Raw genomic sequence first — 72089 nt, forward strand, 5'->3', positions numbered from 1 at the left:
CCAGTGAGAATGGAGAAAATTAACAAGACAGGAAACAACAAATGTTGGAGAGGATGTGGAGAAAGGGGTACCCTCTTGCACTGTGGGTGGGAATGTGAACTGGTGCAGCCACTCTGGAAAACTGTGTGGAGGTTCCTCAAAGAATTAAAAATAGACCTGCCCTTCGACCCAGCAATTGCCCTGCTGGGGATTTACCCCAAAGATACAAATACAGTGAAACGTCGGGATACCTGCACCCCGATGTTTATAGCAGCAATGTCCACAGTAGCCAAACTGTGGAAGGAGCCTCGGTGTCCACTGAAAGATGAATGGATCAAGAAGATGCAGTCTATGTATACAATGGAATATTCCTCAGCCATTAGATACGACAAATACCCACCATTTGCTTCAATGTGGATGGACCTGGAGGGTATGATGCAGAGTGAAATAAGTCAGTCAGAGAAGGACAAACATATGTTCTCATTCATTTGGGGAATATAAAAAATAGTGAAAGGGAATAAAAGGGAAAGGAGAGAAAATGAGTGGGAAATATCAATGAGGGTGACAACATGAGAGACTCCTAACTCTGGGAAACGAAAAAGGGGTGGTAGAAAGGGAGGTGGGTGGGGGGATGGCGTGACTGGGTGACAGGCACTGAGGGGGGCACTTGATGGGATTGAGCACTGGGTGTTATGCTATATGTTGGCAATCGAACTCCAATAAAAAATATACAAAAAAAGAACTTAATCTTTTAAAGAAAGCTATTTCAGGTTGTAGGGCAGTACACACGTTGATCAACTCTTCAGAGGCCATCTAAACCTCCACTTTACAGACCAGCAGCTTCCTCTTGTCCTAGTACATTTATTATTATTGATGATGATGATTATTATTTTAGAAAGAAGGCAGAGGCTCAACCGCTGAGCCACCCAGGTGTCCCAAGTTTTGACACAGAGTATTTATCCTGTGCCTGCTTAGCAGCCACAACATATTACCTTTGATAGAGGAGAGAGGAATTGAAGAACAGCCAGGAGAACTGGTGTATATTCATTTTCTCTTGCTGCCGTGACACAGGACTACAAGCTGTGTGGCTTTAAACAAACACAAATTTATTATCTCATTGTTTTGGAGGTTAGAAGTCAAACACCAGTCTCACTGGCCCAGATCAAGGTATTGCCAGAGCTCCAGGGGGAGAATCCATTGGCTTATCTTTTCCAGCTTACAGAGGCTGCCCGTGTTCCTCAGCTGGTGGTCCAACGGCCTCACCTTCAAAGCCAGCAACACTGCGTCTGTCTGGTCATTCTTCCATCATCACATTTCCCCATGACTCCTCTTTCCTTCCTCTTTCAATTTTTAAGACCCTCATGATTACATTGGGTCCGCATGGGCAAACTTGCTGTTTTGAGGTCAGCTGATTAGGCTACTCTATTTGCATCTACAAACTCAATTCTCATTTGCCTTGTAAGATAGCATATTTACTTACAGGTTCCAGGAATTAGGATGCCGACATATCTGGGGGGACCATTATTCTGCCTACAACAGCCAGAGTTTAGGCACACATATTGAAATGATAGCAAAATAATTTGTAATGATGATTGACACAATAAAAGATTTTTTCGCAATCTCCAATATCCTCAGAGGTTTCCAGAATTCCCCTTTAGAGTCTCCAGAAAAATATGTATTACCACCTCATCATTTTCTCATAAAGTCTGTTTTTCCTAATTGCACCAAGGCCGTAGATAAGTAAAGATGGTTTGGGGATAGGGATAATTAAATGATTAATAGTATACCAGTATTGGTTTATTTTTATTTAAATCCTTTTGAAAATGAGGTATACAACATTTTTGCTACTGGGTAGGTTAAAAGCAGTGGACTAGAAATCTAAGTAGGGTTTTAATCTGAGTGTGCAGGGATCCCTGGGTGGCTCAGCGGTTTAGTGCCTGCCCTTCGCCTGGGGTGTGGTCCTGGAGTCTTGGGATCGAGTCCCACGTCGGGCTCCCGGCATGGAGCTTGCTTCTCCCTCTGCCTGTGTCTCTGCCTCTCTCTATATATGTCTATCATAAATAAATAAATAAATCTTTTAAAAAATAATCTGAGTGTGCAGTGTGCTTAAGCTTATTTTTCTAATGTCATCATCCAAGCTTCCACTGCCCATCCCTGAAGGAAATCAGATAACTATTTCTTGAGACCTCCCCACTTCCTGATTCCAGGAAATTTTCCAAGACCACCAGGGATTTAGTTCCAAGGCAGTGGGTTTTGCATACAAAACCCAGAGGTAGAGAATTAAAACAATTTTTTTTAGTATAGTTAGCACAGGTGTACAACTTAGTGATTTGACAAGTTTATAGTTTATGCTCTTCTCACACGTGTAGCTGCCCTCTGTCACCACACAATGTTATTACAAGACCATTGGCTGTATTTCTTATGCTGCAGAGGCAGAGAATTTGAGAGGCATTTAATTAGTCCCCTACTTCTGTTGCTTCTGATCTTATACAATGTCACTGTCAAAGATAATTGCAACGTGATCTGATCTGTCCAAGGTCATCTCTGTCCATTACTGTCATGACGTTGACATTTGGCACTAAGTTTCATTGTCGTCCATCCATACTCTCTCTTGTACTGCTTGGGCTTGAAGCCTGAAAACTTCATTTCATAACCTCCCTTGCCAACTGAGTCCAATTAGGTTTCGCCCAGTGGCACAAGATCGTAAATAGAAAAAATGCATAAGCTGTTTTGCTCTTGGCAACCGATTCAGAAAGAACATAGAATTCCAGGCACCCACCGCACCCCCCGATCAGCAGGGGTGGCCCTAACAGCAATGGAGTAGCAGTAGTGGCCTGTGTGTGTGCCTGGGCTCTGGAGAGTACCTTTTGTAACTCCGACTCTAGGGACAGTAGCTGAACCATAGGTCACCCCACCTTTTGTCCTGCAAACCGTTCCAAAACTTTTGCAACCAACACCTTGTATCAAATCTCCTGTGTCTGAAATACAGAGAAAGGTTTCTATTCTCCAGGCTGGACATTGACACAACTCGCAATGCATGTTTACCAAAGTGACTGCCTTGTTTGCTGAGCTAGGTCCAGCCAACCCCACAAATATCTGAGGCTTAGTTCGGGACATGGGTCACTGGTACAGATGCCTGTTCCCTCATGGTGTCTTGGAGCTTGTGGCGTCTATTTCCACGGGCTACTTCTTATGGGATTGTCTTAACGTATTAGAGAAGTTCTACACACACTGGACTTCCAAGGAGAAAGCATCTGAGCGTCAGCTTCCTCTCTCTGGGAAGCTCCCTTAGAAACTTTCCAGGCGCCTGGGTGGCTCAGTTGGTTAAGCATCTGTCTGTCTTCTGCTCAGGTCATGATCCCGGGGTCCTGGGATCAAGCCCGCATCTGGCTTCCTGCTCAGCCAAGAATCTGCTTCTCCCTCTGCCCCTCCCCCTGCTCTCTCTCTCTCTCTCTCTCTCTCTCTCTCTCTCTCTCTCTCTCTCTCACAAACATAAAGATCTTTTTTTTTTCTTTTAAGGAAATGTACTTTTTATTTGCAATTCTACAAGCTGAATGGGTTGGGAGGGTAGCCTTTCCCAATTGATTACAGGTCTTGTCACAAACTTTACCAGGGCCAGAGTTGTCACTTTGCTTCATATTTGCGTAACAAAGGTACAACGACTCAAAATGGGGAGGAGACCTTCTCTTCTAAGGCAAACAGCAATATCCATCCAGACAGAGATTGGGTCCAGAGCTTAAATAAATTTAAATTCCGCTTCCCCAGGCACACTGCTAAATATGGGGGAAAAATGAATTTTGAGTTCCAAACTCCTTCCAGATAAGCTCTTTATAAGCTATTGTAACCAGGAGACTTCCATTGCAGAAAGGAAACCCACTCAAGAGATCACTGCAAGTAGAATCTAAATGTCATGGAGTTGCAGTGAGGATGACAATTTTGACCTAAAGTCAAGACAGGTGTGTTCCTGCCTCTTTAACCAAAAGAAAAAGAAAAAAAGAAAAATCTTGTATCATTTAACCATTCATTAAGGACTTTGAACTTAGACAACTTAAGAATTATGGGTCAATATGCCTGTTTGACAAGAATAGTATCTAGAAAATAATTAATGTGCTTTCCTGGTTTGTCTTCTGAGACCACGATCTTTATTGTTGTTGGCCTGGGGTATCCACATGTTTTGTGGGGAGTGGGAAGATGAGAGTTTAGGTTTGTTATAGGAGAAATGCAAAGAAAAGACTAAGCGACCAAAGGTCATTGATTCTAAAATGTACATTTTGCCATTTTTACCATTTCTAAACATGCATTTTACAGTCTATAATGTGTCATGGTTTTAGTGTTTTTACTCTTTCTTTCTCTTCTTGTACATAAAATAATGATGAGTCTTACAATTGATATCATCTTGGATTGAGTGAAAAACTATTGATAGTTTCTGATATCCAGCATAGGATTAACATTTTTAGTTGAGATAGACTTTATATAATGAATTTTGACAAATGCACACACTAAACCCCTATCAAGTCATAGGACATTTCCATCACCCCAGAAAGATCCCTGGTGTCTCTTCCCAGTCAATTCCTCCAGTACCCCCTTCCCTGCAACCACTATTCTGATTTTTTTAAATCATAATTTCGCTTGTTCTGAAATCATATAAATAGAACCATGTGTGGTCTTCTAAGTCTGGCTTCTTTTGCTCAGCATAATGTTTTTTGAGGTTTATCTTGTGTATATAAGTAGTTTGTTTCTTTTTTATTGTGGGGGAGGATTCCCTTGTTGAAATATACAATCTGTTCATCTTTCTCTTGTTTGTTGATGGACATGGAGTTGTTTCCAATTTTGGGCGATTATGAATATAGTTGCTATAAACATTTTTGTATGGACACTTTGTGTGTGTATGTATTGTGTGTGTGTATATACATATAAATTTATATATTGTATATGTATCTATATAAATTATGTGTGCATACCTATATATTATATATGTGTATGTATGTTTATGCCTATATAAATTTATATATATAGTATATATATATGTATATTTTTCTTAAAATTGTTCTAGGACTAAAATTGCTGAGTTATATGGTAGAAGTGGATTCAAGCCTTTAAACGGCCAATCTTGATTCATTATTGCCGTCACTAATGATGATGATAATTTTTATAGCCATCATTTATTACTTTCTAGATGTCAAAAATATTACATTTTTTTGCATATAAGCATTTCATTCAGTCATTAAAGAAATTAATACCCACATTTTACCAACGAAGATGTGGAATATCAGGGAGGTTATGTAAATTTTCCAAGGTCACTAGTTAGTTAGTGACAGAGTAGGTTTGAGCTTCCCAGGATTGCATTAAATACTGTTTCTCATGTGCTTCACAAACTAACCCAAAATAGGATTTTGGAACGAAAGATTATATAGGCTTCTTGGCCAAGTTATATCCTTAAGAAAGAATTATCTTCAATGCCCTGTCTAGCATATTGCTAGGTTTGGTTGCTAGCTTTATAGAGTTTTGTATATGAAGTCTGGACACCATGAACTGGTGGTGAGGGTGGGGGAGTATCTACCCCTCTCTTTCCCCAGGAGATGGTGAGACAAAAAGAGAAAGGGAGGGAGGTGCGTGATGGGGTCAGATGTATGGGAGTCTGTGGAAAGAAGGACAGCTGCTTTGTGCAGTGGTGACTTGTGTAAAATGTACCTCTTGATCTGTCCCCACAGCATCGTGAAGCACAGCCATGCAGCCTCCTGGGCTTCAGTGTGTTCAGGAGGGAAGAGACTCTGTAGTTGGGACCCAGATAATCATTGCAAGTCTGGCTGGGAAGCTTTCCAGTGGACTAAGGGTAGGGAGGGAACCCTAGATGGCTTAGGTGGGTCTCAGACCCCCCAGAATGGCCTCTGAAGCCTGAGATAAATATGGATCAGCAGGGAAGAGCTATCAGGTGTGGTGGTCAGATCTGAAAAAAGTTGGGGGTGCAGTTTATGACCATTGCAGCTGCAGCTGAAAATTCTAGCTGAGCGATCAGTATTGGGGTCTGGAGAAAGCAGAGGACCTATTTTGAGGACCCTGACTCTTTCCCATGGCCATGAAGTTGAATGAGCCTTACTTCTCCCCACCCCTCTCCACACTACCATCTTGGGCAAGAAGCAGAGAGAGAACAAGGATATTTGAGACACTGAGCATTTTTATTAAATAGAGACAACATTGCCTACAGGGACAGTTTAAATTGGAGAGGTTGTTTTGTTTACTTCATTTTACTATTCCTGCCAACTAGTGGGTGGGGCCTGATTTGTTGTGGATTAAATACAGAAGCTACATTTTCTGTACTGAATCTGTCAGAATCAGGCAGGTTAGGCTCCAGTGACAAACAGCCCTTACATATTAGTGGCTTGTAACAACACAAGTTCGTTTCTTATTCAAGCTACCTTGATGACAGTTTGCTTAAAACTCTGCTCTGGGATTTCACACTGCAATCCAGGCTGACAGAGAAACTTCTATTTGGAAACTTTCTGTGGCAAGGCATGTGCTATCTCTTAAACGTCCATTCTGGAGAGGTGGCACACAATACATGTCACTTCTTCTTCTTCTTCTTTTTTTTTTAAGTAGACTCCATGCCCAGTGTGGAGCCCATTATAGGGCTTGAACTCACAACACTGATATCAAGACCTGAGCTAAGATCAAGAGTTGGGTGGTCAATAGAGCCACCCAGGTACCCCACATTTAAAAAAATTCCCAGCATTATATTTGTTTCAGGTGTACACTATAGTAATTCAACAATTCTGTAAATTATTAGTGCTCATCATAAGTATATTCTTAATCCCTGTCACTAATGTGACTCATCTATTAATACCACCACACTTTCTTTATCCATTTATCTATCAATGGACACTAGGCTGCTTTCATAATTTGGTTGTTGTAAATAATACTGCAATAAACATGAGGGTGCATATATATTTTCTAATTAGTGTTTTCATATTTTGTGGGTAAATTTGCAGTAGTGGAATTACTGGATCATAGGGTAATTCTCTTTTTTTTTTAAAGTTATGTTCTTTTTTTTCATATTTTATTTATTTATTCAGGAGAGACACAGAGAAAGAGGCAGAGACACAGGCAGAGGGAGAAGCAGGTTCCATCCAGGAAGCCTGATGTGGGACTTGATCTGGGGACTCCAGGATCACGCCCTGGGCCAAAGGCAGGCACTAAACCGCTGAGCCACCTGGGCTGCCCTCATAGGGTATTTTTGGTATTTTTGATTTTTTTGAGGAACCTGCATACCGTTTTCCATAGTGGCTACATCTGTTTGCATTCCCACCAACAGTGCACAAGTGTTCCTTTTTCTCTACATCCTCATCAATACTTGCTTCTTGTGATTTTTTTTTAATTTTTTTTTATTTATTCATGATAGTCACAGAGAGAGAGAGGCAGAGACACAGGCAGAGGGAGAAGCAGGCTCCATGCACAGGGAGCCCGATGTGGGATTCGATTCCGGGTCTCCAGGATCACGCCCTGGGCCAAAGGCAGGCGCCAAACCGCTGTGCCACCCAGGGATCCCGCTTCTTGTGATTTTGATTTTAGCCATTCTGACAGGTGTGAAGTGATATCTCATTGTGGTTTGATTTGCATTTCCCTGATGGTGAGTGATGTTGAGCATCTTTTCATGTGTCTGTTGGCCATCTCTATGTCTTCTTTGGAGAAATGGTCTTCTGCTCATTTTTAAATTGGGTTATTTGGTTTTTTGGTGTTGAGTTGTATAAGTTTTATACATATTGGATACTAACCCTTTATTGGATATGTCATTTGCAAATATCTTCTCCCATTCAGTAGTTTATCTTTTAGTTTTATTGATTGTTTGCTCTGCTGTGCAGAAGCTTTTTATTTTGATGTAGTCTTAATATTATATTTTTGCTTTTATTTCCCTTGCCTCAGGAAACATATCTAGAAAAGTTTGCTATGGCCAACCTCAGAGAAATTACTGCCTGTGCAGTCTTCTAGGATTTTTACGGGTTTCAGGTATCACATTTAGGTTCTTAATCCATTTTGAGTTTATTTTTGTGCACGGTGTAAGAAAGTGGTCCAGTTTCATTCTTTTCATCTATCTGTCCAGTTTTCTCAACATCATTTGTTGAAGAGACTGTCCTTTTCCTATTGCATAGTCTTGCCTCCTTTTTTTGAAGATTAACTGACCATATAATTATGGGTTTATTTCTGAGCTCTCTATCCTGTGCCATTGACCTATGTGTCTGTTTTTGTGCCAACACTATACTGTTTTGATTGCTATAGATTTGTAGTATATCTTGAAATATATTGTGATACCTCCAATTTTGTTTTTATTTTCCAAGATTGCTTTGGCTATTCAGGGTCTTTTGTAGTTTGATACAAATTTTAGGATTGTTTGTTCTAGTTCTGTGAAGAATGCTCTTGAGGGTACCTAGGTGGCTCAGTTGGTTAAGCAGGTGACTCTTGATTTCATCTTAGGTCATGATTTCAGGGTCATGAAATTGAGTCCATGTCAGGCTCCACGCTGAATGTGTGGAGTCTGCTTAGGGATTCTCTCTCTCCCTCTCCCTCTGCCCTTCCCCTGGTGGCCTCTCTCTGTCAAAAAAAGAAAAAAAAGTAAAATGCTATTGGTATTCTGATGTAGATTTCATTAAATTAGCAGATTGCTTTTGTGTCCCTCTTTGTCTCTTGTTATATAGCCTTTGTTTTGAAGTCTATTTTGTCCTGTATAAGTATGGGTATCCCAGGGTTCTTTCCCCTTATGTTTGCATAATAAATGCTTTTCTATCCCTTCACGTTCAATCTTCATGTGTCTTTAGGTCTGAAAAACAGTCTTTTGTAGACAGCATATAGCTGGGTCTTGTTTTTTTTTTTTTTTTTTTTTTTTTTTTATCCTTTCCATCACCCTGTGTCTTTTGATTAGGGCATGTAGTCTGTGTATATTCAAAGTACTATTGATAGATATGTATTTATTACCATTTTGTTATACTTGTTTTAAGTTTGTTTGTAGTTCTTTAATATTCCTTTCTTCTCTTGTTCTCTTCTTTGATAGTTTCTGGCTTTCTAATCTACTTGGACTCCTTTCTCTCATTTTTTTAATACTTATTATTGGTTTTTGATTTGTGATTCCCATTAGGTTCATATACAACATCTTATGCATATACCAATTGGTTGCTTAAGTTCAAACCCATTCTAAAAGCACTAAATTTTTACTCCCCCACCCCCTACATTTTAGATATATGATGTCATACATTACATGCTTTTATTTGTGAATACTTTGATTTTTTTTTATAGATACACTTAATTTTACTGCTTTTGTGCCACCTACTTTTCTTACTCCTGCTTATGGTCTTTCCTTACCATTCAAAGAATCCCCTTTAACATTTCTTGTGAGGCTGGATTAGTGGTGATGAATTCCTTTAACTTTTGTTTGTCTGGGAAACTCTTATCTCTCCTTCTTTTCTGAGTTGTAGCCTGTCTGGATAGAATATGCTTGGTTTCAGGGTTTTTTTCTTTCAGCACTTTGAATCTGTCGTGCCACTCTCTTCTGACCTGCAAAGTTTCTGCTGAAAAATCTGCTGATAGCCTTATGGGGTTTCCCTTGTATGTAACTGTTTTCTTTTGCTGCTTTACAAATTCTCTCTTTATTAACTACTTTGTGCCATTTTAAATACTTGGTGGAGGTCTTGGTGTGGACCTCACTGGGTGGATTTTATTGGGGGCTCTCTTTGCCCCTTGGATCTGGATTTCTGCTTCCTTCACCAGATTCAGGAAATTTTCAGCTATTATTTCTTCAAATAAATTATCCGCCTCCTTTTCTCTCTCTTCTCTTTCTGGGGCCCTGTAATGTGAATGTCTTTATGCTTGATGGTGTTGCCAGGTTCCTTTAATCTATTTTCATTCATTCTTATTATTTTTTCTCTCTCTCCTGTTCAGTTTTATGGCTTTCCATTATTTTTTCCTTCATTGTTGATCCTTTCTTCTGCTTCCTGTAGCCTACTATTTATTCCCTCTAGTGTATTTTTAATTTCAGTTATTGTGTGTTTCATCTCTGGTTGGTTCTTTTTTATCTCTTTGTTAAGGGTCTCACTGAGGTCCTCCACTCTTTTCTCAAGTTTAGTGAGCATCTTTGTGACCATTACTTTAAATTCTCTATCATACATATTAAAATATATTACTTATCTGTGTTTCATTTAGCTCTTTTGCTGTGATTTTCTCCTCTTCTTTCATTTGGGACATATTTTCCTGTCTCCCCATAACCCTCTGTCTCTGTTTCTGTTAGAAAGTCAGCTATGTCTTCTGCTTTTGAAAGTAGTGGCTTTATGAAAAAGAGGTCCTTAAAGTCCTGCAGTGCAATATCCCCTGTTCACTTGGACCTGGGACTTTTAAGAGTGTCTCCTATGTGTGTTGTTTGCACCCTACTATTGTGGCTGAGCCACATTTGCCTTCAGTCCAAGTTTCTACAATGGTTTCCTTTGCCTTTTGTGAGCAGGGTTTGGTCCCTGTTGTTAGTGGGCCAGTCTGAGGCCATCTTGGGCTTAAGTTTAGTCAAACCAATCATTTACCAGAGCTGTGGTAGCACAGAGCTGCAGGCCATTCTCCCTGCATTGTTACCTAAGAAGCTTTCACTGGTGGGTGGGGATTATAGTCAGACCAGATGTCTTCCTCCAGCCCACTGTTAGGGCTGCAGTTGGATTAGTGGATGTGATTGTCTTCCCTTCTCCCTGGGGCTAGAATCACTTTGGAGTGGTGCTCGCCCCTGTTGGGGCTGCTTGCACACTGCCAGGCTTGTAGTCCCACTTGGATGGACTCCTTCCAAGGGCGTGTTGGTGGAGGCAGATCCACTGAGAAACATGGGGGTGGGGCATGTGGTGCTAGCAAGGTCCTCACAGGTCTAGTCTGCTGTGGGAGAGCCCTGCAGCTGCACAGGAAAATCCTGCCCAGGCTGGGATGAAGGGGGTGGGTCTGCAGAAGAATGTGGAGGTGGGGCATGCTGTTGGCAAGCCAAGTGGACAGTGTTTGTACTGTGCTGTTACCCCAGGTGTCCCTGGTATCTAGTTTGGGGTGGGGGTGGGGGATGGAAATGGTACCCTCTAGCTCTTTTCCTCTTGGAAAAGTCTCCCAAAGATCCCTGCCTTTCTAGCACATGCTCTGAAATTAGTAAATAAATCTCCTTTCCATATAGCCCAGGCATTTTTAGAACTGCTGTTTCTGTGCTGTATCTTAACAGGGCTATTTTTTTTTTGTGTGTGTGTGTGTGCTACCTCTTTAAGGGTAGGGGTGGGGACTCAGTTTCCTATCACCCTCTGGCTCTCTCAGAGTTGAGCCTGCTGATTTTTAAAGTTCTAGGTGTTAAGTCCCACTGATTGTAAGAATTCACGAAGTTAGGGGCAGCCCGGGTGGCTCAGCGGTTTGGTGCTGCCGTTGGTCCAGGGCCTGATCCTGGAGATCCGGGATTGAGTTCCGCGTCGGGCTCCCTGCATGGAGCCTGCTTCTCCCTCTGTCTGTGTCTCTGCTTCTCTCTCTCTCTCTCCTTTATGAATTAAAAAAAAAAAAAAAGAATTCACAAAGTTAGGCCTGTCTGGTTTTCAAAGCCTAATGTTATGGGGATTTGTCTCCACAGTGCTGGTCCCCATGTGCCTTGGGTGCCTGTTGTGGAGTCTGCTTCTCTCCCTTCTCTGCACCCACAGCATCCCTGACTCTTGTAGATGGTCCTTTGGGTCTGTTTGGCTCCCGACCGCATATCTATGCTTCCTACACTCTTCAATGTGGTCTCTTCTCTACATGTAGCTGTAGAAGAGTTTGTTCTGCTGGTCTTTGAATCATTTTCCAGATTATTTACAATGATATGAATGTTATTTAGGTGCATCCATGGGATGAGGTGAGCCTAGGATCCTCCTCCTTTGCCATCTTCCCCAGGAGTTTGATCTAGATTCTTTTGTTGTTGCCCTTGGCATTGTTTAGAACAAATGGGACATGCTGCTACTGCATTAACCAAGACACATTAAGAGCATTCTGAAATTTTTTGCAATAAGTCATTTTACTTGGACACTGCAGTGACCACTCTTTCTATGCACCCAATCTGATGTATCTACAGAATGGTCAGTAGCTAGTGCTCATACCCAAGCTAATGCATCAGTTTCCTGATTGCTGGGTGTAGGGGTGGGGGTTTATGAACTGGGGCATGAAAAGTAGTCAGGATGCCTTAGGCTCTTGCAGATGGACCCAAATGTCTTTCCACATACATTCTGGCCCCACAAGACATATTCATGATCACCCACCCTTCTGCTTCCCATTGTCCAAGACACAGAGTTAATTGCTTTAGAGCAGCCCTACTGTCAGTGCAAGGGGCCAATAGCCAGGGCTCATGGGTGGTCACCAGCCAGTTCACTCTGAGCTCAGCCCTCTGGCTGCTGTACTGGCTGCTGTGTGAGGCCCCACCTGGAGGGGTGCTGTGGACACCAGTAGGAGCTAGTGTTCTATAGGGGTACATCAGCATTCTATCCTCTTCCAGGGCTGGGACCAAAGTCCCAAAAGTACCCTCTCCTTCTGTGGTCTCTGCTGCAATGCCTGACCCATGTCTTCTAGAGTCATGAACACCTCTAACACAAATGGCAGCCCTGCTTAGGAGATGCCCAGAGCTGTTATCTGTTTTACTAGTGTTTTTGCCTTCTGGAGGTTGCTGCTATTCTGACCCCCCAGTCCCACATGTACCCTGTCTTTGCCAGGCAGCATAAGGGACAGGAACACTGTGCCAAATGGGGAATTAAAGTCCTCTAAACCCCCCAAATCTCTACACAGCTTTGCACTTCTTTCATATTCTTAGGAGTTGGAGAAGCTTACACCTTATTAATCATAGCTTTTGGAACAACAGGTGTTTTACCTGGCCAGACGACACCCAAAACCTTACTGTAGTATCTGGGTCTTGAATTTTCTGTGGGTTCACTGCCCATCCTCTATAGATGCTCCACAAAGCCTACAGGGTGGGCGGCAGGGGCATATATCATCCATATAATGGACCCATTTCACTGATGTGGGAAAAGAGAACAGGGACAGGTCCCTGGTACCATCCCATGGCATATTGTTGAGCTGTATAGATGGCCTTGGGGGAATGCTGGAAAAGTTTATTATTATCTCTCCCACATGAAGGCAAATTGATCTTATCTACTAGAAATCTGTCCTAGTCTTTCCCATGAATATCCTTGAAGATGAAGCCCTTTTGTAGGAATGTTTTTGGCTAAAGCATCAGATAAAACAATAGCTGCAAATGACAAAAGACTTACAAATGGCCATGGTTATGGATCTGAAGAGAGGTCATTATAATGCAAGTGACAAGGGGATTTGGTTATTTCTCTGACATACATTTAAAAAATATGACTGATACTATTATACTAGGACATATTTGGGGAATTAATACTAATACACCCTATAAGAAAGTTTAGCATCATTTCTTTCTTTTTATTTTTCTTTTTTAAAGATTTACTTATTTATTCATGAGAGAGAGAAAGAGAAAGGCAGAGACATAGGCAGAGAGAGAAGCAGGCCTCTAGCAGAGAGCCTGATATGGAACTGGATCCCGGGACTCCAGGATCACGCCCTGAGCCAAAGGCAGACGCTCAACTGCTGAGCCACCCAGGCGTCCCTAGCATCATTTCTTATTTGACAATACTTCCCATGAAATTTAACAGGTAACAAAAGTTACAGAGCTGTAAACAACGTTTTTTTTTTTTTAAACAGAGAAAACTTAGTTTCTTGAGTAATCAAAGACCTGATAAGTACAAAACACAGAATCTGTATTTTCCAGGCAGTTTCCATCAGAGATAGAGAAAAACCTTTGTTTGCAATTTCTTATTAAGAACAAACCAATAATCTAAGAAAAGTTTCTTCCTTTAACACAGAGGAAAGTAAATTCTAATTTTGTACCAGTGTACTTTCGATAGTAAAACTCTGTTGTTGTTTTTTTACCTTACGTAAGTCTATTTTAATCATAGCTCGACGACATATAACATTCCTTTTTCAAAATTTCTTTCCCACAGACCTTCTCCAACTTTCTATATCTACTCAGCGTTCATTCCCAATCTCGAGCTGTGAATCATGTACCCACTCCCACAGCTAAAGCGTTTTACTGATATTTGTGATCTTTTGAAGGCTGTGGACTGGATTCTGGGCAAGGGAACTCCTACAGCATTCTCTGTTTTAAAAAGCATGCCTCCCCCATCCCTTTTGTGTCTTCAGTCTCTGTGAGCAATGTTTTGTTTATCTCTAGGGGTGTTTATACATTTCAAGGACATGATGAGATTTACAGTATCAAGCGAAAGAGAAAGAATGCAAGTTTTCCCCCTAGGAGTTTTGGGGTTCTTGGAATTTAAAATGTTCTTTCACATATGATGGGTCAGAAGGCATGGTACATTTTATCCATTTTCTCATCAATTACCATAATAGCCTCCTCTTCATTCTTATCACAACTCCATCTCTTAACGTCCTACTCAGGCTTTGTCACAAGTGCCCAGATCTTAATCCAAAGCATTGGGAGCCCTCCCAGCTTTGTAAAAACAGCATGCTGAGACCTCTAACTTTTTTTTTTTTGAGTGGGCTCCACATAGTGAGTAGCCCAACAACGGGCTTGAACTGACAACCCCAAGATCAAGACCTGAGCTAAGATCAAGCAATCAGATGCTTAACTGACTGAGCCACCCAGGTGCCCCTAAGACCTCTAACTTATTATCCTGCTCTCCCACCATATCTGCCAGCCGCCAAAGCCTGTAGACTAGTGGATACCAGCACGTCCTTTCTGGATAGTTCTAACTTTCTGACTCAAGCTTCAGCCTCCAGGTGGCCATCAGTGGCCAGCAGAACTGCCCACAGCAGAGGCCCGCCCACTGCAAGGCCTTGCACTTCTTTTCTCTGCCCAGGAGCAGCATGTACTTCCTCAAACAAGCCCCTCAGAGCAGCTGGGGTCTTCAGGCCATCCCACACTCATGTGGCAGGACACAAGCATCTGACTTACAGGCCACCCATCCCCACACAGAGGTCACCTGCTAACCCAGGATTTCCCTGAGATGCCTCATTCCCAAGGCCCTATTCTCCAGTCCCCAGCGGCTGGTTTGCAACCTTTCACTTTCAGCTTCTCCAGTGAAATCTGAAACCAGCGTCTGTTGGAAGAGGAAAGGGAGAGACTGAAGGAAAAGACAGGCCACTCCAGTTTGATGGGTGGCAGTTTTAATAAGCAAGGGAATTTGCATACAAGATGTAGCTTGGGTGGCAGCAAGACGACACCTACCCCACACCTACCTACTGCATCCTAAAAGTTTATAAAGAAGCCCTCACTGGGACAGTCCTGTACCTCTTGCAGATGTTGTCAACACTACATCAATATCTCCAAGGCTGTGTCCTTGGAGCAGCCTCTGGGAGAGGGAATGTGGAGCAGAACCCACATTCCAAGAACACGGGAGGAGGGGCGAAGCCTCCAATCACTTGTCAACTGGCAATCACATCTTCTTGATGACCTTGACCAACCTTCACTCAACATTCTGCTCCATTCATTCCAGCCCTCTAGTGCTGCGGCTCAGATCCTGAGTCTCCATTTCACTTGCACAGCCTAGCACATCGTCAGTGGAAGAACATCAAAAGAGCCTTTCTACATCCTTAAAAACTCCCATATGCTACAAATCTGTTGTCCACATTTTCTCTTTTGCTCCCATGACCGAGCTTCGACCTAGCCCTTCCTTTTTTTTTAATTAATTAATTTATTTTTATTTATTTATTTATAATAGTCACACACAGAGAGAGAGAGAGAGAGAGAGGCAGAGACACAGGCAGAGGGAGAAGCAGGCTCCATGCACCAGGAGCCCGACGTGGGATTTGATCCCGGGTCTCCAGGATCGCGCCCTGGGCCAAAGGCAGGCGCTAAACCGCTGCGCCACCCAGGGATCCCTGACCTAGCCCTTCCTAAGCTTTATAGTGGTATGACTGATGTGAACATTTAGGCTATTCCTTAGTAGAATAATACTGGCTGGACGCAAAAGCACAAAGAAAATCGTGGTTGCTTCCCTACCTCTATTCTCCCTTCTCTTGGTAATGACCTACTTTTTGTTTGGGTCTTACTTTTCTGTCTACTCCAAGCAGTCAATGAGGGAAGGTTCTACTCTTGGTTCTAGATGTGGGGAATATGGTTCAGGCTTAAGGAAATAAGCATCACCTTACATCCTCTGGCCACAGTACAGACATGAGGCCTCATCTGAACCCATTAGACTGGGAGAAGCCTGTGGCAGTACTTCTTTCCTTGCACCCCTCAGGTAGGATAGATGGCTAGAGGAGTTGGAGTCACATAATTCCCTTTCGTCTGTGGGAGGAAGGTCAAGGTTGGGTATTTCTGTTCTCTCTGATTGGTTAGGTTCTAGTAAAACCCAAGATAGTTAGGAAAATAGTTTCTCCTGAGGACAGGCCTTTGGTAAATCATTTCAAAATGGTTCCTTTCCCCCTCCCCGCTATGAAACCATGAGGGGATTTTTCTCTGATCTTTCCCGTGAGAACCTCAGACACTTTCTAGAGGTAAAACTCATGAAAGGGTAGGGCTCCTGTGACTTGAGTTTTTGGTCTTAGACTTGTCCACACTGATCCTCCAGCAATTCGTCATTTTAGCACTCATCCAGCGTCTGCTTCTGGGCTTCTGCTCCAGTACTCTGATTCATCATACCCACCTGTCTCTTCAATTTGGGGGTAAAGGTCTGCCCAGATTTCAATTCTCTGAAGAGTCATTGATTTTCAGTTTGTTTGGGGCTTTTCTTGTTGGTAGGAGGGGAGAAAGTGGCTTCCAAGTTCTTTCTATGTCAGACTGGAAACTGAAAGTCATAACAATTACTTTTAAACAAGAACACACTTGTGCTTTAAAGCCTAGTTATTTGAAAATCATAAGCCAGCCACACAGTTGAGGCAAAGATGTATCACTGCATATGATGAGTAAGTCAGAAAACCCAAAACAAATTAAATTGATTATGATGAGTGTGTGTTGAGGGCCATCAGACACTACCCCTATGTGAAAAGTACTGATGGTAATTTATGATTTAGTTGAAAGAGTATCAGCAATTGAAAACTAAAACCAACCCAAGATCATTCTAGCAGTTCATCAATAACAGCATTCTTCCCGGAAGCTATGCAAATTTCACATTCTCGATAGAATCCTGAATCAGAGTCTTTAGGAAACTTTAGTAATATGGTAATTTTAGTTTAAAAAAATTCAGGGTCTCATAATAGCTTACTTAATAGAATACTAGAAAGTAAGTCACCATGAAAACTTCAGGCAGACCTTGGCCCTTTGTTGTGAGCTGAGGACTGTTCTTTGAGAATCATGAATGGAACCAGCTATGCTCAAATATTTGGGTCTCAGGACCTCTCTTTTTGTTTCTTTTAATTGAGGTGAAATTCACATAACCATAAAAAGTGTACACCTCAGTGGCATTTAGTGTTTTCACAAGGTTGAGGTGTAAAATGTTAAATAATCACTCTCCCAGCCCTGGTTAACCGCTAATATACTTTCTGACTATGGATCTGCATAGGACATATCATATAAAAGGAATCACACAGCATGTGACTTTTTATGTCTGGGTTCTGGTTCTTTCACTTAGCATAATGTTTCTGAAGCTCATCCACATTGTACCATGTATCAATACTTTATCAATACTTTATTCATTTTTATGGATGAATAATATTGCAGTGAATGGATAGACCACAATTTGCTCATGATTTATTCACTGATGGGCACTTGGGTTGTTGCCACCTCTTGGATGTTTGGCTGTCATGCTGTTATAAATAGTCATGTTCGAGTTTCTAGGTTTTCATGTCCCTTGGGTTTCTCTTGGAATTGCTGGGTCATGTGGTAATTGTATGTTTAATGTTTTGAGGAACCACCAATCTGTTTTCCATGGTGTCCATACCATGTTACATTTCCGCCAGCAATGTACAAGAATTCCTATTTCTCCACATCCTTGTCCATATTTGTTATTTTCCTTTTGCTGAAAGTCACCTTAATGGATATGAAGTGGTATCTCATTGTGGTTTTGTTTTACATTTCTGGAATGACCAATGATGATGTGTTTGTTAACTATTAGCCAGGACCTCTATACTTTCTTAAAAAGTATTGAGGAGGGGCTTCTGGGTGGCTCGGTCGGTTGAGTGTCTAACTTTTGATTTTCACTCAGGTCATGATCTCAGGGTCGTGGGATTGAGCCCTGACATTGGGGTCCCAGCATGCAGCATGGAATCTGCTTAGGATTCTTGCTCTCTCCCGCTCCCTTTTCTGGCTACCCCTCACCCTACTGCTGTATCTAAGGGAAAGAAAAAAAAGAGCATTGAGAATCCCAAAGAGCTTTTGTCTGCTTTTATTTGTGTAGTTATAGCTAGTGCTATTTAATCACACTTAGAGACTAAAAACAAGAAATTTTAAAAATATTATTTATTAGTTCTCTTACAAACAACAGTAATAAACTCATTATATGTTAACATCAGAGTGATGACATCATCACATATCATGTAGTTTCTGGAAAACTCATACACTTAGAATGAATGTGAAAAAGGTAAATAACATCTTAATTATTATTTAAAAAATCTGATTTCCTCCCTAAAAAATAGGTCTCCCCCGACAAAAAAAAATGAGTAATGATAATTCAATTCAATTTTACTCAAGATAAGTAACATTAAAAAATTTTTTTCCCTTAATCTGAGTTGCCCCTCAACTCAGAAAACATATACTTGGGGGAGGGATGGAATGTGGACACTGGAATCTGGATTATACTTGGTTACTACTCATAGAAAGGGCAGAAAATCGTACTTTAATCTGGATATGGACCTGCTGACACCTGCCCACTTTTTAAATAACACTTTTCTGGCCTTTCAGAAATGAAAACTGGCTGGTTTAAACCTTTCTTTAATCTCCTTACTCAGGTGATTTTTGAGAGTGGGTGGGCATGGAGAAGTAGAATCCAGTGGTTCTCCAAGTGTGGTCTCCAGAGCAGCCTCAGCAGCATCACCTGGAACTCCTTCCAAGTGTATATACCCCCCGCCCAGCCCCAGACCTGCTGACTCAGAGACCCTGGAGATGGGTCCAGCCTGCTGTGGTCTAACAGGGCCTCCAGGTGATTTGACCTGCTAACTGTTTTGCTAACAGTTTGAGGCCTGCTAATGGATGACTTTTGCCATGTTACATCCTGCCAGTGTGATCTCTCTCCCTGCTCCCCATTTCCTTCTTTCCTTCCACCCATAAACATTGAATGTTTTGATCTCTTATCAGTTCTTTTATGACATTGATTAGGAAACGTAGGTGTTCGCACATGATGTGCCTGTGAACCTCAGATTCGTGCAGACCAAATCCAGAGCATCATTTATAGCAATCCCACGGAGACTAACTCGTAAATGGATGTATTAGTAATGTACAAGGTAGAGCTTTTTACTAGGTACAGTTCATCACCTGGGACTTAGTTAACCCTTCTTTTCCCAGCATACCTCCAGTAAAATCCTTTTAAATATAGAAGCTCTGTGATCCACAGAAGCTTGGTTGTCCTCTGCCAGTGTTACCCAAAGATTACTCTGCAATGGCTTCTGTTTAGAGATTCAAATTGAAGGTTAAGTGGGAAGGGGCTAGTTTAGAGGACTGCACTGAGGATGAAAAGGTTCGGAGTTGCCAGTTCAGAGTTCTACTTAAAAGGCATTCATTAAGGAATGTGGTTGGGAGAAGGGGCTAATCAACCAGAAGCTGGGAAAGGATCTGGGTTGATCATGGGACAGGGTCCAATTACATAGGTAGGGAGTGTGTATGTGTGTGTGTATGTGTGTCTATTTACATTCATCCTAGAGTTTTCCTTGGGATTTCTAAACGGGGAAGTTAGGATGAAATTAACATGAAGCTACTTCTCTTTAGACCATCTATGGTGTGCAGAGAGTGCCATGCTGTTCAAGCTTGAGTGACCATGTAGACATGAAAATAAGACCTACACTTCTGGCTACTCCTTCCTGTTCCTCCATTGACCTTGGAACTGCTGCTTAGAAGCAGGTAGGGTTCACTCATTGATACTATAGAGCTGGTTTTGTAATGAGGTTGCAGTTGCCTGGTGTTTCAGCATGTGACATCAGACTTTTCCAAAACCCAAAAGATCTTAGGAGAGGTCTCTTGGGTGAGCATTTGACTTCCTTGATTTTTCTTGTGCTCCATGACTTCTGTGAGCTCTTCTTGGCTTCTTACCACTCTTGGTTTTCTAGATTGTTCTACTCTTCCTCCTGTAGTGATATAGCTCAGTCATAGTCATAGGTGTAATACTTCACCAAGAAAAAAATGTGATCCCCACCCTAAACCATTGTGGGTAGAGCATTCATCATAAACCTCTATTCACTAGCTAACTTAAAATTCCATCCCTGGATCCTGTTACCTTCCCACATGCTGAAATCTGACCCCAAGGCCTCCCCATGCCTCCAGAGGCCCAGACTGGCTGCCCCATGGTTCCTACAGCATAATGATTCAATCAATGTGCATTGAATAGATCTGAGAAAGAGCCCAAGGAAGCTCTTCCGTTTCCTTGTCAATTCCAGGGCTGGGTGGTCACAGGTGTGGAGGCTGAGTGGGTCTCAGTGAACGTAGCATGGGTTCTGCTTAGGGGTTGATCCTCCAAAAGGTGTTCTACTGTTTGCATTTCATCCTAGTGTAGAGTGGCTAAGGGGTTCCATAGATTGTCATAGTCAAAAATTTGGGGTCATCTCTGGGCCATCTATCTTCCTTAACCCTTACTGTCAATCAGCTGGCAAATCCCGCTCATATGAACCCCATTTATGTATTTCTTGATTCTTTTCCTCTTTTTAATGTGTACCCACTGACCTAGCTCATGCTCATGTTGTCTCTCTTGTGGATTTATTACATCATAACTGCCACCATGGTTACTTTGTCCCTTAAAACTAGCTCTGTTGTAGACAGACTGTCCGAAGGGCCAGTGCTACTCTATGTCCCAAGGGAAAGCTTCTGTTGCCCTTAGGATAGGGTCCAAGTCCCTCCATATGACTTGGTCTTCCATAACGTGGTCACTGTCCATCCCTATAGCACCACTGTCACTGCTGCCCATGCACCTCACCTCCTAGTGTTCAGAACTTCTTGACTTCCCCCAGACATTGTCATGCCCCTTCACACCCCATGCTCCCACGCCTTAACAGCCATCTCCTGGTCTTAGGCATTGTCAACTCTAAAAGCCTTGTTGCCACACCCATGTAGGATTAAGTGTCCTTTCTCTTTGCTCCTATAACACCTCAATTTGGGCTTTAACAATTTGTATTTGAAATCTTTATTTTTTTTCCTCTTCTCCTCTATGGGTCTGGAAGCTCCTTAGAGCCAGGACGATGTGTATTCATCTTTGGGCTCCTGGCAAGTACTTGGCACATAGCAGATATTCTTGTGATAGTGTTTTTTTTTAAATTGAGATAAGATTGACATGTAATATTGTGTAAGTCTATGGTATACAACCTGTTCATAATATTTTAATGTATTTATGTATTGCAATGTAATTACCGCCATAGCGTTGGCAAACACTGCCATCATGTCACATAATTATCATTTTTTTTGTGATGAGAACATTTAAGATCTAGTCTCTTAGCAACTTTGAAGTATATAACATGGTATCGTTGACTATAATCACTATGCTGAGCATTAGATTCCCCAGAACTTACTCATTTTCTAATTCGGAGCTTGTGCCCTTTGACCAACATCTACAGAATATATATTCTATGAATTTTTTGAGCCATATGGAGGTGCAGAAAAGGGATGAGAATACTGACTGTGCTAAGTGATTTTCATGAGTTGGAAGCTCCTGGTTTCTAGCCAGCACTGTACTATAAGAACTTTCTGATGATAGAAATGATATGTAGCTGTGTTGTCCAGTAAGGTAGCCATGTGTGGCTATTGAACACTTGACATGTGGCTAGTGTAACTGATGAACTGAATTTTAAATTTTATTTAATATATTTAAGTTTAAACTTAAATATCCACATGTGGCCAGTGGCTACTGTATTGGACAGTACAGTCGTAGGCCTTCTCCAGCTCTTACTGAGTCCACAGGGATATCTGATTACTTCATACTTTGCTTAGAGCTCCCATGGGGCAAGGCTGTGAGAATGGTATGCTGGTAAGTGATTAACAACCAGCTTTGAGAAAGTTGGCTTATTTGCAGGTGTAAAAACGCCCAACACGCCCAGTTTCGAGCTATCAATGTGACATAACTTATTATAGAGTTGGGAAGGAATATGCAGTAGCACACCATCATATTGCAATTCCTTGATACAGATACAACTAGATATAAACTAACCCTGGGAACAAATAAAATAGTAAAATAATTAGAAAGTGGTTAATTTTGAGCATCTGTTACCTTCGTTTCTAATATAATCTATTTAGTTATGTTTATATACTGAATTTTTGATAACGACGATGCCTAAAAACAGTTCACAAAATTCCTAAAAATTTAGGAAAATTTTGGCTGTCAGGAGCCGGGGTAAGCCAACAGCTGTTGTTTATCACTGGCTCCTAGTAATTCGTCCAAAAACAAAAAACAAAAAACAGGTCAAATGTAGGATTTTTGTGTGGTCACAAGAGGGCACCATTAGATGAAATTAGATTCTAGGAAGGCTTTCTGCACAAGCTAGAGCTGGTGGCAGAAGGACTTAGTTTGAGGACCAAGTAAAAGTGAGGCTCCTAGAAGGAAGACTAATTCTGGGAGCACTTGTAGGAACTCATATAGTTTAAGGCTGTTCGTTATGTCAGAACATAAGTTCCAAACGTTAACCACTTCCAAACAGCCTCCTCCCTTTGGGTCTGACGGCTTCTAATCTTTAAGCCACCAAATGAAAATTTCCTTGATAGGTATTAAGTCTTGTCAGGGATTGGCCATGTGTCAGGTTCCCACAATGCGCTGAGTACTTGACATAGCTCATCTCGCATTACCTTAAAATAACATCTCAGGAATCAGCTAATCACGCAGAGAAGTTGGGAGACTGTCAGGTGTGTATATGAGCAGTTCCTAATATAACAACGTTCAGGGGCTGATCCTCTGCACCGCAATAATTTGCACTTTTTAATTCACATGAGGCAGATGAGGAGAACATTGTGGGCCTGACGATCAATATAATGATAAAGGAAATATGCTGGTTTTCCTCTGTCTGGGCTAACAATAGGATCTAAGAACTCTGGGTTTGGGGGGGCGGTGAATCTGTGTCTTCTCAGGATCTTCCTGGGAAGTTTATATCAAGGCTGGTTAGACTGCACACTTGCGGGGGGCGGTGGAAGGCTTTAGGGATGTCCTCAACAGTCAGGAGAGGGACACAGTAGGTCTACACTCCACTCTCTAAAGGGAGGGAGAAACTGGCCTGTGTGTGAAATGAATTCACTCTCTCTTGGTCCTTAATACTGTCTGGGTAGGGCAATGGTTCTCAAAGTTTGGTGCCTGGAACAGTAGAATCAATATGACCTCAGGATGTGTTAGAAATGTGGATTTTCAGGCTCCACCCCAGACCTGCTGAATCAGAAACCCTGGAGGTAAGGCCTGGAAGTCCGTGTTTTAACAAGCCATCCAGGAGATTCTGGTTAACAAGCCCCCTCAAGTTTGAGAATCCCTGGCCCTAGTGCAGAGTTGTCAAAACTGAATGCGTACGTATTCAGTGCCTCTGGGGAGCTTCAGAGAAATACCAGTGTCTCAGCCACGCAAGCTCACATACTGTGTGATTCCATTTACATGAAATGTCCAGAACAGGCAAATCCATAGATATGGGAACTGGATTTGTGGTTTCCAGGGAATGGGGGAAATGGGGAATTCGGAGCACAGGGTCTCTTTTTGGGGAGATGGAAATGTTCTAATGTGTAATGAGGTGGTGGTTGGCATATACACAGCATTGCCCAAAATCACTGAATCATGCACTTTAAAATGGTTAGAATGATGAATTTTATCTTAGCTTAAAAAAAAAAAAAGGCCTAGATGTCGGGGATTCTGGTTGGAGAGTAAGCATTGGTTTAAAAAAAAAAAAATACCACCTCTCCTGGTTGTTCTAATCTGCAACTACGGTTGAAAATCTGAATTAATGCAATTAAGGCCACAGGTGGGTCACATCCCTGTCAAGGGGGTTCTGGTCTGAATGTCTGCAGTAGGTGTAGGTGAAGAGCGCAAGGCAGATAAACTCAGGTGGATGGTGCCATTGGTTTTGTTCTAGCCAAGTGGTGGGAGGAGGAGGGTCTTGGGCTCTAGATTCGGGTTGTAGTTTTGGCCTTGGCCATGCAATCCTGTTTGCGTTGCCAGGTCGGGGAGCCTGTAGCTATTTCAAATGTTCTGAGACATCAGGTTGTGAGAATGCTCATTAGCTAAGCATCAGGCCTGGCATACAGTAGGCACTCACGCAATGCTAGTTTCCTTTGCTTTCCCCATTTCCCTTGTGCTTTAGTCCTCGTGGGATGCTTTGGGGATGTGTGGGTTGGCCAGTGGGCCCCTGCGAGGCCCCGAGGCGCTGCGGGCTACCAGGAGAGTGGGGTGGGCTGGGGGTGCGATCTCTGCCCATGAGCCCCTCCTGCACAGGCTCCACCTGCGGGCCTGGGCTCAGCTTGGTGACAGCAGGGGACTCACCTTCTCCGCTGCCAGGTGAGCCCACTCAGCAGGACGATGCTGATCAGCAGGAGGACGCAGCCCACCACTGTCAACAGAGAAGCAGTTCAGCAAGGGCGCCCGCTGGGCTGGGTGGCCGATGCCCCCGGGAGCAAGGGTCTCCCCAAGAGGGGAGTGCTGGGGTTTCTCCCCTCCTTTGCAGAATGCCGGTCCCGCCCAGACGTGATTTCCTAGGAGGCCCCCTGGGCCGGGGTCCCCTGGAGCCCTGGGGAGATGGGAAAGGACAAGGGCGCCTTTCCTCAGGGGGCTTGGCTCTTTCCCAGGGAAGTGACCTGACCTGCACGCTCTTCAGAAAGGTTCAGGGGCCTCAGGCAAGGAGGCTGCGGTGGCCTGCGATGCGTCAGAGGAGCATTGAAGTACAAGGATAGATGCCACACAGCGTCCCCTGGAAGCGTCCCCACATCCCCGGAGCTGCGGGCCTCTGGTCCCCGAGCCGCTGGCCGCCCAGCTTGCCGTGGGCCTCCCCGCACACACTCCAGTGACATGGAGTTGGCGCCCTGGCCCGACGTGCAAACTGCAGAGGTTTAGGGCACACGGGGCCCTGAGCTGTTGTGAACACATATCCAAGCAGGACTACCAGCACACCTCCTACTCGCCATTTCTCTTTGCAGTGGGAACACTCCCGTGGCAAACTGCCAGTTCACCAGACGGCAGTGGTGACCGTGGTTGCCGTGCTGTCTACCAGCTCCCCAGGACCTACCCTCTGCCTGGAAGTGTGCGGCCTCCACTGGCACCTCCCGGGCCCCCACCCTCAGCTCCCGGTTTCGAGGGGCTCGGGAGTTTTCTCTAACCCTCTAAGCCTGTTTTCCTTTCCTCCCAGAGAACACCTGTAGTGTTTATGGGATACCTTGTCATTTAGGATTGGTTCAGGAGGAGCTTCCTGGGGCTCGTTTGAGGTGGCCCACCCCGCTGACTCTAGGAGCCACTGTGAGCCCGTGTGGCTAACACCGGATTTGTCTCCTATTGTGTAACTACTACGCAATGTAAGGAGGGGGCATTTTTAACTCACCAACCACCCCACCAGCCCGCCGGCCCAGCCAGCAACATACCCCCAGTCTGTCTGGGTGTCGTCAGCAGGGGAAGCGCCCCCGACCCACCTGCAATCTGATACTCGGTTGTGAATATGAACGACTCCATGGTTGTAGCCACTTCTGTGTGTTTGTGGAAATCTGTGCGGAAGAGAAGAGAAGATGCTCGGTGTGTGCTGATGACCACTCAGCCTGGCTTCTCCTCTTTTGGACGCTTGCTTTTGACATGTTTTGTGTTCTTTTTTTTTTAAAAAATAAAAAAACTTACTTGTTTGAGAAAGAGAGTGAGCGGGGGGGAAGGGAGGGCAGAGGGAGAGAGAGAAACATAAGCAGCCTCTGCACTGAACATGGAGGCCACACGGGGCTCGATCTCACGACCCTGAGATCAAGACCTGAGCGGAAACCAAGAGTCAGTCGCCCAACTGACTGAGCCACCCAGGTGCCCCGCTTTTGACACGTGTGAGGGCCGGGAGGTCGGCTGGGCCTGCCCATCCCTGACGCAGCTGCGGGCCTGGCTCCGCGAGGCAAACCGCTTGGTCCCCTGCATGATGGCTTCAGGGCCAGAGACTGTAGCCTTACCTGGAGTACTTGTCGTTATGAAGGGAGACGAAGTGTCCCTCCTGGCAGGAGCATCAGTGCTTGCTTGAAGCTCTTCGTCATCTGGGGGAGACAGGGAGTGATGACGGAGGGGGACGTGGGTCTCAGTGCACCCCGGCCTGCCCGCCTCGGCCGACCCCACACACACTCAGCGAGTCACGTTGTCAGAGGCCCCTGCACCGTGTGGCTCCCCATCAGGGGTCACCTTGCCCGCAAAGCTGGGTGAGAGGGAACTGTGACCCTGATCCTGGCTCTGGAGTCCTGAGCCACGTCTCCCTGAGCCTCCTATTCCGCCCTGGTTTCCACCTGTGGCTCAGAGACAGGTCACACAAATGCCAGGGAGACCTGGGAGGAAGTAGGAAGGCACAGAAGGACAGGTTCCCCGTCCCTGTGGGGGCGTCCAGTTACCCAGGACACTGCCCTGCCTTGCCGCCCTTTCACAGGGAAGCACACACACCCTGGCACGCTGTGGGAAGGAAGCACAGCGGCCCCCAAAGAGCCCCAGAGGAGGACATGGGGTGCAGGAAGCGGTGGTGTTGGGGAATGTCATCAAAAAGACACACACTCAGGGCAGCCTGGGTGGCCCAGCGGTTTACGCCGCCTTCAGCCCAGGGCCTGATCCTGAGGACCCGGGATTGAGTCCCGCATCGGGCTCCCCGCAGGGAGCCTGCTTCTCCCTCTGCCTGTGTCTCTGCCTCTCTCTCTCTGTCTGTGTCTCTCATGAATAAATAGATAAAATCTTAAAAAATAAAAAAAGACACACATGCCAGCTGACACTCAGGGTGGACCCAGGCACTCAGAGGCTCCTCCCCTCGTCCCCTGTCCTTGGAATGTGGGTCCCGCTTGCCTTTCCTGCTCCCAGGGGCTGCTCCAAGGACACAGCCTTGAGTTAGTGATGTGGTGGGGAGAGCACCTGCAGGGTGTATGTGACTCAGCCCAGTTAGGATCTGGCAGGCGAGTGCGGGGCTCCTTTCGTCTTGCTGCCACCCAACACGAGCCTCATAAGTAAGTTCCCTTTGCTTATTAAAACCGCCACCTACCAGCGGTGGCCTGCCTCTCCCTTTGGTCTCTCCCTGCGCTCCTCCGCCTGTAGGGGGTGGTTTCAGATTCCACCCAGGGAAACTCCCAGAAGGGTTAAGAACCAACAGGTGGTGAGCTAAGAAACCTGTAACACTTATTTTTAAATGTGAGCGGTTTTCTATTATAAAAATGGTAGTACGCTTTCAGAATGAAACCCTCAACATAGGTGCGTTGTCCATACATGCGAATGAGTGTGTGTGTGCGTGCATGTGTGCTTCAGTAAGCCCCTTCCCTGCACTTTTATCAAAGCTCAGGTGGGAATTACACAAGGAGAGGGAGCATGCTAACAGTGGAGCACTGTACAAATAATGAGTTTATGTCGCATAGCAGCAAATTAGAAGCATGCGGGTGGCCGGAATGAGAGGAAGTCTTGGTAGTTTAGAAGAAGCCGAATTTTAGGATCAGCTGGGAAGGGGCAGCGTTATCACTAGTGAGGTAGCATCTGAGCATCTGGGGGGCTTTAGAACACTCGAGAGATCTTTCTTCCTCCTCCACCTTGTGCTATTTGTTCTCATGCAGGGTGCAGGGGACCTTAGGTGGTAGAGACCCTAGTTTGTCCAGTCAACTTTCTAGTATGAGAGAAGACAGAGGCCCACAGAGATGAAGTGGTTTGCCCGCAGTCACATAGCTGATGGGTCAGGAATTCTACTCTGGTCAGCCCGATGGAAAAAGCAGTGTGGTGGATTCAGAAGGTGCCCCCATACCTGGAAACTGACTTTCACTTATGCATTTGAGCGGGGGCTGCGTCCATCTGGTCTTCCCAAAGATGGTTTTGCAGACGCTCTTGGCAGGACCTCTGTGGAGGGCTGTGAATCCCTGCATGCACTGATAGTGAAGCGTCTGCCCCACTACAAAGTGGTAAATTCTCTTGGAGTTTTCATGTTCCCAGGGAGGAGGCTCCCTGCAGTGACCTGGAAGAGGGGAAGGAAGCTCTGAGTGAATCGAGTTGCCTCTTCCTAGAGGCTGGGCCTGGGTTCTTATTGTTTTGTCCCCTCATTCATTCTTTCTTTTATTCAACCAATATGTATTGAGAACGTCCGTGTGTCAGGAACTTTGCCAAGCACTCTGTGGGAAGGCACACAGACCCCGTCACTCCTGCGGGAGTGGATAATCCATTGAATGAGGAAGACATCTGGAGACAGAATGCGCTGAGTGTTATCTCTGAGGAACAGACAGTTGCTGTGGGGACACAGAGGAACCATCAGTTGCCTGTGGTGATGGCGAGGGTTCTCATAAGTGGACAGCTGTGGGAAGGGGTCTCAAGTGGAGGGATAAGGGTAGGCTCAAGCCCATTGGGGCCCATGAAATTCAAAGCCCACACTGGGTCTCCACTGCTAAGTGAGGAGGCACGTCCTCGGGTGGGTGGCTGCTGGTCATATTGGGGCCATGGCTGAAGGCCTGGAGATAAAGCCAAAGCCAGAAGGAAGGAAGGGCTGAGAGAATCTCGGGCAAACGGAACCTGATCTTTCTTCAAGCCACACCTAACGTCTGCTCAATGTGAGCCCTGCCACGACCTCTGAAAATTCCCCGTGCCCTCACTCGCCCAACGAAAACCCAAGCCTGACTGGCCTTTCACCCCAGTGATCATGTCCTGCTCTGATATATTTTCAGGATTCCCTACCCCACCCCAAATCTGGATATATGGAACCACATGTACCCTGTCTCCCCAGACACATGAGGCTACACTTATGCTCTGACCCTCCAGACCTTCCACGATCCGAATACCCAATATGACCTTCAAAGTATCTTACATATAACCCCCCTGCTCCAGACGGAAGCTCCAATGGGAAACTGAGAGTGGTCCTGCCCCAAGCGGTTTGCTCTAGTGTAACACCTTGCAAATCATGACTGAACTGGTGTTTTCGTCTCAGAATAAAATTTCCTTTACAGCCAATAAAATCCATAGTGGTCTGAACCTGTTTAAATTACGCTTGCTTCTTTCAAATGAAAACATCCTGTTAAGAAGATCTGTGGCCAGAACCAGTGGTTGTCTCTTGAATAAGGACAACAAACATTGACCTTCTGAGAAACTTTGAAATAACTGTTCAGAGGAATATGGGAAAAAGAGAGAAAAACAAACAATTGAATGTGTTTTGAAATGCCAGTCAGCCCACGGTTGGAGGTACAACATAAAAACATCATATTGCAAACAGTGCCCCTGGATTGGTCTTTTTTTTTTTAATAATGGAAGCTGCAAATAAATTAAAATTAATCTGAAACAAGTAATCAGTAGAAAGATCCTTCGTATATTTCAGGAGACCTGAGGTCTTACTCCTAAATGCAAGTTTAGCCAAGTCTTTTAAACCTCTCTGTGTCTCATTTTCTTCAGTAAATCGAAGTCATGATCCTGCTCCCTGACTCACTGGGTTGTGGGATTCAAAAGAAATTATATACAAGATGGTAAAGTTTTTTGGTAAGGTAGTAAAATTAACATAGGACAATAGGGTCCTATAAAGGTGAGTGGGTCCCCCAAAGCTCAGGTTTTCCTAACGGGCTCTATTTCTTCCTGATGTGAGGACCTGACTTCAACGTGATTCATTTTAGAGCCACGGCAGCAGCTGGGTGGCCACGGTGCTCACTCACCCACAACCCACTAGCTAGGAGGTGCTTGTCTGCAGCTTTCATACTCACTGACATGGCACAGCGTAGTTTAGGGCCCTGTTTATCAGAAACATTTTTAAGTAAATTGCTTTGCTGGTGTTGATTGTCTTGTATTTAAGGGTGAAACCAAGCATTTCCTCGAGGGCAGAGACAGTTGTCTATGGTGCTGGGCATAGTTAGTCCCAATATATGCCTTGGAATTCAGTTCACGTGAATTGAATTGAGCTCAATTCTATCCCGCCAGCTCCCAAACCCAAGGAAGTCCAGAGCCCAGGTTGGCTTGAAATGCTGAGCTGTACTACAGCCTACAACCATGACACAATAGTTCCTGTTTACCTGATATCCTTAAAGAAGAGGATAGTGGGACAGACTTTCCTACTTTGCGGAACACACAATATCCCTACAAGAGAAGGGTTGGCCCTTAGGAGTCAGCCAGACAGCCGTGCAGCTTCACCTCTTACCTACAAGGTCAACTTCGTCCATGGGCGGTGTTTGGCTCTGCATTTCTGTGGGGTTTTCTCCCTTCTGTTGCTCAGGTTTAGTGGTAACTTTTCCTTTTCTGTTCTCTGGGGCTAGAGAATATGGATAGAATGAAGCAAGCAACTTCACAAATGCTTAAAATAGAAAACCTCTCTGTGTACTCATTTTTATTCGAAAAGAGTGCCTTTCCACTGCCTGTGACATGCCAGGCAGTAGCGGGGTGCAGGAATTACAAAGAGGAACCATGCCACACCCTGCCCTTAGGGTGCTCTCAGCAGCACCTGTTCACACCTGGCCCAGCACTGGCCTGACAGTATTCTTGTGCATGATGTGTGTGGCCTACAACATGTTTCTAAAAGAACTGAAAGATTTTTCTGGTGTTTGTGTGTCTCCCCAAAAGGGACTCCATTCTGGCCATCCACCTGCCACCCTGGTGCGTGGGTGTTTGCGTGATAGCAGTGAGGAATGAGGTGACACAGAACCCACTCCCTCCCCTTACCTCCCTAAAGCAGTTAATCTATAAGTTGAAGGGACTCAATCTTAAAGCAAGGACAAGAGAAACCTCCTACCACACTCCTCTCTACCATGAAGACTTTGGCAAAGGAGTTGAGTATGGGCATTGCCACAAGGGGCTTGGGATTCTAGCTGAGAGTCTGGGGAGGCTCTGCTGGGGAAAGAGGCAACAGGGTGCTTCAGCAGAGCAACCATCTCCAGACCTTAGAGTCCATGCATGGCATGGCTGAAACAAAACTCACGGTGGCCCCCAGACACCATCTCCAGAGGTAAGAAACAAAGGACAAATGGACCCACCACGTTTCACCGTGTTCCATTATCAATCACAGAGTGGACAGAAAACCTGGTAGAGATATGGGCTTTCAGGACTCAAAGAAGAGCATACACCAGCAAAAGTAGATCAACTTAGGTTTCGAAAGCCTGTCGGGGGTCATTCCCTCAACATTCCACTCCAGCGAGGTGACCCACCCACAGTCTCTGAGCAAGTGGCCTTCTCTGCTCAGCCTCACCAGCAACGATGAGGTTCAGGACACTTAGTCCATCACCGATTACAATCACATTCAACATTGAGGGCCACGGGGCTCTCAAGCCAGGTTTTGAAATCCAGAAATGAAGAAATTTGAAAGGAATAGCCTTCTCTTCCTTTCAGCTTCCCTAATGCAGATTTGGGGTCTTGCCACATACCAGACTGACCTGTCTATGGGCTTGTTATTCTTCTTGATTTTCTCAAGCCCAGCCAGGGTCTTGTAGGACTGGAACAAGAGACAGCAATATTTGGGGGACAGTGGGGTGTTTGAGGGGAATATTCCTCATGCTCTGGCATGTCAGTTCCTGACACTGGGCTGGGAAGACACTGAACTGACAATACTTCCTGCTTGACCATATATTTACCTCCAAAGAAATGCCTGAAAGAGCCCATGGCAGCCAGAGTGAAAATTTCGGTAATAGGAAGGACTCTGGAATTCAGTAGCATGAGCTTCCTTTACCTTTTTATTCTCATCAGGGAAGGAAATGCCTCACCCACTGCCTCCACTTTTCTGCCCAGAGCTTCTTCCTTAGGGTTGTGGAGATGGACACTAAAGAGGAGAGGGGACAGAGGAGCCATGGGGAGTTGTTGGGATTTCACGCTGCCGTGTTGCTAGAGGTAGTGTTAGGATAGGTCTATGTCACCAGTCAGCATACGGGTGGTATGAGATGTGAGCTTTGGAAAGCAAAAATGCAAAAGAGTTAATACAGCCCTACAGGTAGATACTCACTGGAGTTGCTATTATTTTTCTTATTCTTTATATAGGTGCATTCTGACTATTCTTTTTAATTTTTAGTTCTAAAAATTTTTGATAAGATATATGTAGTGTAAAACAATATTAATCATTTTAATGTATACTTTAGTGTCAATAAGTGCATTCACATTGCCGTGAATTAGACTTATTTTCGAATTGTTCAGTAATTATTAGTATAACATCTGTACCCTCTTTCCCTGCAGAATATAAGTTCTTTGAGTGCTGGGTATCCCGAGTGCCTAGATCACTCCTTGGAACTGGGAAGTATTTCTTAAACATTTGTTTAGTGAATTATTTTCCAGAAACCACTAAGATGGGTTATTGTAGAGTTTGGGCTGCCCAGTTTTCATCTATAGGGCTGAGTGAACAAAAGCTGAAGCTCTTTCCCTCTTTGTTAGTGTTCTCCTATTTCCCTCGGTAAACAAAAGGAAACACTTACATATACTTTTGCATTGACATTTGTTTTCCCAGGAAGCATGGCTAGAGTTTCCTGTACAACGCATGTAGCTGCTTATTCTGCGGAAGCCCCTCTCACAGTCACAATTTAACACCGTGCCCGTCTTGTATGTGAGAGCTTTGAATGTGGCGTGTTTGAGGTTTGGTGGGTCATCATCACAGAGGTCTGCAAAGAAAAAGAGGCATGTTAGGAATTCAGGAAGTTCCAGTCACACACTCACATACTTAACCATGTAATGATTTCATCACACATTTCTTCACTTTATTTAAAAGGTTTATGGGTACCCCACATTTTCCCAGAGAGAACCCTAGGCTGTTGCCATTGTCCTTTAGAAACTTTTGTATCAGAAATCGTTCAAAATTTGACTTCAATCAAGTTCCTGTCCAAATTACAATATAATTCAAACTAAATGAATAGAAATGAATGAGGTTTTATTTTGAATATGCCTCATGCTGAGCAAGTATGGAAAGAGAGAAGAGGACCAAATGATATGAGAAAAGGAAGAGAGGAAAGCCATGTAAGTTTAATTGAGGGACAACATGCATCTGTGAGAAATACTTTTCAGGAAATAAGGATTGTCAGAATTTCTATAATAAATTCTTTGCTTTGCTTTGCTTTTTTGAGAAATATATGTAAAGTGCTTCACCCAAAGTCTGGATGTAAGTAAGAAATGTGTATTTTTCACCCACCTACCCATTTCTGACTTTACCAAGTTCCTTCTCATACCACAAAGACTTGACCTTTTCTCAGCCCCTTCCAAAATGGACTCTGGTTTCCCACCAAGGACACCTGAAATAGTGGCTAAATGCCCAAGTATTAAGGCGGGTGGAAAGGCACTGCTCAAATGAGAAAAATGAATCCATTGTGTATCTTGCAATAAGTCCTGCTTCAAGAGATTAGATTTTTAGGGAAAAGCCACAGGTTGGATAAAGAAAGTGGATAGGAAGGATCACAGGAAACAGAAAAACCTGAGAAAGCACTGACAGCCTCTCCATTCACCAGTATAGGCACCAAATCCAGGCTGGTTGCTTCACTCATTGCTCGCAGATGATAGTCTACCGATTGATTATTAGTCATCACTCTCTCTGTCCTTACACTGTGCCCAGCATCTTGCCATACTGAAGGCTACCCTCATCCAAGACTCAGGATACTCCTGATCTCCTGAATAACAGAAGATGAGGAGAGTGTAGACAGCTCACTCCATCTCTAACCAGGAAGGAACTAAATAGAAATAATTTGAATGGCTCAAAGGGCCAGTGACTGTAAAGGGATATTTAACATATATACTCAATAAAATACTGGTAATCATATAATCATCATAATAAGGCAAGAAAGGTAGCATGGTGGAAAGGGGAGAAAAATGGGCTTCTAGATACTAGCTCTACCAGCTTACTAGGTATATAGTGTCATTGCTTTTACTTACCTGAGTTTTGGCCACTTTTTCTGTAAACTGGGAATAAAAATCATCATCATTTTATTGTTTGTTTTAAAGATTGTATGAAATAACATACAAAGGTAACTTGCATAGCACCCCATACATAATAGACACAGAATAGATGCCTGTTCTTCTTCCTTCCTTTTTTCCTCTGTCCAGGAAAGGAGAATGGTACCTCAGATGGAGGCTGGGCTGAATTTTACCTTCAACCTTATCCTTCTGCAAAAGGTCATCTCTCTCTACAGCCCATATCCTCAGTACCACTCACTGATACTTGTATATCAGTACCCACCTATGTTTTAAGTATCAGAAGGTAAACCTATTGCTAAGACAAGATATGCATAATAATAAAAAAATTAAAGAACAAAGCAAGGATATTCCTTCCCTCTCATCACCACTTTTCAACATGGTGCTAGAAGTCCTAGCTAATGCAATTAGAAAAGAAAAGGAAATAAAAGACGTACAGATGAGGAAGAAATAAAACTTTTTGGTTTTCTGCAGATGACATGATTGTCTACATAGACAGTCTGAAAGAAAAGACAAAAACCCTTGTGGCACTAATAAGCAATTTTAGCACGGTTACAGGATACAAAGCTAATATACAAAAGTCAATTGCTTTGCTACATACCAGCACAGAACAAATGGAAATTGACCTTAATAACACAATACCATTTCTATTAGCAGCACCACAATAAAGTGCTTTGGTATAACTATAACAACATATCTATAAGGACAGTATGAGGAAGACTACAAAACTCTGACAAAAGTAATCAAATAACTCAATAAATGGACAGATATTTCACGTTCATGGATAGGAAGATTCAATATTGTCACTATATTACTTCCTGTCAACATGATCTACAGATTTAAAAAAAATTTATATATATTAATGAGAGACACAGAAAGAGAGGCAGAGACATGGGCAGAGAGAGAAGCAGGCTCCCTGCGGGAAGCCTGATGCAGGACTTGATCCCCAGACCCTGGGATCAGGTCTTTTTTTTTTTTTAAAGATTTTTTTAATTTATTTATGATAGGCACACAGTGAGAGAGAGAGAGAGGCAGAGACACAGGCAGAGGGAGAAGCAGGCTCCATGCACCGGGAGCCCGACGTGGGATTCGATCCCCGGTCTCCAGGATCGCGCCCTGGGCCAAAGGCAGGCGCTAAACTGCTGCGCCACCCAGGGATCCCTGGGATCAGGTCTTGAGCCAAAAGCAGACACTCAACCTCTGAGTCACCTAGGCATCCCTGATCTATAGATTTAATGCATTTCCAATAAAACTCCCAGTAACTTATTGTGTGATGTTAATTCTGATTCTAAGATGATTCTAAAGTTTATATGAAGGGGAAAAAATCCAGAATAGCCAACACAATATTGAAGAAGAACAAAGTTGAAGGACTTACACTACTACCCGACTTCAAGATTTACTATCATTGATTTGATTGTAATCAAAACAATGTGGTATTGGTGAAAGAATAAACAAATAGACCAATGTAACAGAAGAGAAAGTCCTGAAATAGACCCAGATGAGTATAGTCACAGATCTTTGGCAAGGAACCAAAGGCAATACCATGGAGCAAGTGGAGTCCTTTCATTAAATGGTTCTGGAACAACAGGGTATGTACATGGAAAGGAATGGATCCAGACACAGACTTTACATCCTTCGCAAAAATTAACTCAAAATGGATCACAGACCTAAATGTAAAACATAAAACTATAAAACTTTTAGAAGATCAGAGAAGTCTAGATGACCTTGGATTTAATGATTACTTTTTATATGCACCCCCACCAAAGGCACAATATGTGAAAGAAAGACCTGAGAAGGTGAACCTCATTAAAAGAAAAAAATGTCTGCTCTCAAAAGACATTGCCAAGGCAGTGAAAACAAGCCACAGACAGGGAGAAAATATTTGCAAAAGGTATATATGCTAAAGGGCTATTATCTAAAGTATACAAAGAAGTATTGAATCTCAATAAGAAAGTGAACAATCTGATTTTTAAAATTAATGTTTTAAAATATTTTATATATTTATTTGAGAAAGAGAGAGCACAGGAGAATACAGGGGGGAGGGGCAGAGGGAGACAGAGAATCACACTCCTCACTGAGCAGAGTCCAATGTGGGGCTTGATCCCAGGACCCCTGGATAAGGACACAAGCTGAAGACAGATGCTTTAACTGACTGAGCCACCCAGGCCTGGCACCAACAACCTGGTTTTTAAAACAGACCAAAGACTCGAACAGCTACCTCACCAAAGAAGATATATAGATGGCAAATGAGCACATGAAAAGATACTCCACGTCATATGGTATCAGGGAAGTGCAAACTAAACAACAACAAGATACCACTACATACCTTTTAAAATGGCCAAGAACCAGAACACCAAATGCTGGCAAGGATGTGGAGCAACAGGGACATTCATACATTGCTGGTGGGAATGCAAAATGGCACAGCCTATTTGGAAGAGGGTTTTACAATTTCTTACAAGACTAAACACACTCTTGCTGTACAATCCAGCAATCACACTTTTTGGTATTTACCCAAAGAAGTCGAAAAGTTATGTCTACACAAAAATCTGCACACAGATGTTTTTAGTAGCTTTATTCATAATTGCCAAAACTTGGAAGCTATGTTTAGCTGTCTTTCAGTAGGTGAATGGATAAGTAAACTGTGGTTCATCCAGACAATAAAATATTCAGTGCTAAAAAGAAGTGAGCTATCAAGCCATGAAAAGACATGGAGGAAACTTAAATGCATATTCCTGAGTCAATGAAGCCAATTTCAAATGCTACATACTGTGTTATCCCAAATATATGACACTCTGGAAAAGACAAAAATATAGAGACAGTAAAAAGATCCTGTTTGCCAAGTGTTAGGGAGGAAGGAAAGATGAATAATAGGCAGAGTAAAAGGATTTTTGAGACAGTGAAAATACTCTGTAGGTTACTATAATGGTGGATATATGTCACTATAACATTTGTCCAAACCCTTATAATGTGCAACACCAAGAGTGAAGCCTAATGTAAACTGTGGACTCTGGGTGATAATGATGTCTTAATGTAGGTTCATCACTGAAACAAATGTACCACCTGGTGGGGGATGTTGATAATATGATAATGTGGGAAGCTATGCATGAATGAAATCAGGAGTATATGAAGAATCTCTGTAGCTTTTGTTTGGTTTTGTTGTTAACCTAAAATTACCTTAATCCATAAAGTCAAATTTTTAAAAAGGAGCAACTTATGAGCAATGGACATTCCCTGAGCTATATAAAATAATTGAAGGGAAGAAAAAAACGCAATGAGGACTTCTGCTTCCAGCCATGACAGAATTTTGGTACCAAAACTTACCCTCCCTCCCTGCTGAAAACAACTTTAAAACAAGACAAAATGTGCAAAAAGTGTTTTCAGGCATTTGGTAGCAATGTCTGTTATGATTCGAGAAGAGGGAAACATGAAGTGAACCCTACCATTGCCATGGATTCCTTCATGGCCACTTTCCTGCCAGGTAGAACCAAAGTGGAACCCAAGCAGAGCCATGGTCTCACTGACCTGAGGAGGGAAAAAATCAGAGTTCTAGGATGCTGGCATGGCTGGAATTTGGATACTCCCCCAAACAGACCCACCTTTATAATGACTAAAACCAAACTTGACAGATAGGAGGAGGAACCAGCAATTTAACTGCCTGTAAGAACAGAGTTCAATACCTCTTAAAGGAAGACAACATATTCCAGACTCTCCAAAATGTGTAATTCATAATATCTGGCAAGTTTTTAAAATTCTGAACATGTAAAGAAATAGGAAAATGTGACCTATTTGTAAAAAGGAATCAATTGGAACAGATCCTAAAATGACCAAGATTTTGGAATTAGCAGACAACTAGCTGCCATTTATTTTTATAAAGAAAGTTTTATGGGAACAAACCCATACTCATTCATTTATGTTTTGTTTGTGGCTGCTTTTGTGCTATAAAGGCAGAGTTGAGTGGTTGCAACAGAGACTATTTGGTCTGTTAGCTGAAAATATTTGCTTTCTGGCTCTTTGAGTAAAAAAATTGTCAACTACTAATTCCAAGGAAATTCGGCCATAATGAGTGAACCAATAAGATATCTCAGAAGATAAATGAAAACTATAAAAAAGAACCAGATAAAAATTCTAGAACTAAAAATTACAATATCCGAAATGAGCTTCATCACACCTTGAAGACAGATCAATAGAAATTATCCAAACTGACGAGGACAGAAAAAAAATTATTTTTATTTTTTAAATTTTATTTATTTATTCATGAGACACACACAGAGAGAGGGGGGGGGCAGAGTCACAGGCAGAGGGAGAATCAGGATCTATGTAGGGAGCCTGACGTGGGACTCAATCCCGGGTCTTCAGGATCACACCCTGGGCTGAAGGCAGCACTAAACTGCTGAGCCACCTGGACTGCCTGAGAAAAAAATTTTAAACAAAAATTTGAATAGACCTTCAGTGACCTGTGGGATAATATAAGATGTTCTATCATATTTAATTGAAGTCCCAAAGCAGTAGGAGAGTAAAAATGGAGAAGAAAAAATATTTGAAGAAATAATGGCCAAAAATGTCTGAAATTTGATGACAAAAATTGACTTACAGTTCCAAGGTGCTCCAAACAGTGGACTCCAACCAGGGTAAATATAAAGAAAACCACACCTATATACATCATAGCCACACTGCTGAAAACTAAAGATAATTGGAAAGTCTTAAAGTAGCCAGAGAAAAAAGTCACACTACTACATGGACCAACAGTGAATAACCGCTAACTTTTCAGCATCAATAATGGAAGTCAGAAAACAATGGTAGAACACATTCAAAGTTGTAAAAAGAAAAATAAAAACCGTTAAGTCTGGAATTCTACCTAGAAAAAATATCTTTCAAAAAATGAGGATGAAACTAATATATTTTCAGATAAACGAAAGCTTAGAGAACTTAATATGAGCACACCTGTGTTGTAGAAGATAATGCTGAAGGAAATTCTCCTGGCTATGTGGATATTACAAGTTAGAAATACAGATCTACAGGAAGGAATGGAGTGCTGGATAAATTTTTAGATAAATGGAAAGATCATCTTTTAATTCTTTGAAAGAGAACTATTTAAAATAAAAATAATTGAATTGTAAATAGAGAGGGAGGGGCAAGATGGTGGAAGAGTAGGGTCCCCAAATCACCTGTCCCCACCAAATTACCTAGATAACCTTCAAATCATCCTGAAAATCTACAAATTCGGCCTGAGATTTAAAGAGAGAACAGCTGGAATGCTACAGTGAGAAGAGTTCGCGCTTCTATCAAGGTAGGAAGACGGGGAAAAAGAAATAAAGGAACAAAAGGCCTCCGAGGGGGAGGGGCCCCGCGAGGAGCCGGGCTGAGGCCGGGGCGAGTGTCCCCAGGACAGGAGAGCCCCGTCCCGGAGGAGCAGGAGCTGCACCAACCTTCCCGGGCGGGCGGAAAAGGGCTCGCAGGGAGTTGGAGCAGGACCCAGGAGGGCGGGGATGCCCTCGGGCTCCCGGGGACACTAACAGACACCTGCGAGCGCAGGGGAGTGCGCCGAGCTCCCTAAGGGCTGCAGCGCGCACGGCGGGGACCCGGAGCAGCTCGGAGGGGCTCGGGAGCGGCTCCGCGGAGGGGGCTGCGGGGCGGGAGCGCGAATCCAACAGCGCAGGCCCGGAGCAAAGGGCGCCGGGACACAGCCCAGGATCCGGCCTCCCCCCGGGACAGGCAGGGGCCGGGAGGGCCCAGGACAGCAAGGACGCTCCTGCCCCGAGCTGAGCAGATCAGCGGCCCCGCCCCGGAGCCTCCAGGCCCTGCAGACGGAGAGCTCCATAGTTTCCTTGGGAGCTGACTCCAGGGCTCCAGAGATGGCCGCCGCCACTGGGGCTGTTCCTCCTGGGGCCTCACGGGGTAAACAACCCCCACTGAGCCCTGCACCAAGCAGGGGCAGAGCAGCTCCCCCAAGTGCTAACACCTGAAAATCAGCACAACAGGCCCCTCCCCCAGAAGACCAGCTAGAAGGACAAGTTCCAGGGGAAGTCAAGGGACTTAAAGTATACAGAATCAGAAGATACTCCCCCGTGGTTTTTTTTTTTCTTTTTGATTTCTGATTGCTTCCCCCACCCCTTTTTTTCACCTTTCTTTCTTTGTCTCTTTTTCTTCTCTTTTTTCCTTCTTTTTATTTTTTCTTTTTCTCTTTTCTTTCCTTCTCTCTCTCTCTCTTTTTCTCCTTTTCCCAATACAACTTGTTTTTGGCCACTCTGCACTGAGCAAAATGACTAGAAGGAAAACCTCACCTCAAAAGAAAGAATCAGAAACAGTCCTCTCTCCCACAGAGTTACAAAATCTGGATTACAATTCAATGTCAGAAAGCCAATTAAGAAGCACTATTATACAGCTACTCGTGGCTCTAGAAAAAAACATAAAGGACTCAAGAGACTTCATGACTGCAGAATTTAGATCCAATCAGGCAGAAATTAAAAATCAATTGAATGAGATGCAATCCAAACTAGAAGTACTAACGACGAGGGTTAACAAGGTGGAAGAACGAGTGAGTGACATAGAAGACAAGTTGATGGCAAAGAGGGAAACTGAGGAAAAAAGAGACAGACAATTAAAAGACCATGAAGACAGATTAAGGGAAATAAACGACAGCCTGAGGAAGAAAAACATACGTTTAATTGGGGTTCCCAAGGGCGCCGAAAGGGACAGAGGGCCAGAATATGTATTTGAACAAATCATAGCTGAAAACTTTCCTAATCTGGGAAGGGAAACAGGCATTCAGATCCAGGAAATAGAGAGATCCCCCCCTAAAATCAATAAAAACCGTTCAACACCTCGACACTTAATAGTGAAGCTTGCAAATTCCAAAGATAAAGAGAAGATCCTTAAAGCAGCAAGAGACAAGTAGTCCCTGACTTTTATGGGGAGGAGTATTAGGGTAACAGCAGACCTCTCCACAGAGACCTGGCAGGCCAGAAAGGGCTGGCAGGATATATTCAGGGTCCTAGATGAGAAGAACATGCAACCAAGAATACTTTATCCAGCAAGGCTCTCATTCAAAATGGAAGGAGAGATAAAGAGCTTCCAAGACAGGCAGGAACTGAAAGAATATGTGACCTCCAAACCAACTCTGCAAGAAATTTTAAGGGGGAATCTTAAAATTCCCCTTTAAGAAGAAGTTCAGTGGAACAATCCACAAAAACAAGGACTGAATAGATATCATGATGACACTAAACTCATATCTGTCAATAGTAACTCTGAACGTGAACGGGCTTAATGACCCCATCAAAAGGTGCAGTGTTTCAGACTGGATAAAAAAGCAGGACCCATCTATTTGCTGTCTACAAGAGACTCATTTTAGACAGAAGGACACCTACAGTCTGAAAATAAAAGGTTGGAGAACCATTTACCATTCAAATGGTCCTCAAAAGAAAGCAGGGGTAGCCATCCTTATATCAGATAAACTAAAATTTACCCCGAAGACTGTAGTGAGAGATGAAGAGGGACACTATATCATACTTAAAGGATCTATCCAACAAGAGGACTTAACAATCCTCAATATATATGCCCCGAATGTGGGAGCTGCCAAATATTTAAACCAATTAATAACCAAAGTGAAGAAATACTTAGATAATAATACACTTATACTTGGTGACTTCAATCTAGCTCTTTCTACCCTCGATAGGTCTTCTAAGCACAACATCTCCAAAGAAACGAGAGCTTTAAATGATACACTGGACCAGATGGATTTCACAGATATCTACAGAACTTTACATCCAAACTCAACTGAATACACATTTTTCTCAAGTGCACATGGAACTTTCTCCAGAATAGACCACATACCGGGTCACAAATTGGGTCTGAACCGATACCAAAAGATTGGGATCGTCCCCTGCATATTCTCAGAGCATAATGCCTTGAAATTAGAACTAAATCACAACAAGAAGTTTGGAAGGACCTCAAACACGTGGAGGTTAAGGACCATCCTGCTAAAAGATGAAAGGGTCAACCAGGAAATTAAGGAAGAATTAAAAAGATTCATGGAAACTAATGAGAATGAAGATACAACTGTTCAAAATCTTTGGGATGCAGCAAAAGCAGTCCTAAGTGGGAAATACATCGCAATACAAGCATCCATTTAAAAACTGGAAAGAACTCAAATACAAAAGCTAACCTTACACATAAAGGAGCTAGAGAAAAAAACAGCAGATGGACCCTACACCCAGCAGAAGAAGAGAGTTAATTAAGATTCTAGCAGAACTCAACAAAATCGAGACTGAAGAACTGTGGAACAGATCAACAGAACCAGGAGTTGGTTCTTTGAAAGAATTAATAAGATAGATAAACCATTAGCCAACCTTATTAAAAAGAAGAAAGAGAAGACTCAAATTAATAAAATCATGAATGGGGATCCCTGGGTGGCGCAGCGGTTTGGCGCCTGCCTTTGGCCCAGGGCGCGATCCTGGAATCCCGGGATTGAATCCCACGTCAGGCTCCCGGTGCATGGAGCCTGCTTCTCCCTCTGCCTGTGTCTCTGCCTCTCTCTTTCTCTCTGTATGACTATCGTAAATAAATAAATAAATAATTAAAAAAAAAATAAAAAATAAAATCATGAATGAGAAAGGAGAGATCACTACCAACACCAAGGAAATACAAACGATTTTAAAAACATATTATGAACAGCTATTTGCCAATAAATGAGGCAATCTAGAAGAAATGGACGCATTCCTGGAAAGCCACAAACTACCAAAACTGGAACAGGAAGAAATAGAAAACCCGAACAGGCCAATAACCAGGGAAGAAATTGAAGCAGTCATCAAAAACCTCCCAAGACACAAGAGTCCAGGGCCAGATGGCTTCCCAGGGGAATTCTATCAAACGTTTAAAGAAATCATACCTATTCTACTAAAGCTGTTTGGAAAGATAGAAAGAGATGAAGTACTTCCAAATTCGTTCTATGAGGCCAGCATCACCTTAATTCCAAAACCAGACAAAGACCCCACCAGAAAGGAGAATTACAGACCAATATCCCTGATGAACATGGATGCAAAAATTCTCAACAAGATACTAGCCAATAGGATCCAACAGTACATTACGAAAATTATTCACCATGACCAAGTAGGATTTATCCCCGGGACACAAGGCTGGTTCAACACTCGTAAAACAATCAATGTGATTCATCATATCAGCAAGAGAAAAACCAAGAACCATATGATCCTCTCATTAGATGCAGAGAAAGCATTTGACAAAATACAGCATCCATTCCTGATCAAAACTCTTCAGAGTGTAGGGATAGAGGGAACTTTCCTCGATATCTTAAAAGCCATCTACTAAAAGCCCACAGCAAATATCATTCTCAATGGGGAAGCACTGGGAGCCTTTCCCCTAAGATCAGGAACAAGACAGGGATGTCCACTCTCACCACTGCTATTCAACATAGTATTGGAAGTCCTAGCCTCAGCAATCAGACAACAAAAAGACATTAAAGGCATTCAAATTGGCAAAGAAGAAGTCAAACTCTCCCTCTTCGCCGATGACATGATACTCTACATAGAAAACCCAAAAGCCTCCACCCCAAGATTGCTAGAGCTCATACAGCAATTTGGTAGCATGGCAGGATACAAAATCAATGCCCAGAAATCAATGGCATTTCTATACACTAACAATGAGACTGAAGAAAGATAAATTAAGGAGTCAATCCCATTTACAATTGCACCCAAAAGCATAAGATACCTAGGAATAAACCTAACCAAAGAGGTAAAGGATCTATACCCTAAAAACTATAGAACACTTCTGAAAGAAATTGAGGAAGACACAAAGAGTTGGGAAAAGTATTCCATGCTCATGGATTGGCAGAATTAATATTGTGAAAATGTCAATGTTACCCAGGGCAATTTACACGTTTAATGCAATCCCTATCAAAATACCATGGACTTTCTTCAGAGAGTTAGAACAAATTATTTTAAGATTTGTGTGGAATCAGAAAAGACCCCGAATAGCCAGGGGAATTTTAAAAAAGAAAACCATAGCTGGGGCCTCACAATGCCAGATTTCAGGTTGTACTACAAAGCTGTGGTCATCAAGACAGTGTGGTACTGGCACAAAAACAGACACATAGATCAATGGAACAGAATAGAGAACCCAGAAGTGGACCCTGAACTTTATGGTCAACTAATATTCGATAAAGGAGGAAAGACTATCCACTGGAAGAAAGACAGTCTCTTCAATAAATGGTGCTGGGAAAATTGAACATCCACATGCCGAAGAATGAAACTAGACCACTCTCTTTCACCATACACAAAGATAAACTCAAAATGGATGAAAGATCTAAATGTGAGACAAGATTCCATCAAAATCCTAGAGGAGAACACAGGCAACACCCTTTTTGAACTTGGCCACAGTAACTTCTTGCAAGATACATCCACGAAGGCAAAAGAAACAAAAGCAAAAATGAACTATTGGGACTTCATCAAGATAAGAAGCTTTTGCACAGCAAAGGATACAGTCAACAAAACTCAAAGACAACCTACAGAATGGGAGAAGATATTTGCAAATGACGTATCAGATAAAGGGCTAGTTTCCAAGATCTATAAAGAACTTATTAAACTCAACACCAAAGAAACAAACAATCCAATCATGAAATGGGCAAAAGACATGAAGAGAAATCTCACAGAGGAAGACATAGACATGGCCAACATGCACATGAGAAAATGCCCTGCATCACTTGCTATCAGGGAAATACAAATCAAAACCACAATGAGATACCACCTCACACCAGTGAGAATGGGGAAAATTAACAAGGCAGGAAACAACAAATGTTGGAGAGGATGCGGAGAAAAGGGAACCCTCTTATACTGTTGGTGGGAATGTGAACTAGTGCAGCCACTCTGGAAAACTGTGTGGAGGTTCCTCAAAGAGTTAAAAATAGACCTGCCCTATGACCCAGCAATTGCACTGTTGGGGATTTACCCCAAAGATTCAGATGCAATGAAACGCCGGGACACCTGCACCCCGATGTTTCTAGCAGCCATGTCCACAATAGCCAAACTGTGGAAGGAGCCTCGGTGTCCATCGAAAGATGAATGGATAAAGAAGATGTGGTTTATGTATACAATGGAATATTACTCAGCCATTAGAAACAACAAATACCCACCATTTGCTTCAACATGGATGGAACTGGAGGGTATTATGCTGAGTGAAGTAAGTCAATCGGAGAAGGACAAACAGTGTATGTTATCATTCATTTGGGGAATATAAATAATAGTGAAAGGGAATATAAAGGAAGGGAGAATAAATGCGTGGGAAATATCAGAAAGGGAGACAGAACATAAAGACTTCTAACTCTGGGAAACGAACTGGAGGTGGTGGAAGGGGAGGAGGGTGGGGGGTGGGGATGAATGGGTGACGGGCACTGAGGGGGGCACTTGACGGGATGAGCACTGGGTGTTATTCTATATTTGGTAAATTGAACACCAATAAAAAATTAATTTATTAAAATAACAAATAAAATAAAAAAATAATTGTGCATGGTGAGTTTTATGCATATGTAAATGTAAAATATAAAATAACTACAGTATAAAAGTTGGGGTGGGTGCAATGTTTCTTTTTTTTTTTTTTTGCTTTTTTTTTATTTATTTTTTTTTATAAATTAATTTTTATTGGTGTTCAATTTACCAACATACAGAATAAGGGTGCAATGTTTCTATCATAAATCTTTTGTATCATGCATGGAATAATACAATATTATGTCTAAAAAGATCATGATAAGTTAAGGATGCATACTGAAAAGCTTAGAGAAACTGCCAAATAATAGTACAAAGTATGTAGCTAAAATGGCAATAGAAGACATAAAATAGAGTATTAAAATACTTTTTTTGGTTAGCCAAAATTAAGAGAGAAAAGGAGGAACTGAGGAATACAAAACCAAATGGAGCACCTGGGAAACAGGGTAGCAAGAGGGCAGACTTAAAGCCAACCATATCAGTAATTTTCTGAAACATAAAGTAAACACGTAAATTAAAAGAAACTTTCAGGGGTGCCCAGGAGGCTTAGTCAGTTAAACATCTGCTTTCAGCTCAGGTCATGATCTCAGAGTCCTGGGATCAAGCCCCACATTGGGCTCCCTGCTCAGCAGGGAGTCTGCTTCTCTCTCTGTCCCTCCCCTTGCTTCTGTGCTCTCTCTGTCTGTCTGTCTGTCTCTCTCTCAAATAAGTAAATAAATAAAATCTTTACAAAAAAGAAACTTTCAGACTGGAAAAACAACAGCCCCCCAACTCTGTGCTGTCTATAAGAGAACATACTTTAAATACAAAGACAATGATAGATTGAAAATAAGATGTATATAAAAATATATTAGCAGAAGTATGCATAAGAAAGCTGGGGTGGCTACATTAATATCAGAAAGTAGATTTCTAAATAAATAGTATTCACAGATGACTTGATTGCTTATAGAAAATTATCAAAAAATCTGAAAAATAACTACTACAACTTGGTAAACCTAGAGTCTCAAGATACAAAAATCACTTGTGGTTACTTCTATGTACTGTAAGCAAAAAATTAGAAAATTTAAAAATTTTAAAACAATTTCATTTATGATAGTATCAAAAATAATGAAATACTCATGAATATATTTTCCAAAAACTTGTAAGACTTCTGAACTGAAAACACTGAAACGTTGCCAACAAATTTAAAAACTGTATAAATGGAGAAATGTGCAATGTTTATGGATTGAAAGATTCATTAAAAAAATACATCAGCTCAAAAAAAAGACATCAGTTTACCTTAAATTCATCAACAAATTTAATACAATCATAATTTTTAAAAATCCAATGCATTTTTTAAATAGAAATTTGGCAAGTTAATTCTAAAACCTCTTTGAAAACACAACAGACCTAGCATTTCTAAGGCCATCTTAAAAAGAATATACAAATTTGGAGAATTCACATCTTCTGATACCAAGACTTTCTATACAGCTGCAGTAACCAAGGCAGTATATACTGGTAGAAGGATAGACAAATAGAGTAATGGAACAGAATAGAAAAGCCAGAAATAGACTCACACATGTGCATTCAGTTAATTGTTTTATAAATATGCACGGCAGTTCAATGAAGACAGGAAGATCTTCTCAACAAATGCTCTGGAAAAAAATGGATAAATTTATGGGGGAAAAAAAACCTTAGTCCACATACAAAAATTAATTTTATTATATATCTAAACATAAAAAAATCCATACCATAGATTTAACCATGATAGTTACACACATAAAAGTTAAAACTATAAAGCTTCTAAGAGCAAACTAAGGCAAATAGCTCTGCAAACTAGGAATAGGCCACAATTTCCTAGAGAGGACCCAAGACACACCGACTGTAAAAGAAAAGCAAATTAAAAACTTCTGCTCATCCTAAGATATTAAGAAAAATTTTTAAAAAGTGATAGATTGGGAGCAGGTGTTTGCAGCACATACCTCTGACAAAAAGCCTTGTGTCCACATTACCTAAAGAACTACGAATCAATACTAAAAGGCAAACAACCCAATAAATAGATGGACAAAGACTTAAGTCACTCCTCCAAAGAAGACAGGTGATTATCCACAAGCACTTGAAAGAATGCTCCACATCATCAGACATAAAAAAAAAAAAAAGCAAACTGGAAAGCACCATGGAATATTCCACCTAGAAAGGTTATTAGAGGTAAGACTGACAACAACAGAAGTGGGAGAGGAGGTGAGAGTGTAAAATGATACCCTTCCTCGGAAAGCTGGTAGTTGTTTTGTTTTCAGTGAAGGTAACTAGCTACCTCCCTACCCTATGATCCAGCTATTCCGCTCCAAGGTATTTATTGAAGAGGAGTGAAAGCATATGTTTAGAAGAAGACTTGTACAAAATCTTTGTAGTGGCTTTAAATAATCTCAAAAATATTGTGTTGAACAAAAGAAGATATACACAAGATCTTACATCCAGTTTGATTCCCTTTGTATGAAGTTTGCGAAAAGACGGGAACCAGTACCCGCGAAGAAATCAGAGTAGTGGTTGCTTGTGGTGAGTGGGACTGGTTGTAAGAAGGCAGGAAGTGATGGAAATGTTGATCACAGGGGTGTACATATTTGAAAACTCATCAAATTGTACACTTAAGAACTGCACTTCACTCTCACTCTGCCTCAGGGAAATCAGTAAGAAGTATACTTAGCAACTCTCGTAATTATTCATTAGCACAACTAATCAAGGATTGACCTCAGAAGCATTCGGAATCTCACAACTTAATCATGAACCGAGAATGTTTCTAAACACCTACATCTTTTTTAAGGCAAATTGCTTTTGAGGCAACTTTGTGTCCTTAAAAACTGTTGAATTACATGACTATATGCTTTTCTAAATAAGACCATGGAAGTTCCCAGAGTCATCCCAAATTGGCCTGAATATCTAAGGACATCCATCATATGGGGATGAGGGGAGTTCCAGAACTTCTTTCCCCCACAGACTTCATTTCCATAAAAGCATCTTTCCTGGAATTTAGAAACACTGAACCTTCTCTGATCCAGACCTAAGAACAGGTAAAGAGCTTGACTATAATCTTCTCCCCTGGAGTGCCTTGCCAAGGGTGTTCCAGATATTATCTGAAGGAAGTGGGAGGTATGAGAGTGTGGGAAATGTAACCCTGAAACATTCCTTCTTTTTAATCTAACTGGAGTAAATCTGGGATACTTTTAGCCCTGCTAGGTATCATTAAAAAACAACAACAAAAAAAAACAAAAAACAGCAGTACAACATCTAGAAAAAAAAAAAAAGAAGAATCAAAAACACTGTCTGTTCTGAAGCCTTGCACAGGAGTAAAGATTTCTACATATGTGACTCAGCAAAATGTCTTAAATACTTTTTCCTTGTATTATCACCTACAAAATCTCTTCCCACACAGCATGGCAACCACATTCATTCCCTGGTTTTACTCACTAAAAATTCTGAATATTCTTTCTTGAAATTCAGTTAACGGGGGATTTTCTCTGTTTTAACCCTTGTATCTCTTTCCAGATCCATTTCTTGCTTCTCCATCGGCTCTGACTTTTTAACAGAAATTGTTCTATGTTCCCAGTTCTACCCATTCCCCTGGCTCACAACACAGGTGGGCCTGGAAGCTCAGGAGGCAAACACAGAATTTTCTTTTTCTTTCTTTCTTTCTTTCTTTCTTTCTTTCTTTTCTTTCTTCTTCTTTCTTTTCTTTCTTTCCTTCTTTCTTTCTTTCTTTCTTTCTTTCTTTCTTTCTTTTCTTTTTCAGAATTTTCTTTAGAAAGTGGGTAGGGAAATAGTTTCCTCTCTGTAATTTTTCAGTATTGGTATAATTCTGGATTTAGATATCATTTTCTCTTCTGTGAGTCAGATGTCACTTTCTGTGGAGTAGAGGAGGAATTTCGGATTACTAACTTGGTATTGGGGAGTGGGGACTAATGCACAGAGCTTGAAAATGGAGCTTCCGGGATGGGACTTCTACTATATAGGCTCAGAGGTGTATTATTCATATGGCCTTGCCTTTTAGCTCTTGTACCTTTTATGTGGGTAGAGGGGAAAAGAGGCAGATAACACCTATTATTAACCCTGAAAATCCCAAGGCCTTTGCCATGTACTAAGAGGGAGTTACATCAAGCTCTTCTGACATTGAAAGTGTTTCACATCTTGTTTTGGAGTTTTGGTATGAATGATAATTTGAAAGACACAGGCAGGATCTCACGTGTTCCACTTCCTTCTCATACTTCACCTTCATCACTGTCCCTGAAACAGTGTCATGGGGCATCTTCCCATGGGATATTTGCAGATTTGCTGCCTCCAGGATTTTCCTACTTAACTGCAACTTAAGTAGCAACTCCCCTTGGGTGCTTTTGGCTTCTTCAGCTGACATTGGGGACAGTAACTAGAGCCACTTCCTCTGGACAGTGTCACCAAACAGGTCTGGGGAGAAGGGGGCGGGGTGAAGAGCCCTAGGACACTCTTCTCTTTTCGCTGTTGTTTTGTTCTGTTTTTGTTTTCCCTCCAATAGATTGCTGGAGGCTCAACTTCATCTTACCGTGCCCCTGTAGGCTGGGAAAGATTAGGCATTTGTAGTTCTCGTGTCATAGAGGACAGGAATGACAACCAATGACACACAGCAACAGATTTAGGAGTTCAAACTGGCTTTTTGGTCTCCCAGGCATCTGTTCTCTCAAGTATTAGATCATACCATCAACTACCCACCACTATTCCCAGAAGGACACCTGTGCAGCTTCTGCTGCTTGGGTTTTAAATAAAAGATGAAAAACTTGGTGAAATGAGATACTTTCTTCCCATAAGGGGCTCCCATCCCACAGTGAGAAGAATAGGAGCAAGATCAGAGGTTTCTAGTTGGGTTTGGAATTGTGACACTCCCTTTATTTTGTTTCTCCACATGCCCTCAGCTCCGCTCCCCCAGTATTAATCTACTCCTTTATCTTTTAACCTTTTGTTTTTTAAAGGGGAATAGAACTAAAGTGAGTTTTCTGCTGATGTTTTTGTGTCCCTCAAGTGAGCCAGAAATACTAAAATTTGCACGGCAGTCATCATTCGATCTAAGAGGGTGATGTTGAAAGTGGATTCTCCACAAACACTGGGACTGTCCTTATGTTGTCTATGGGCGTGGTTCTCAAATGCTAAAGTGCATACAAGTCACCTGGGGGTCTTATTAAAATATACATTTGGATTTAATAGGGCAAGCGTGGAGGCTAAGATGATTTCGGACAAGCTCCCAGATGCTGCGGGTACCTCAACCACACAGTAGCAGCAACTGCCACATCTCCCCTCTCCATCTGCCCCTTTCCAAAGGACCCACCTGTCCCATGGTGGACAGGGAGCTGGTCTTGGGTGCCAGTGAACCTGTTTACAAAGCACTTTGTTTCCACAAGCCTTACTCAGTATCTAAGAGGAAGCAGTGAAAACTCACTTGGCTGGAGGGAAGGTGGGTGGGTGAAAAACGGTTGTGGGCTAGGTGATTTGTTTTTCTTTTCTGATGTTGTTCAAAATGAAAGAGAACGCTTCTGGCCCTTGTGGCCCATGTGAGCAACATGAAAGGCAAGGAAAATAAAGAGGATTCAAAAGGATGTGGACAGAATCTGAGATAAGATTCTTTGCTTGGTGGGCGAATCAAGGTCAAGAGATGTTTACCCGCAGCTCCGCCAGAACTGAGAAGTAGATGACTTCATGGTTGTGTTTTTCTTTTCTCCATCTATACAGTAGAAATTGGGGATGAACACCAGAAAAATTGACAAAGCACAGAAACTTCTGGATGATGATTTATTAAAAGACATGAGTACACAAAGAGCTCGTGCGCCTGATAAAGAAATACTGGTTCTTGACCCAAAGCCATTCACCTCCAAGTCAGATCTAAGAAAAATCCCAAAAATTGTACCTAATGTCAAAGATAGTCTCCAACTTCCTTGGCAAACCCATCCAGCATTTTGGGCCTTACAGAAAGCAAGTGTTTTGGTACAAAATAAAATATCAAGGCACATGTTGACTATTCCTCTTAATAGGATCCTACGATCTGAGAGCTGAAAGAGACCCTAAAGATCGTTTAGGTCCTCCCACACATTTTGTAGATAAGGAAACTGAAGCTATGTATCATTCCTCAGGTTTTTGCAAGTCTGGCAACAGAGCCAGCAATAGAGCCCTGATTCTTAGGTCAGTGTTTTTGCATCATGTAGAATTATAATCTTCAGGAATATGCATCCTTTACACCCAACGGTGGAAGGTTCTCTCTTGCTGAGAAGTAGAGCTATGTCTAAACTATCTGGGTCACTGGGAAGTGCTTGCGAAATGTTGTGGTTTAATTCAGATCATTATCTTTGAAGAAGTCAGAGAACTCAGATCCTCCATTTTGGCTATATATATATAATGTATATATATATTATATACATAATATATATATTTAAATACATTATATACATAATATATATTAGTAACTATGATATCTGAGCGCTGCTGTGTGTTGCTTCTTTGTATAGATTACCTTTAAAGCTCACAACAACCTGTTAGGTAGATATTCTCATCTCCACTTTACATGGCAGGAGATTGAGTTCCAGGGGGGGTTCAGTAGATTGTCCAAACCACATAGCTCAAGGTGGTAGGAGAGGAATCACAAGAAAGGCTAGTATTGCAGCCCTCATTTCTGCCTTAAAAAAACAATCTCACTTTTATTTTCAGAAAAGGCTGTCAAACATCAAACTTAAATGTGTCTGGAAGAAACAACAATGAAGAGGACAGAAGTGTAGAGAAAAGGTTTTCATTGACATTAGGTCACCACGAATGCTCAGAGGACAATGCAGTCGGTTTCTCTATAGGAGAAGGACTCAAAATATTGAAGAAGCAGGATAGCGGTGTCAGGAACCAATGGGAAGAGATACTATAAGATTCTGGAGGGTCCTGAAGTCCCAGCATGACAGGTATTAACCCTTTACAGGCATAACTCGAAGATATTACAGGTTCAGTCCCAGACCAGTGCAATAAAGCAAGTATTGCAATAAAGCAAGTCCAGTGAAATTTTTGGTGTCCAAAAATATTGTTTACACTCCACTATAGTCTGTGAAGTGTGCAATGGCATTATGTCTTTAAAAAACAATATACAACCCCTATGTTTATAGCAGCATTATCTACAATAGCCATGATATGGAAGCAGCCCAAGTGTCCATGAGTTGATGAATAGATAGAGAAGAGGAGATGAATACACACAGAGAGACACACGCACACAGATACGCACGATGGAATATTACTCAGCCATAAGAATGAAATCTTGCCATTTGCAATGATGTGAATGGAATTAAAGGATATCATGCTAAGTGAAATAGGCAGAGAAAGACAAATACCATATGATTTCACTCATATGTGGAATTTAAGAAATGAAGCAGAAGAACATAGGGGAATGGAAGGAAAAGTAAAATGAGATGAAAACAGAGAAGGAAGCAAACCATTAGAGACTTTTAACTCTATGAAACAGACTGAGGGTCATTGGAGGGGAGGGGGGTAGAGGGATGGGGTAACTGGGGGATGGGCATTAAGGAGGAATGTGATGAGCACTGGGTGTTGTATGCAACTGACAAATCACTAAATTCTACCCTGAAACTAATAACACAGTATATGTTAACTAAATTGAATTTAAATAAAGAAGTAAAAAACAAAGAAACAAGATGTTTGGGGCAGTGATTCTCAAGCCTTTTTGTATCGGGACCCCTGACATAAATTCACTCTCAAAAATTGTTGAGGATGCTTAGAAGCTTTTGTGTTTGATGGGTTGTATCAATCATTATTTACCATATTAGAAATTAAAACAGAAAGTTTAAAAGTGCATGTTTATTAATTCATTTTAAAATAACAATAACAAGCCATCACACTAGCAAATAATTTTTATTAAAAAAGTCTACATTTTCCAAAACAACAGCAATAAAAAGCGGTCAGAAGAGCGGTATCGTTTTACATTTTTGCAAACTTTAAAAATGTCTGGCTTAAGTGTGGATTCTCACATTTAAGCTACTGCTTGTTGTTTTGATTGAAGTATATACAGAAAATCCTAGCCTCTTACTGTTACAAAACAGAAAAGTATTTTAATAGCCTTTTCAGATAATGGTGGACATTCTTTGTTGCTAACTCAACAGGGGATAGTTTCTTCATTGTTAGTTGCAGATCAGTGATCTATTAGGCCCAAATCCACGTGTCTATCTTAAACTTAGAACTTTGTGCCTGTATCTGATTTTATAATACCATGCATCAGTAATTTGGGACAAAATGGTTTGCTGAGTTACACAGATCTTCTAAATATTGACACATTCATAATTCAACAACCAAAAGTTAGATTTATTAATGTCACCTCTGATCTCATTAGAAAAATCTTTAAGTATTACAAAATGGTCAAGATCAGGGTGATACAAGTTTCCCAAAATTCTAATTTTGCTCAAATTTGATCATTTTATCAAAATGTATCATGCATCATTATCAAACCTGAAAATTTATCACAATAAATACTATGAGTTGTTTTCCTTGAAGTGACAGGCTTACTGTTCAGTGTCAAGAAATGCCTGTAGACTATCTACTTTTAGAAATGTACAGGTTATGATGTACTGAATATTAGTTATATTTGCAGCTTCTAGAACATCACATCCTTCTGCATTTGCTGGAAATGGCATAGGGTCAGAACTTGTTCCAAGATTCAGTTATGTCAGGTTATTTGTTTTTAAAAATCTGTTGTTTTATTATGTGTTTGGTTTAGCTGACTTGTCTATAATATATGTAGGTTATAAATACATCTCTGGCCCTTTTAAAGAGATCTGTGCTCCCAGACATGGTAGCAAAGTAGCATGGAAGTCCAGCTCCCTCTTGCAATTCCAACCTGGAGTGTCATAGAAGCAGAGGGCTGTTTAGAGATCTGAGGAACTAGCACAAACATGATGGAAGGTGGCTGGGTCTTTCTTTCTGTTTATTTGTGTGTTATGAGGTATGAGGCAGCCAAAATTGGGGAGGATAGGAAGCTACCTTTGGGGGGCAGAGATTTTAATTGTCCTTCTCTCCCTTATACTTCCTTCTCTATCACTTCTATAAGGCAGAGAATCAGCAGCCAGCTATCAGTAGCGGTGGGGAGTGGGCTTACTCCAGGGTAGCTTTAAGCATGGTTAAGTGGACAGAGGGACAGCGACAGCCACAGGGGACTGACTGGTCCCTGGACATTCTCTCTTCCTGCTCTTCTCCTCTTTACCTCTGAGGCTAGGTGATTACTATGGAGAACGACAGCTCTTCGAGAAGATCAATGCCCTTGTCTTCAGAGAGGTTGCCTGAAGGTGAGGATAGTGGTGTGACCAACAGGGGTGGGGGAGGCAGTGGACCTCTCTGGCCTGAAGAAGGTTTGCCCCCTTCCAGTCCCAAATTCACCAGCTGACCATGTCGGCCCATCCCTTGCCCCTTCTCCTAGGACATTTGTGTTGATATCCCCAGGAAGAAGGATCTCAAAGGGGAGAATAGGTGAGGAATGCCATCATTAAGAAAGAAAGAGCAACTAACTGAGAACCCTATACTTGCCAAAGCAGAATCAACAGACCAGAAAAAAATAATTTTAATAAGCTTTTAATGTCCTAAAAGGGATGAGGGAGACTATGGAAAACATGAGGCAGGAATAAGAACATCTAGAGATTGACTAAAATGACTGAATAGAAAAGACCCAACAGATGGATTGAATATGAATATAGCAGAAATATGAATTAGGTATTTGGGAGGCCCAGACTGAGAAACTTAAAAAGCTGACAACTTTGTCAATTTTTGTTTTGTGTATTTTGAAGCCATATTATTGGGTGCATACAAGTGTATATGATGTGTTGAAATTTTATCACTACTAACCAACCTTTGGATTTCTATTAATTTTTTTAACTGCAGAGTTTGGTCCATTTACATTGATTATAACTACAAATGCATTTGGATTGGTTGCGACCAGCTTATTTTATTCTAATGTTATACTTCATAAAGAAAGGGATTGAGTCCAGAAGGAAAGTATAAGTTGCAAAAAGGGATGGTGAGTAAAGGTAGAGGTAAACTTGTGAGTTTGGCTGCATAAAATAAACAAAATGTCTATTTTGGGCTAAAAGATATCAAGATAGAATTAAAATCTTGAAAATCGGGAAGCTGACTGGAGTTAAAACATTCAAAGGTTATTTATTATTTGGGAGGAAGGTTATGATATTGATTAAGTTTGGACTTTGTAATATCTTGATTCATGTCAAAATTTTGAAAATGTGCAGTCAAGTGAATACAAACTAGTAAAGAAAAAGAGTGGAATTGAATAAAAACTACTTTAAGTCCAAGGAAGGGAGGAAAAATGCATAGAAAGAGAAGAGCAAAATAAAGGAAATAAAATAGTGGGAATCAATCCAAATATATCAGCAACGAGAACCAATGTAAATAGACTAACTCTGCAATTAAACAAAAAAAATAATTTTTAAAAAATGAACTGACATGCATTTGTTTTTAAGAGACATGCTTCAAGCATAAGAGCTCTGAAAGTTTGAAACTAAAAGAATGGACAATCACAATCCAAAATAATGTTATACCAATTAGTATCATAATTTGAGGCAATGTTATTCGTAGAAATCCAGAACTTTGGTAAAGGTCCAATTGACCAGAAAATATAATTCTTTACTTGTATGTGCCCAGTAACACAGCTTCAAAATATACAAAGCAAACATATCTAGAAACAATTTTTTTTTACTTATACGTACCCAATAGCTTAGCTTTAAAATTCATAAGGAAAATATTGACAGAAAAAGGATGAATTTACAAATCCAACATTGTGAGAGATTTATCAAAGCCTTCTTTTTTTTTTAAGATTTTATTTATGTATTAGAGACAGAGAAAGAGAGAGAGAGAGAGGCAGAGACACAGGCAGAGGGAGAAGCAGGCTCCATGCTGGGAGCCCGACATGAGACTCGATCCTGGGTCTCTAGGATCAGGCCCTGGGCTGAAGGCAGCACTAAACCACTAAGCCACCGGAGCTGCCCTCAAAGCCTTCTTGTATGATTGACAGATCAAGCAGACAAAAAAAAAAGAATATACAGAAATTGATAAGCATGACTAACAAAGTTAATATAATGGACAACTATAGAAAGATATTCCAACAACAACAGAATCTACCTTTTTTTTTTCAAGCACACATTGTACATTTACATGATAGTAGAGGAGTTGAATGTAGGGACATAATGTTTATGGGGAAAATGCAAGTGTAGATAAAGAATAAGGAGAAGGAAAATAACAGTAGAGAGGCATGTATAGGTTGTATAGACCCATGAGGACAGCGCACCCTAGATTTTAATGACTAACTCAATTTTGGATTCTAATGTACGATGAATGAATAAGTAAATAAATAAAACCAAAACCAAAACAAAGGTTCACATAAGATCAACAGGTGTCCAGAGCATACTAAGAGTAGCTCAAGAAACAAGGAGAGATTTTTCTATCCTAGCATCAAAGGATGGTTGTCTCTATGATTTGCTCCAGCTCTGCAGAAGAAAAACTTGTTAAAGGGATCTTTTCCTGGAAGAAGCCACACCCAGACATTTTGATAGAAAAAATGGGAAAAGAAGGAAAAGTTTTTCCGCCTGGTGATGAATTACTTCTGGTTGTTTAAAAAAGAAACTCGTTTCTTTGAAACCCAGGGAAGAGGTGACTAATAGCATTCAGTTTTTTTATAGATTTGGGACAGTATCACTCTCTGAAGGACATTATTATTTTTTAAGTTTTTATTAAATTCCAGTTAGTTAGCATACAGTGTAATATTGGTTTCAGGTGTACAATATAGTGAGTCATCGCTTCCATACAACGCTCTGTGCTAATCACAAGTGCACTCCTCAATCCCCATCCCCTACTTAACCCATCCCCCCCACCTCCGTTCTAATAACCATCAGTTTTTTCTCTATAGTTGAGTCTGTTTCATGGTTTGCCTCTCTCTCTCTCTTTTCCCCTTTCATCATTTGTTTTGTTTCTTAAATTCCACATGAGCGAAATCATATATTTGTCTTTCTGTGACTGACTTAGCATTATACATTCTAGCTCTATCCAAATCATTATAAACTGCAGGATTGTAATCTTTTTATGGCTGAGTAATATTCCATTGTGTATATACACCACCTCTTCTTTATACGTTCATCAAACAATGGACACTTGGGCTGCTTCCATAGTTTGGCTATTGTAAATAATGATGCTATAAATATCAAGATGCATGTATCCCTTTGAATTAGTATTTTTGTATTCTTTGGGTAAATACCAAGTAGTGCAATTGCTAGATCATAGGGTAGCTCTATTTTTAACTCCAAAGGGCATTATTGGTAGGACTCGTCTGCTCTACAACTGATAATGTGGTGTAGGAGACCATACAAAACGCCCACCATGTGTTGGGCCCTTGCTGAGGCCCGGGGATTAGAGTGAATGCTGAAGATAGGCCCCTTCCCTCATGGAACTTATATTCTAGATAGATATTATATTAAAATATTAATATTTATATTAATTATTAAATAATCAATTACAGATATTAAATAATTAGTACAAATAAGTAGTTACAAAGATCTAAAATACCACAAAGATATAGTATAACCTACTATTAGAGCATATTTATATTTGACTCATTTCCCTTTTGTTTTATTTGATGATGACATTCTGTTTACAATTAATAATGTGAATTAACTTTGGTCCCTTATGAACTATTCATCCAATGAATATTTTCTAATTATTTGTGACCCCAGAGGATAACTAGAAAAAATTAAAGTTGTGGTCCCTGCCTCCACCGTCTTTATAATTTAGTAAAGAGGATAGGACAGGTATATGATTTTAATGCAAAGCACATAGTGATAACTGTGCTTGGACCCCTTCTTTAGGAAGAACAAGGGTACCAACGGTGGGGCACCTGCACGGCTCAGTTGGTTATGTGTCTGACTCTTGATTTCAGCTTGAGTCATGATCTCAGGGTCCTGAGATTGATCCCCGTGTCAGGCTTTTCACTGGGCATGGAGCCTGCTTAAGATTCATTCTCTCTTCTCTCTCTCTCTCTCTCCCTCTCCCCCTATTCCCACTCTTCTCAAAAAAAAAAAGTGTAGCTTTTTTCAGAACTCTTAGGTCTATAACAATATGAGGTTAGCTGGGTGCAGCAGTGGGGCAGACAGAGGTGGGAGACAATTAGGCTAGCACTTCTCACTTGCACCCAGGTCACCAGGGGGAGTTTATTAAAATGCAAATAATGATCCAGCAGGTCTGGGGCAGGGCCTGAGAATATGCATTTCCCCCAGAGCTTTCTGACGCTGTCCCATTCACACTTTGGAGGAGTAAGGAATTAGGAGATCACTTTAATAGGCTGGGTCAGAGCCAGGAGGAATTTGGGAATGGGAAGGGGCGGAGGAGATAGGTAGACTGGAGAGATGGGAAGATCAGTAGCACTGGACAACTTCTTGGAGAGGTGGAGAAAGGAAGATAGGAAATCGATGACAGAGAAATTCGGCTGGTGCAAGGAGAGTGCTGGTGCAGTAAACAGAAATGAGCGTCGGTAAGGCAAGAAATGTGACCATCTTAAAGAAGAGAATATTTTGCCCTCACTTTAAAATTGAGCATGATGACCCCGAGTTGAGAGCTTGCCGTCCTCATTGGGTCTACCCTCTAAATGTCAGCTCTGGGTGTCAGAGACCTGAGTCTTTTTCCTGTTCCACTGATGGCTCACTCCGTCCCCTCATTGCCTCAGATGCCTTCTGTCTGGAAGAGGGAGTGGGAAGACTTCCTCCCAGATCCCTGGTCAAATCTCACAGTACCTTAAGCTCATCTACCTCCTGTGGGAGGTCAGAAGGGGGACGTTGGAGCCAGAGGCTGTCCATGATAGTTGGGTGAAGTGTATGAGAATTTGGGGATCCTTGGGTCGAGATTTACTAGCTTGATAATTGTGATGTTATCTTTCAGCACACAGATTTTTTTTTTCCAAGTTTACCCAGGATTTTTCATAACATTCCTTGGGAAGGAATTGCATCTCACTCATAGATAAGGAAGCGCAGGTTTCTCTTGTGAACAGCGTGTGCAGAGTGACACAGAAATCAGAAGATCTGACGCTCCTTCTGGATTCCTATGGCCGCCCAGCCTTAGTGACCCTGGCAGTTTGTCCACATCAAGTGCTTGCTTGATCGCCCTTTCTCACTCACTCTCTCCTTTGCCCCCTCATTTCTGAACTTCCTCAACTTTCTTGCCCTGTCTCGCCATTTCCCCGTCACATCCCCTTGTACTCATCATAGCTTCTTCCTTCTGCATCAAACACATTCTTCTTGTCTCTAAGGCTGACACGGTGTGCTTCGGGTCGCCTCCTCTCTGCTGCCCCTGGAGCTGTGCCCTACCAGCGGCCCCCTCTCGGGCCTCCCCTGTCTCATCATCACCTCCTCAGCTGGAAGCATCCCAGGTACTAAGGTCTCCCCAGCGATCTATCTTTATTTCCTCCCCTCGGAATCCAGTATCTCATGGGAGTCGTGCACCTCATGGTTCCTCCAGCCTCCCTGCCTGCTCACTCCATAACTGTTTAGTGTGCCCTCTGCTAGCACTAGAATGATTTTTTTTTTTCAGAGCACACCAAGAAAGCTAGGAGTCTGACAAGCCCAGGGGCACTTGTCCTCCTCAAAGTTTGTTCAGCATGTGGTTCCTTTAGGTCTTCTTTCTTGATACTTCACTCAGGGTATTGTAAGACATCATGACCCCCTGGTTCCTCATCTCCTTGGCTTTCTTTCTCTATGTTCACTTTACTCGGGTTTTATAGGTCCTCTGGCCCGAGTTTTTCCTGTTCTGAACATCCTAGTGTGGTACATTTGTCACGCTAATAACCAATATGGATACTTTATTATTAACTAACATTTACATTTTACTCAGATTCCCTTAGTTTTCCCCTACTATTCTTTTCCTAGTCCAGGGTCTTTTTTTTTAAGATTTTATTTATTTACTAGAGAGAGAGAGAGAGAGAGGCAGAGACACAGGCAGAGGGAGAAGGAGGCTCCGTGCAGGGAGCCCGACGTGGGACTCGATCCCAGGTCTCCAGGATCAGGCCCTGGGCTGAAGGCGGTGCTCAACCACTGAGCCACCCAGGCTGCCCTATTCCAGGGTCTTATCCAGGATTCCTAATTTCACTGAGTTGTCATATCTCCTCCAACTCTCTTGGCTATGAAGATTACAGGACAGTGTCCTACTTGTTTTTGATGACCTTGACATCTCTGAGGAATACTGGTTGGGTATTTTATTGGGATGCCTCAATACTGAAATTAACTGTCCTCGGTTTCTCTTCCTGTCCTTATTTGTCTTCGTGATCCTTACATTCCCATCATCTGTGTTACCTGAAGCTTGACACTTCAGCATCCTCTTTAAATTCCACCCCTGGGATGCCTGGGTGGCTCAGTGATTGAGCGTCTGCTTTTGGCTCAGATCGTGACCCCGGGGTTCTGGGATCCAGTCCTGCATCGGCCTCCCCGCAGGGAGCCTGCTTCTCCCTCTGCCTGTGTTTCTGCCTCTCTCTGTGTGTCCCTCATGAATAAATTAAAAAAATCTTTTTAAAAATTTTATAAGAAATAAATAAATTGCACCCCTTCTTGGCCCCCATATCAAATCACTTCCCAAGAATCACTATTTCTGCCTCTGTAATCCCTTCTGCACACGATCTCCTCTCACATCCATGACCTTCACACTCTGCTAAACCAGCTGCTCACCTTTCAGAGCAGTAGCATCTCTACCTCCCATCTCTCCACCCCTCCAACATGTCTTTAAAATGTTGCCAAATCAAGCAACCTAAATCACAGAACCCGTTGCACTAGGAGGGTAGTAAATGGCCTGGAGGTGAGCTCTAGTATCTTCTCCGCCTCTGTGATTAATGTCTGGTTGCAACAATAATTCCCCTCAAGGCAATCCAGAAAGGGGGTTTTGTTTTTGATCCAGAAAGTGAGTTTGTTGAATATGGATCAAGTTTTTGTTGGGAAGTACTGACAGAATTTCATGGATCTAGTTTGGAGATGGAGTCCGATCAATCAGCAGGTGGCTGAAGGAGTTTCTCTGAATCATTGGCTTTCACCATTGGTGCCCATTGGTCTTCTGGGCCTCCCAACATGGTGCCCCTGATGGGGAATTGTTCTCTGTCCGTGGGCCGGGTAGGGAGGAAGGCTACTCTTGACTGGTGAGGCGTGACTAGGGTTCACCCCGCAGGTTCAGCAGACTAGGTCACCCCAGCGGAGGGAATGTTGTGTTCAGGGAACTACGAGTAGACGTTTTGCTGGCGTGTGAGTTGCAAGGGCATGAATAACAGAAATGTGTCAGTGGAAATAATGCGAGTGAAGGAATCTTAAATCTATAAAATGCCCCATAAATCCTCATTGCTGCTATTATCACCCCTCGAGCAGTGTTGTTTTCAGGGCCAAATGGTAAAATATATAAGGTTACTATGTGAACTGGGAAAAAAATTATTTAAAATGTTAATTACTTAAACCTTGATTATGTCAGAACAAGGAAATGGAGTTTCTTTGAATTCATCTTCTAAGAACTGTTTATGATAATTCACCGTGACTTTCCTTCTTCTCACCTATGTTCACATGAATAGGTTATGATGGATTTCAAATATTTTAAAACACGGTCAATTTCCTGTTCACCACCAACTGATCACCCCAGTTTAGTTTGAATACTTCCAGTCATTTCTGGTGGTTATTGGCTGCCCACATCACCTATTATTTATTTAAAGTATTTCATCAACGTGGGCAGCAGGAGGCAATGAATAAGTGCGTGGGCTTATTGGCATTGGCAATATTGTCCATTCATTCATTCATTCATTCATTCAGTCAGTCAGTCAGTCATACAAACAAACATCCATCTTCGCTCGGCAGGCATAAATGCTGAGGGGAACGTGGCAGGAGCAAAGCTCGGTGTCATGGGGCTGGGAACTCAGGGGGCAGAGGGTTAAAAGAAGTTAGTGCCATCAAAGAAAACGTGCATGGTCCCTGAGGGTACAAGAGGGGATACTGTGAGCTCTGAGGGAGAAAAATCTCAGTGCAGAAGGGCACACCCTGCGGTTGTGAGCATGAGCACTGATCATCTATGGCTCCTGTGTGTTGTCAGACCCACTGTTTCTGAGGTCTGGCTGGACCCTGCGGGCCAAATAGTCTGTTCCCACACCCCACGAAGGAGTGACTCCAAGGGTAAGACCCTTTGGAGGACAGCTTGTGCCTTCCAGAACATTTGTTACCAAGGGAAAATAAAAGAAGCAGGGGTGGGGTGGGAAAGTGGTAAACTTTCTGTTTACCTTGGAAGGGAGGAAGGAGGCAGGGAACCAAAAATAGCCTTTCCAGCAGCTGTCCCTGAATCAATAGGGAAATGTTTGGGAGTCCCAAATGCCTCTGCAGGTGAAATGGGCAGGGAGCAGTTATCGTCTGCCCCAGGAGCCTTCTGGGTTGGCAACGAGCTCCTGCACATGAAAGAGTTAACCACAGGTTCACCACAGAATGTCAGCCTGATGAAAATTAAAGCCTTATCAGATAAGAAAAACAAAAAGGGGGTAGAAAATAGACTCTTGTTCTTTGAAATCTAAAAACAGTTTTTCTTCAAATCTTTGAAACCTATTTCTTGGGACCGGATAATATTTTTAGTAGAAACATGGTACGTTGGTGAATCCCACCCAGAGTCCGCTGCCGAGACTCTTCCACGAAATAGAATTGAGATTCTCAACTACAGAGCAGCAGAGTTTCCACTGAGATTTCAAAGAGTACCAGACAGGTAAGGACGATGCTGGCGGAAACTGAAGATCAGAAAGGAAACCTAGAAAAGGAAGGAATAAGGACTAAGGAAAAGGTCTCGGGACACGAGGGAGCCTTCAGAAGTGAGGTGCTTCTCTGTGGGACCACAGCCCAGCCCGGGTGTCAGGTGAGGGCCAGCTGTGTTGACACAGGCCCTAATTGTGTCAGGCACACTGAATCCATATGCTCAGAAGCCCGTGTGGCTCTGGATCCAAGGTTGCCAGCAGCCACCCTGTGTCCCAGCTGTCCCTCTTGTCCTCACTCGGAGGGCACTCTGCCTTCCGGCTCTCAAGAATCACTCCAATTTGAAACAAGACATAGTGTATACTGTTTGGACTAGATGTTTGCACCCCACCCCAAATTCACATGATGAAACCCTACTGCCCAGGGTGATGGTGTCAGGAGCTGGGGCCTTTAGGAGGTGAGGGGTCATGAGGGTGGGGCCACGGGAGAGCTGGCTTCTTCTCTCTGCTCTCCACCACCAAGGACACGATGAGGAGATCATTATCTGCAGCCCTGGGGCGGGTGCTCACCCGAATCCCACCACACTGGCCCCTGATCTCAGACTTCCAGCCTCCAGAACTGTAAGAAGCAAAGCTCTGTTGTTAATAAGCCCCCCAGTCTATGGTATTTGTTACAGCGGCTGGAATGGACTAAGACATATGCACTATGTGTTGGTGACAGGACCCAAAGCCCTTCCCAGAGAGTGACAATCCATTCATGGAAATGTGGGTCACCTGTCACCAAGTGACTGAAGGGGAAGCGCTGCGTTAGGTCCTGGGGTTCTAGGTGCTTTGGCAGCGGCCCACCTGCTTGTTCACCATGACTTGCTTACATCTGGCTTAGTATCCACAAACAGCGGCATGAAAGCATTCCCCAAATCCACATGTTGACGGGTGCTACCCCACAGACAGAAGAAGGAGAGGACGTTTCAGTGTGGGTGGGATGATGGGATGGACCACACAGTGTAGGCTGGGGGTAAAGACTGTTCACTTAATTATACCAAAAGCCCTCGCCTGTACTGCAGGAACTGGCCTCAGAATAGCAAACTCCCCCAAAAGGCTTTTGGGGGCCCCATCTGTGGACTCAGAGTGGGCTGCTCTCCCTTGGCGAGCGCTGAGGGACACACAATCTTCCCCGTTCCCCGGGGCCCCCTGACAAGTGTCGCCTCTGCACCACCTGTGCCCTACCTAAATTCTCAGTTCACACACAAAACCACAATCTCTGATCGTTTGGGTGAGCAGATGCTATTCTTTTCAGCAGATACCCCAAAGTTCCCAGGTGTGACCACAGGTGATGCTCCCGCAGCGGGCTTTAATATTGGGCTTCTTACGGAATTTAAACCCGAGGCGGCTGCATTTTTCAGGGACACGGGAACTTGACGTCTGTCTCCATGATTCACTGGGAATGCCTCATGCTAAAGAGTAACAAATGGGACTCATTAAAGATGCGGTAATTAAAGCATGAACTCCATAGACTCTCTTCCTTGGCTTGAGCCAATGCTTGGGCCCTACTCAGGGACGCACTGGATGCAGGTCGGGAGCTTGCTGTCCCCTGGGGTTAAATGGCTTAGTCAGCACAGTGTCGAAGAGCTGTTACTCGTCACTCTGCTACAGGGCAGCTGTTTGGTAAGCTGTAGAATGTCGGGACGCAAAGGGGGCTCTCTGTCGACCTGCTTGTGTGCGTAGACGGTGCATACCTGGTCTCAGAGTTATTGCACGCCCGGCACTGTTCTAGGCGCTCTATCCATGTGGACTTCCCTCATCTCCACAGCCACCTATGACGTCGGCTATTACGAATACTAGTGATAATTAACGCAACTATTCTTTTCTATTACTAGAATTAAAATAGAATCAAATGTAAGTATATAACGAAGAATCAAGGTATATAAAATACTATAGTATAATTAACATGATTACAAAGCCACGTAGTCATTAATTAATTATTAGATAAGCAGTTACTGTCTCAGTTTTATAGACGATGGTAGTGAGACACCAGACCCCGTGACCTTCCCGAACTTGCGGGGCCCGCTGATGGCAAAGGCAGCTTTTGGGCCTGGCAGCCTGACCTCCCTTCGTGTGTTGGCTGCACCCTGCTCCTGCGGCCACTGGAGCCCCCGGCCCCCCAGTGCCCTCGTCCCACATCTGATCTGAGTCTGGGGAAGGCTGTAGCAGGCATCCCAGCGGGGGTGATGAGAGCGAGCCCGGAGAGGCTGCTCACGTTCAGAGGCGGTGAGGGCTGGAGTCAAGCGGGGGTGCATTGGGGGTGCTTTTCATTGAAACGGGAAATAGAGGAGAGACAGCAGGGTGTGTGTGTGGGGAAGTTGTGTATGTGTTGAGTTTGAGAAGCCTGTGAGATATCCAGACATAGCTGCTGGGCCTTGGACTCTGCAGGTGAGAAGTCCAGCAAGTCATGTCTGTTGAGCACCTGCTATGTCCCGGTTACCTTAGGCAGGTTCTCTTGCAAGCCTTTTGGGCACCTGGTATGGGGGTGTGATATTCCCATGCCATTTTATTTCATTTTTTAATTTTTATTTATTTATGATAGTCATCGCAGAGAGAGAGAGAGAGACAGACAGACAGACAGACAGAGACACAGGCAGAGGGAGAAGCAGGCTCAATGCCCCGGGAGCCCGACGTGGGATTCAATCCCGGGTCTCCAGGATCACGCCCTGGGCCAAAGGCAGGCGCTAAACCGCTGCGCCACCCAGGGATCCCAAGATTTTATTTTTAAAAAGACTTTATTTTTTTATTTGAGAGAGAGGGGGAGAAAGTGAGCATGCATGTGTGCAAGAGAGAGAGCGCGAATGGGAGGAGGGGCAGAGGGAGAAGCAGACTCCCTGTTGAGCAGGGAGCCTGATGTGGGACTTTTTTCCTAGGACCCCAGGATCATGACTTGAGCCAAAGGCAGACACGTCACCAACTGAGCCACACAGGCGCCCCAAGATTTTATTTTTTAAAGTATTCTCTTGGGATCCCTGGGTGGCTCAGCAGTTTAGCACCTGCCTTCGGCCCAGGGCGCGATCCTGGAGTCCTGGGATTGAGTCCCACGTTGGGCTCCCGGCATGGAGCCTGCTTCTCCCTCCTCCTGTGTCTCTGCCTCTCTCTCTCTCTCTCTCTCTCTCTCTCTCTATGTCTATCATAAATAAATAAATAAATAAATAAATAAATAAATAAATAAATAAATATTAAAAAAAATAAAGTATTCTCTTTACCCAACGTGAGGCTTGAACTTACAACCCTGAGATTAAGAGGCGAACCCTGAGGGGTACACTTGACGGGATGAGCACTGGGTGTTATTCTGTATGTTGGTAAATTGAACACCAATAAAAATTAATTTATAAAAAAAAAAAGAACAAACAAAAAAAAGAAAAAAAAAAAAGAGGCGAACCCTCCACTGGTTGAGCGGGGCAGGTGCCCCAGTTATTCCCATTTTACACCCACAGCAGCTGAGGCCCACGGAGGTTTAAAGGACCCACCTGCCAGCGAGTCTTACCTAGACTGTGGAACGCACAGATCGTGTCTTTCCCTGGCCTGCGACGACCACCCTGTCGTAGCCTGCTCCTTGCAGGATGCGTCCAACAGCCTGAGCTCGGCAGGGCTCTGTGTCCGAGCTCACGCCCGCCCGAAGGCTCCCCATCCACCATCCGCCTCAACTCCCTGAGTCTGGTGCAACTACGAGCCGCTCTCAGAACCCGCTTGTCTGGGCCTCGCTCATGCTGCTGCGCTTCCAACTCGGTTCCCGTCTTCTCGACTCGTGCTAGTCACGCGGGCCTCCCTAGCCTTTCCCTCGAGGACGCCCCCTGGCCCCCGCCACCTACTCGGCGAGCCTCTGCCCTCCCAGACCACCCGCGGGTTCCTCACCCATGCCTACTGCCCTGTGTCAGCGGGTGCACACCCGGGGCTAGGCCTGCAGACCGTGGCACTCACCAACGGTTCTGAAGACCAGTGGGGTCACCCAAGTCCGAGCTAGGCTTTGCATTCAAGACCCCCTAAGTCATGACCCTCTCCCCTCCCAAGATGCTTTCCAGTTGGGAAGAAGGCCAAGCCGGCAGATGAGACGGGGAAGATTGTTCCAGTGAGAGGGAAGGTGCCCCAGGAGCGGAGCTCTGAAACCCCAGTGGGGAAGTTGTGTTTGCAGAACAGGACTGCTGGCTGGGGTGCATGCAGCGGGGTGTCCTGTGAGCAGAGGGCCTGCAGCTGCTCCTGGGCAGAGAGGATCCTAATGGACCGTGTCCCAGAGGCAGCAGGGAAGGATTGGAACTCTTTGGCTAGGGAAGAGGTGCCCCCGAAAGTCACATTCAGGGGACTCTATCTTGGGATGCACGAAAGGAGGCTACCTAAAGTGAGGGCCCTAGAGGCTTGGCCAGGAAGCCCGGGACCTGGTGCCGGTGCTCCTCTGCTGCACACAGCCCGCCCCGCCCCTGGCCTCAACACCTCAGACCCCCAGCCTGGGAAATGGGAACGATCGTGCCCCCCACCTGCGCACAGGGCCGGCCTGGGGTGCCTGGGGTGCCGGGTGCGGGATGTGCAGCCCAGCGCGGCTCATTGCACGCACCTGCTGTGAGCCAGGCCGAGACCCTGGGAGTCGGAAAGTGAAACTGCAGGGCCGCTGGGTGAAAGGCCGTGACAGCCAGTGAAAGCCCTAGCGGGAACGACAGGAGCTGCTCGCTTCGGGCTGACGCTTACCCTTTGCGGTCTCTGCTCCCCCGGGGGCCAGCAGGGTGTCAGAGGAAACTGCCTTTCATTATACAAAGGCTTTTTTTTTTTTTGGTAGTTGTTTGTTTTGCTTTCCACTTAAAATAAGGAGTTTTCTCTTTACAAAGGTCCTTTTATTCTAAATCAGGCTCTGAACAGAGGTGTCACTACCACAGGGGCCGGAAGCAGACACCACAGGGCTGCTCAGCTGGGTTCAAGGCGGGGAAGCCACCGCAGCCAGGACAGCTGTCAGCTGCGGCGCCTCCTGCAAAGTCAGCGCCCCCAAAACTCCCGGGAAACTCACACGCTCCCAGACAGGAAGAAGCTGACGTCAAGCTAAGTTTCAGGGCGTCAAGCAAAACTCTCAGAAATGATCCCCGCGCCCTCTACTTGGCATCGTAAGAAACCCGTCTTTCCCCGAGGGGATGGGCCTGTCTGCTCCCGGGGGCTCGTTTCATTTTGCAATGGAGAAACCCCTCGGCTTTGCTTCTAAGCAGGGATTCGGTTCCCTTCATCTCTTTCTCGGAGAGGACCGTGCTTGCTGCATGTCCAGGGTTCGGGGCCTGTTCACACACAGCTGGGGATGCGGTGGTTGGCCAGCGCTGTCTACACGGTGCTTCTCAAATCCCTGGGGGCCCTGGGGGCAATCGGTTTGTTCTTCTTCTTCTTTTTTTAAATATTTATTTATTACGAGAGACACACAGAGAGAGGCAGAGACACAGGCAGAGGGAGAAGCAGGCTCCATGCAGGGAGCCCGATGTGGGACTTGACCATGGGACCCTGGGGTCATGCCCTGGGCCGAAGGCAGACACTCAACCCCTGAGCCCCCAGGTGCCCCTGCTCTCTGCACTGCCTCTCTCTCCCGGAGGCCACGGACTGGGCTACTACATTCATCTCTAACCCCGCATCTGACACATAGTAGTCGCTCAAGCACTACCTGCTGAATGATTAATAAGCAAAGGAATGAACAGGTCACTGAAAGTCCTGCCGCAGAGGAGACTGTCCCCCGCCACCCTCCCGCTTCCCTCCCGTGCCCGTCTATCCACTGCACCTCGGTGGCAATGTTTTCTAAGCTCTGAAACACTCCACAGCAGAGCAGACTCCCACCATCACACCTCAGGGGCATACACCTTATCCCTTCCTTTTTTTCTTTCTCTTTTTTTTCTTGCCGAGAATACCAAAAGCAGTGAGGCTTCTAAAGAAGGTATCTATTTCAGTCCCAAACAGAAAAGAGTGGGTGATTCCGTGGGCAGAGATTCCTGAACATGGTGGGGTTGACTCATGCCTGAAGGTGCTCAGAATTTCCTCTATTTTGTGGGCGGCCGGGGCAGACTTGTCTCCACTTAAGTGCTTTCTTTGAAGCATAGTCAAAAGCAAGAAAGACACTCCAAGCTGCTCAGAGGGGCGGGGTGGTGGTGGTGGAAAGAGCCCTGGAGGGGAACAGCAGGATTCAGAGAATTTAAGACTCCAAGGAAGTGATGGGACTTAAGAGGTCACTTGGGTCCCTTGGGTGGATGCCAGGGCAGTGACACGGTGGCAGGGTTTGGATTTTTTGAGCACAGATGCAGAAATCTACACAATGGCAGGAGCAGTGGGCCATACCTTAGAGATACTTAGTTCAGCTTTTAAAAATTTATTTATTTAAAGATTTTATTTATTTATTCATGATAGACACACAGAGAGGCAGAGGCAGAGGGAGCAGCAGGCTCCCTGCAGGAAGCCGGATGTAGGACTCGATTCCAGGACCCTGGGATCATGACCTGAGCCGAAGGCAGATGCTCAACCACTGAGCGCCCCCAGGTGCCCTTAGTTAAGCTTTTTACAAAGCGAGAATAAACTTCTTTATTAATACGGTGCTTGAATTTTTGACCTTGGCAGCAGTTTAGGGGAATAGTAAGGAATGCAAGCTTCCCTAGTTGTATGACTGGGCAACTTAACGTGCACGAGCTCCGGTGTCTGGCTGTAACCCGGGGACGATAATGGGGCCCACTTATTCTGAGATTAACTGAAGTGACGCTCTGCCTTCAGGGAACACCTGAAAGGGAGCATGCAGGCCGTGCGTGTTAGCTCCTGGTAATATGATCTCTGTCGAAAAAGTTTCTTGGAACAAGGCTGAAGGCAGATGAGCCTGAAAGCAGGCAGCAGGCACTGGTATGAGGTCTGCGGGCTGCATTGCTCCCCGCGGTCCGCTGTCCCCAGCCTACAGCTTTGCTCACCTGCTCCCACTTCTCTCCCGCGGTAGGTCCTGGTGACCGGGCCATTCTTCATGCTTTTCTGGGGAAAGGAACCAATTGCCTCTTTTTGTTCTTTAGAAACATGCTGCTCGGGGCACCTGGGTAGCTCAGTGGTTGAGCATCTGACTTTGGCTCATGGTGTGATTCCAGTGTCCTGGGATCGAGTCCCACATCGGGCTCCTTGCATGGACCCTGCTTCTTCCTCTGCCTGTGTCTCTGCCTCTGTGTGTGTGTCTCTCATGAATAATAGATACAATCTTAAAAAAAGAAATAAAGATGCTGCTTTTTCTTCTACTTTTGGGAAAAAGCACTCAACTGCTCCTAGCCTCCTGGCACCAGCCTACTTTCTCACCATGTATGGCAGGAGGCCCATGGGGGTTCCAGAAAGCACATCTGATTAACCTGCCACCTGCCTTCCACCATGGAGCAGGCTTGCTTAGAGGCGTTCAGATGGCATTCAGATCGGCCCCTGACTCCTTCCCTTCATCTTCCCAGTGAGGTGAACTTCTGGTCACCCCTCACCCATGCTGCCCACATTCTGGTGCCTTAGAGTTTTCTGTCTGAAATTGTCCCATATGTGGATATCCAGTTGAGCTGCTGATCAAAAGCCCCATGAATTGGGGCGTGGGGGCATAGGGATGGGTTGTCAGGATGGAAACCCCTAGAGTCTAGCTTCATGGTATGTGGTTAGCTGCAGCCAGGTCAGGGGCAAAATTAGTGGGGAAATTAGATCCCAGACTTCCTGACTATTACCAGGGCTGTCATATGGTATTGGTGATGCTGATCCAATGATTCATTGTGTGAAGGAAATCCACCAGACACCACTGACATGTGTAGACACCTAGAGGATGAAAGTGAGGGGAGGACTCAGGTGCTTTTTGTCTGAGCAAAAATATTAGTTTTCATCAGAGAACCACTAGCCATTTGAGCCTCATTTTACTCAGCACACACGCAAATGCTTCTGTTTATACATGAAATATGGGCCATTGATTTCATTGCCCTCATAAAGACCTCAGTTTTCAGTCTATTACTCACAAGGCATGACCCACGTCTACAACTTTAGCAAAATCGTTAGAAATTACTATCCTCTCCCCCAAGTCCTGATAGTCACAAGCACAAATTCAGAGTCGTTATGTCCTAGAGCCTTTCCAGACTCTCCAGAAAGCATATTACCCTCCCTATTCTGATCGCTATGGCATGCATTGACTTTGCCATGTACTACTTTGAAATATTTGATCTTGTGTCTTTCCCAAATTGGTTTTCCCATTTTAGTTGCAAGCTCTGTCTTGGTCCTTGCTACTCAAAATGAGGTCCCTGCACCAATAACATGGGCTTCACATGGGAGCCTGTTTGAACCACAATCTCAGTCCCTGCCCCAGACATCCTGAATCAGAATCTGCTACATAACAATATTCCCTGGGGTGACTGTAAATACATTAAACTTTGGGAAGTACTATGTTAAGGAACCTATTCTTAGTGAATAGAAATGAAATCATGGAATCAGACCAACCATGGAAATCGTCATTCTGTGGATTTTAATCCTGTGTCTTAAATCACTTGAGGAACTTAGAAAAAAATGTTACTGTTATGTTCAGTTCTCATCCTCAGAGAGTCTACCCTAACTGGTCTTAATTGGTCCTGGGTGAGGCTTGGATATCATTTGTTGAAGCATCCCAAATATACCCTGGGAAATGCTGCTGTAAATACAATTTTCAGTGAGATTTGTGTTCTC

At 43.4% G+C, this 72089-nt stretch overlaps 1 protein-coding gene across 1 annotated transcript; it reads right to left on the minus strand.

Annotated features, from left to right (window-relative positions):
• Positions 1–20213: 20213 nt before the first annotated feature.
• Positions 20214–33712, minus strand: IL2RA (interleukin 2 receptor subunit alpha). The gene is made up of 8 exons (XM_055332667.1): positions 33643–33712; positions 32657–32839; positions 30406–30516; positions 28048–28254; positions 26246–26326; positions 25736–25807; positions 24600–24666; positions 20214–20235 (listed from the first exon to the last, which is right to left on the minus strand). The coding sequence occupies exons 1-8, from the start codon at positions 33710–33712 to the stop codon at positions 20214–20216; spliced, it is 813 nt and encodes a 270-aa protein (XP_055188642.1).
• Between the last annotated feature and the right edge of the window lie 38377 nt (positions 33713–72089).

This window comes from Nyctereutes procyonoides, unplaced genomic scaffold, assembly GCF_905146905.1.
Source record: "Nyctereutes procyonoides isolate TBG_1078 unplaced genomic scaffold, NYPRO_anot_genome, whole genome shotgun sequence".
Classification (NCBI taxonomy): Eukaryota; Metazoa; Chordata; class Mammalia; order Carnivora; family Canidae; genus Nyctereutes; species Nyctereutes procyonoides.

What these genes read in the sequence shown, in the direction of transcription:
- IL2RA (XM_055332667.1), bottom strand. Translation starts at nt 33,712, where the DNA reads ATGAGTGAAGCAACCAGCCTGGATTTGGTGCCTATACTGGTGAATGGA. An exon ending in ATGTCAATGCAAAAGTATAT is followed by an intron (nt 30,517 to 32,656) that starts GTAAGTGTTTCC and finishes CATATTCTCTAG; the next exon opens with CCCCAGAGAACAGAAAAGGA. An exon ending in CATAACGACAAGTACTCCAG is followed by an intron (nt 25,808 to 26,245) that starts GTAAGGCTACAG and finishes TCTTCCGCACAG; the next exon opens with ATTTCCACAAACACACAGAA.